At 41.1% G+C, this 72089-nt stretch overlaps 3 protein-coding genes across 5 annotated transcripts in view; all 3 read right to left on the minus strand.

Moving 5' to 3' along the window:
- klhl4 (kelch-like family member 4) overlaps positions 1-2280 on the minus strand; it is a 41680-nt gene extending 39400 nt beyond the window's left edge. For both annotated transcript variants that reach the window (XM_080415807.1, XM_080415804.1), the window contains exon 1: positions 2137-2280. The gene's annotated coding sequence lies outside the window, so the exon portion shown is untranslated. The remainder of the gene's footprint in view (positions 1-2136) is intronic.
- A 3679-nt stretch (positions 2281-5959) lies between these two features.
- Positions 5960-44246, minus strand: ahnak (AHNAK nucleoprotein). Of its 2 annotated transcripts, XM_080416409.1 has the most exons (7): positions 43974-44246; positions 35082-35146; positions 26667-26730; positions 26338-26494; positions 25954-26204; positions 20348-25823; positions 5960-19990 (listed from the first exon to the last, which is right to left on the minus strand). In XM_080416409.1, exons 4-7 carry the CDS (start codon positions 26492-26494, stop codon positions 7020-7022), a joined length of 18855 nt encoding a protein of 6284 aa, XP_080272535.1. In that variant the 5' UTR covers positions 26667-26730; positions 35082-35146; positions 43974-44246; the 3' UTR covers positions 5960-7019. The 2 variants fall into 2 exon arrangements, with proteins under 2 accessions (XP_080272535.1, XP_080272534.1); XM_080416408.1 differs by having other exon boundaries at positions 5960-25823.
- Positions 44247-60748: 16502 nt separating this feature from the next.
- The window catches only part of eef1g (eukaryotic translation elongation factor 1 gamma), a 17921-nt gene continuing 6580 nt past the window's right edge, over positions 60749-72089 (minus strand). The window contains exons 6-10 of the mRNA XM_080416354.1: positions 70810-70939; positions 68569-68782; positions 66413-66585; positions 62241-62365; positions 60749-61118 (exon numbers count right to left, since the gene is read on the minus strand). Of these exons, the coding sequence (XP_080272480.1) occupies positions 60960-61118; positions 62241-62365; positions 66413-66585; positions 68569-68782; positions 70810-70939 (801 nt within the window). The 3' untranslated portion in view covers positions 60749-60959. The remainder of the gene's footprint in view (positions 61119-62240; positions 62366-66412; positions 66586-68568; positions 68783-70809; positions 70940-72089) is intronic.

The raw sequence follows: 72089 nt of genomic DNA on the forward strand, positions 1-72089 counted from the left end.
GTTGGCACAGTCATTAATCATGAAACACCTTGGCCTTAATTGTGCACATTAATTGATGGAAAGGGGGCTGGGTGACACTTTCATAACCCCTCTGTTGTTGTTGTTTTGGCACTTCCCTTATGAGTCAACAAACACGTATTCATAAATGCACGTGATCAGAATTATCTTGAAACATCTTTTGCCTTTTGTAGATACGTCTTCACTCTCATCTTATATCGTCTTGTCTCATGTCAAAGTACAGTTTTCAAACAGCAAACTTCAAGCTAATTTGATAAGAGGTGTTCTAAAATATCCATGCAAGATCATGCAAAAAAAGATAATAAATTGATTTGTTTTAGTAATTTGCTATATATATATATATATATACATACATATATATATATATATATATATATATATATATATATATATATATATATATATATATATATATATATATACACACACACACACACACACACACACACACACACACACACACACACACACACACACACACACACACACACACACACACACAATTACAATTGACAATTACACTTACTGCCTTTAACTGACAGTGCATTATTCTAATGCTTTAAGTCCAACAATGTATGTATTAATAAAGGCATGTTACAATGAGACATAATCCAATGTATTGTAACAACCCATCAAGCTGGGTAACCTCTTTTATTTATACAGTAGTCAAGGACACCATCTGGCTCCACTCTCCACATGACACATGAGATGTCAGTCCAGACTGGTACGGTAAACCACATTATCATCTAACATCTGCCTCACTAGCAAGCACACCTACTTTCCTCTTCTGCCATCTCTTTATTGCTCACTACAGTTAAATGATGACATGACTGCTTGCATTGGCAAAGCTATTAACCTTCTGTAATCATATCATCTTTACAATGAATCTAGCAGAGTAATATTGTACGGTATTGTATTTTAGTTTTCAATGCCCTGTCTTGATCATGTGACAAAATCTAGACTGTAGGTGGGAAGGAACAGGAAACATTTTACATACTATAAGTGCTGAGAAATAGGACCCTCAAATGAATTTAAAAATGAATGGCCCTTTGGAGGATGAAAGAAAGGTCTCAAGTGTCAAAATTTATGCTGTGTTGGCTGGTGATATTTCAAATATAATTGACCATTGTCCATATTCATGAGACTCACAAATTAGAGGAGGTCAGCAAATAGTAAAAATGCATTCGCACGCACACATACATGCAGAGATGAGTTGTCCAGTGAACTGAAATCTCAAAGAGCACTCTAGAATACAGCATACTAGGCCTACTACTAGCTATTTATCTTATCCTTTTTTTGTAAAATCCCTGACCTGGTGTGTGTCCATGATCATGGCATACGCAGCTACAGAGACACAATGCAGCCTTGGGGAAGAACATTCACTCACAGGAGGTCAGAAGGGCCAGGTTTAAAATTTATGGGAAAATTACATTTAATGTGCCATATAGGCCTATGGCCAAGCCTGATTTATACTTTATGCTTTAAATGTCGAACAACCCTGTCATGCACCGAAAATAGCAGCTCTACACACTCATAACATGTCGCATAGCTTGTAGATCTGCTATTTTCGGCACGTTGCTCGAGTAGGCTATAAAAGCATAAGCCATGAATAGGGGTATATCTCTCGAATTTATAGCATAAATAGAGACAATGACACTGTAGGCATTCAAGGACAAAGTAGACAGGAATATAGTATGTTTCAAACTTGACATGCAGCTCGGAGAAGACTAGAAAGAAAGGAAAGTTTGTTCTGAAGCCTATTATGTTTATGTCTTTTATATAAAACTATGACTAGACGTCTCTAAGTCATATAAAATCATGAGTCAGTAAACAATTAGTTAAACAATTTAACAAAATTATAATAATAAAAAAAGAAGATTCCAACATTTACAACATTGTGGAAATAAGGCATGATTCCAATAAGATAATCCAGGCAATAAACACACCCTATTGTTCTTAAAAAATAAATAGCTTGCAAATGGTTAAATAGTGTCTGTATTTGACTCCTACCTCATGCATCATTACAAATACAATTCTCAATGTAAATATAGCAGCTACATCTAGCAAGCTAGATGATTCACACAAGAGCCAGTAATGTTTTTCCAAATGTGTTCTTACCTATAGATGGACCCAAAGTGGACTTTCAGAAAATCTAACCTGATTGTCTTAAGTATCCAATGGAGATGATACACATTAGATCCAGAACAACTTGATACATTGCAAGTCCGGTGCAATGATCACGCGTTTTTGTCTCCAACAGTATGTCCCTGTTGCAGCACAAAAATATTTGCCACGCCAGAGAGGAAAGGAGCATTTTCCTCTTTCAAAGGAAACTCCTGATAACTCTCTTCCTCTGTGCTACCTCAACAATTGCATTCAAGCAACCAGGATGGAACCCCAGGATCACTTCCGGTGTCCCAAGTAAACACTGATTTCACTGAGTGTTGCTCCCTTCCAAATAACAATTAATTGTTCTACAATTACACACTTGTATGATCTAGTTTGAAGTTATCAAGATGTGTAAACGCTGCTGGGTTGTAAATACTTCATATTAGATCCTCTGAACTTCACATACACATAGGCATTTTAAAAAGTTGAGTAAAAAAAGTTTTAGCAGGTTACAGCAAAACTCTATCGTCAATGAAACAGCTAGACTCATTAACAAAACAAAAGTTTTAAATGGATTATATGGATTGTACAGCTGGTTAGGTTAAAAACAAGTACTTACTTGTAGTATTCACATTTAAATTAAAAGGTTGACTGGACTAATTTCTCAACAGGGATTCCCCAGCTAGAGCCAGATTGATATATCGGTCTGGCCATTATATGACTTTTTGTGTTTGGATTTTAACCACTTTCGACCTGGCGTCCCTATTTTGGGCATGGTATTATAAGTGAGCATTTTCAAAAACCTTTAAAAATAGCAGATCTACACTCACAAGGCACACAACATGTTGCATTGCAACGTGTTGCATTGCAACGTGTTGTGAGCGTGTACATCAGCAAAAAATATACAACATTATGAATAGGGATTAAGTGGTTAAATTAAAAGTTAGTTGTGTATATTTTTATGATTTTTTTTTGTGTATGTTAAATACACAATAAATAGAAACTTAAATCAAATCTAAGTTTTGAAAATATGGCATAGGTCAAGCTCTAGTCAAAGCTATAACCTCAGATCGCAATTTATTTAAATCAGAAGTAAAGCCTGGGGAATTTTGACACAGAAAGTGGACAGGTTATTGATAGTATCGGCAGGGCCTTGGCAGCGCTGTTCAAAAATAAAACTCCAGTTCCAGGTTGGAACTATTAAGGGCAATGTGTGAAATCTTGGGATGGATAGTCAGTGGTAGTGTGTCTACAATGTGAATTGCCGCATATGAAATCTTTGAAATGTCCCACTGACTATCCACAATTTCACACATCGCACCACGCAGACATACTGTAGCTCCTACCGGTTCAATCCTGTAACTGGGTTTTGACCTATTGTTGTTTTTGAACAGCTCTGGCCCTGCCCAATGACCCAACCCCATTCTTTCCACTTTCTGCTTCAAAATAGAAAGTTCACCAAGCACACCCTGAAGCACAGAACAAACCATAATAATCTGGAATGAGTGTGACAGAAAATGATAAATATATACCAGAAAATAACTTACTGAGTATACATGGGGATGGGGATATAACCTTAAACCTAACCCTAAGTACCATGTTCTTTCCTGGTACAAACATATTTCTCAATAACTGTGTTTTTTGCCATCTAGTTCCTTAGAAGGTTTTCTGTTACTGGTACTTACTTACTATGCATTTATAACGTCTCCTTTCGTGATAACTACCCTTACTATCGTTTTTTGGGCACTAATATTAAAGGTATGTTAATTTGGTTATGTTCAACTTTATTATCATGTGTATTGCTGTATAATACAATGTTTGTGTATGTTTGCACTTTATTGATTGTGGTCTTTGTCATTCTCCAGGTCTCCCATAAAGCAGGACTGATTTCACATTGGAACTGAAGATTCTCATTTCCGTTAGTTGCTGTATCTCTCTAGAGCGTCAGATGTTCTTGAGCTGTAATTAAAAGCTGTCCTTGCCATGCCGATCCTTGCTTTGACATCTGCATCTGTACCTCCCTGGTTGTCAATGACACTCCAAGTAGGTAAAGGACTCTGCTTCTTCTAGTGTGATTGGTTCAGCACTGGTTTGGATTTATCTTATACTCTTTGTTTTTCCCTTGTCGATGTTAAGTCCTACTTGTGACGAGGTGGCCAATCTCAATGTGCAAGGAGTGGGTGAAATTATTTTCACATGTGCCCATTTGTGATACAAATAAACACATACAAATAAACATAAAATCAAATCAAATCAATGATAAACTGGTATTCCGGTCTATCCTTTAAAAGGAGTTTTAAGTCTGATATATCAATTATCTAAATACTGAATCAAGCAACTTAAAAACTGTCCGGGCTGCACACATAAGCACAAAACAACAAACAAAGTAGATGTTAAAATGATCCCAAACATGTTTGAAAGGGAAATATCCCTTTACGTAAAATGTGGCTCATCTTACCCAACTCTCCCATAATGTATCCTAACAAACAGTATCCTAACTTTTTGCAAGTGTAATTGTCCCATATATAAAATACTCTACTTGTCCCATTATGTAAAATACATATCTCTACTTGTCCCATGCATACATATCTTGAGCTTGTAGATCTGCTATTTTTGAAAAATCTAGAAAATGTGTGCAAATCTTTGAATATATGCTCATATATATTATAATATATGCTTATACGATCTTTCAAAAATAGCAGATCTACAAGCTCATAGCGGGGCACTCGGTGCCGCGCTATGAGCTTGTATATCTGCTATTTTTGAATAGCTAAAGAAATCTAAAGTGACACGGATGCGTTCCCGGATTGAATGGGTTAATACACATTAATTGTCTACCGATCGCGCTGCACCCAGAGTAGACAGGCTATGGCTATGGACAACTCTTTGGACACTGAACGTACATCGAAAGGTATTGAGGCATGTTATCATCTGTAGAATAATATAAAGTTACAATGTTATGGCCCAGTGGTTCCCAAATGATGTGCTGCTGAGGCACACTGGTGTACTGTAAGACAGGTCCAGGTGTGCCTTAGGATTTCATGTCAACCACTACAGTATACAATGTACAAATGTATACAAAATGTTATGAATCCTCTTTTAATTTACTTTGTGTGGACTCATGAAATAAGGTTTACAGAGTATTAAGAGTGATAACGTGTTAAAGACTAGAGCGGGTCTTCAACATTTTTCAGGCCAAGGACCCCTAAACTGAGATGAAGATGAAGCAGGGACCCCTGCATATTGTATAAAATTGGGTTGCAGATTAAACCTTTTCATAGATTTCATAGATACAGTGGTTTGACAGCACTATATGTGATAGCACAGTGTTGTGTATTTTTTCTATTAATATGTTAGATTAATGTTCCTGTGTATTTTCAGACAACCTTTTAAACAACCTTTTAAACCCTCAATACTTTGGCTCTGTACTTGGTCTGCTATTTTTTCCCTACACCAAATCGAATGTTCCCGCCAGAATATGGATGCCAGGGTTCAAGTGGTTAATGTACACACACACAAAAAAAGTTCCTTTCATACAAAGATTTGGTGTCCCATCTGTGGTAACTCTGAGGACCCCCTGTTGAAGTTCTATGGACTAGACTAGAGGCTATTTTGACAAATATGAATACCTTGAGATTTTGACTTGCCTTTCGGTGTGCCTAATGCAGACATATTTTGAAAACCAAGACATACAAGGTTTCCACCTGACAGCAACAATATTCTAAAATGCATTTCCGATGGCTTTGCTTGGTCCCATTACAAAATGCATTATGAATTATTTTCAACATGAGGAAATCTCAACTACAGTAACTAAAAGAAGAGGTAGATGAGAAATTTTCAACTGTTTGATTTATTTTGCAGAATGCACACATGGAAACAAGACAGACCCAAAGTAACATACTCATTCTCCATCAAATCAATGCTTAGGACAATGCAACTGTTTACCTCTAGCATCAACACTGATTTTGTTAGCAATGATACTTTATCGATAATACACATATTCAGACGTTATTTTTGTCCTACCAAACACCACAAGGGCATGTGTACAAGGAGAGGAAGGGAGTGAAAAACAAAACAAAAACATAAGACTATAAACAAATAACAGAAATTAAACAAGACTGAGAAATGTAAAATATCAAAATCAAAGGAAATAAAAATAGGTCATTTTGGTAATGTAGTAACATATATCGGTGCATTGATGTTTCAAAACAAATTAATAACAACATATTGACAGCAGTTATAGTTGATAGTTTCTAGAAACATTGATTGTCTTTGCAATTATGGTCTTTACAACATTGCCACTCTTGGGAAAATGTTATAAAGGGCCAGCTTTATGTTGAGTAAATATGCTTATGCACTGATTATATAATATCAAAGCTTCAAAACAAAATGAATTAAATCATTTCATTAATAGAAAACAATTACATGTATGTATTTATTCATTTTTTCTTTGTGTCTGGGTGTATAAACATAATTTTCTTAGAAATAACTATTGTAACTATATCTCTTTTTGTGCAATAAACCCATACAAATACACCACACCTACTCTTAACTACATTCATTTAATAGAACGCAATAAAACAATTGGAAAACCCATGTGAGGCACTGTTGGTGAGAATTTGGTGAGATGGTATATGCTAAATAAATTTTGACTATGTACAAAAGAACATCATTTAATATTACAATACAAATTCATCTTATTTACAGATGGGATTTTAAACAATTTCATGTACCCCTGTGTTGAATACAATTTTGAAATCCTACTCTGCTTTAACTCAAATGAGATGTGTGTGAACTCCTCAGATTTTTAACAGGTGAATTGTTGGGGATTTACAATATACAGGGAAAGGTATTGGGCATACATGAGAGAGTTTAATCTGCCACATAATTCATCATTTTTTTGGTGACACAGTTAGTTCAACTCTTGGAAACCGGAAACCTCCTCTCGAACCACTGTCACTACTGGAGGATGAAGACATTCTTGATTTTTTGGATGGGAGAGAAACCCCTGCACTTCCCTCTACTCTTGCTTCACTATCTTCTCCTAGTGACACTTCATATGAGCCCTTTGACTTGGCACCAAATCCTCCAAAGGTGCCAAACTTCAACTTGCCTTTCTTTCCTTTAGCCTTAGCTCCTCCTAGATCTAAAGAAATATCACCACCCTCTGCTTCTAAGTGACCTGATGGTGAGCTGACAGCAAGTCCTCCCTCATCACTCAGAGAGGAAGACCGGTGCCTTGATTTTTTGAATAGATCAAGTGAGGCAGATTTGCCTTTTGCTGACACACTCAATCCACCATCACCCTCTCCTTCCAACTTCCCACCACCAAATCCACCAGAACTTAAACTTACATCTTTGGACCCCTTCCCACCCTTTGCGCTGCCACTAAGATCTACATCTGGACCCTCAAGGCTCAAATCAACTGCACTTCCACCCTTTGTTTTTGATTTGCCAAAGAATCTTGGCATCTTGACCTTTACTTTTCCTCCACTGTGCTTCAGTTCTGGACTAGGAACCTCAATATTCGGTGAACTGATGTGACCCCTTACAGTTGGAGACTGCATGCTTACATTTCCACCAACTGCTGCTCCTGACTCAACTTCTCCTTCAACCTGCCGGCCTTGCATATGAGGCAGAGCAATGCCAAACTTTGGTACCTTTATTTTGGGGAAAGTGACTGTGCTTTCTGGGTACTGAAGTCCACCAGATGCACTGCCCCCTGAAACACTTGTATCAATGTCTGCACTGCCTTTCACATCTATTCTTGGACCTTTTACACCAGCTGACATGTCTGTCTTTCCCTGTCCATTTAGATTTAAATCAATGTCAGAGGATGTTACATTTACTTTAGGCATTTTGATATTAGGTGCCTTTAGTTTCACATCTGGCCCCTCCAGACTGACATTTGTGCCTGAACCCTCAATACCAGCACTCAGGCTAGCAGATCGTACATTTATATCAGGTGTTCTAGATCCAGCAGACAAAGAGGCATCCCCTTTAACTTTTGGTGATTTGATATCAAGTTCCACATTAGGAAAATGAAAATTGCCAAACAAATGCTTCTTCCCCTTTGTTCCTTTAACATTGATATCTGGTGAATCAACATCCAGTTCTACTGCAGGTGTATCAATGTGACCCTCTGGTTTCTTTACTTTGCCTTTCATTTTGGGAAGCTTAAATTTACCTTTCTTCCCCTTTACATGTATGTCAATATCAGGGGCATCAAGACTTGCGTCAACATCTGGAAGGCTAACTTCTGCTTTGGGACTTTTAGCTCCCATAGTGAACTTGGGTGTTTTAACCTTCACTTCAGACCCTTCAATTTCTGGGGACTTGATTCCAAATTTAGGCCCTTTGAATTTGGGAAATGTAACACCCGTTTTTTCGATGTCAATAGAACCACCTTCAAGGTCAGGACCTAAAACATTAATTTCGGGTCCTTTGAGGTTTAATTCAGGTGCATTTATGTCGATATTTGCCCTGGGGAGGTTGACGTCAACATCAGGACCATGTACGTTTGGACCTTTGAATCCAAAGGATGGCATCTTTATTTTTGGCATTTTGAATCCTCCCTCAGGACCTTCAATATCAACTTCGGGGCCTTCAATGTCCACTTTAGGGGCTTTTATGTCTCCCTCAATCTTTGGGACAGACACATCTAAGTCCCCCTTGAGCTTTGGACCTTTCAGATTGAAATCAATGTCTGGCATTGAAATGTTGGGTCCTGATATAGATGGCATCTTGAATTTAGGTCCTTTTATTTTACCATCAGGGCCTTCAATGTCTATCCCTGGTCCTTTGAGGTCTACTTCAGGTGCCTTAATGTCAATGTCTGCTTTGGGGAGGTTTACATCTAAATCAGGGCCCTCCAATTTGGGACCTTTAAAGCCAAACGATGGCATCTTCATTTTTGGCATTTTAAATCCTCCCTCAGGACCTTCAATGTCAACGTTGGGACCTTCAATGTTAACTTTAGGTGCTTTTATGTCTCCCTCAATCTTTGGAACAGAGATGTCCAAATCTCCTTTGAGCTTTGGACCTTTCAGATTGAAATCAATGTCTGGCATTGATATGTTAGGTCCAGATATGGATGGCATCTTGAATTTGGGCCCTTTGATTTTACCATCAGGTCCATCAACATCAATTTCTGGGCCTTTGATGTCAATTTTGGGTGACTTGATGTCAATGTCTGCTTTGGGGAGTTTTAAGTCAACATCATGGCCTTCTATCTTTGGACCTTTGAAGCCAAATGACGGCATCTTCATTTTTGGCATTTTGAATCCTCCCTCAGAACCTTCAATGTCAACTTCGGGGCCTTCAATGTCCACTTTAGGTGCTTTTATGTCTCCCTCAATCTTTGGAACAGAAACATCTAAATCCCCCTTGAGCTTTGGACCTTTGAGATTGAAATCAATGTCTGGCATTGAAATGTTGGGTCCTGATATGGATGGCATCTTGAATTTAGGTCCCTTGATTTTACCATCAGGGCCTTCAATGTCTATCCCTGGTCCTTTGAGGTCTACTTCAGGTGCTGTGATGTCAATGTCTGCTTTGGGGAGGTTTACATCTAAATCAGGGCCTTCCAATTTGGGACCTTTAAAGCCAAATGACGGCATCTTGAATTTTGGCATTTTGAATCCTCCCTCAGGACCTTCAATGTTGACGTCAGGACCTTCAATGTCCACTTTAGGTGCTTTTAAGTCTCCCTCAATCTTTGGAACTGAAACATCTACATCCCCTTTGAGCTTTGGACCTTTCAGGTTGAAATCAACATATGGCATAGAGATGTTGGGTCCTGATATGGATGGCATCTTGAATTTAGGTCCTTTTATTTTACCATCAGGGCCTTCAATGTCTATCTCTGGTCCTCTGAGGTCTATATTAGGGGCCTTAATGTCAAGGTCTGCTTTGGGGAGGTTTAGATCGATATCAGGTCCCTCCAATTTGGGACCTTTGAAGCCAAACGATGGCATCTTCATTTTTGGCATTTTGAATCCTCCTTCTGGACCTCCAATGTCAACGTCAGGACCTTCAATGTCCACTTTAGGGGCTTTTATGTCTCCCTCAATCTTTGGAACTGAGACGTCCAAATCCCCCTTGAGCTTGGGACCTTTCAGATTCATATCAAAATCAGGCATGGATATCTTAGGGCCGGATATGGATGGCATCTTAAATTTAGGTCCTTTGATTTTACCATCAGGGCCTTCAATGTCTATCGCTGGTCCTTTGAGGTCTACTTCAGGTGCGTTTATGTCAATGTCTGCTTTGGGAAGGCTTAAGTCAACATCAGGGCCCTCCATTTTAGGACCTCTGAAGCCAAATGATGGCATCTTTATTTTTGGCATTTTAAATCCTCCCTCAGGACCTTCGATGTCAACTTCAGGGCATTCAATGTCCACTTTAGGTGCTTTTAAGTCTCCCTCAATCTTTGGAACTGAAACATCCAAATCTCTTTTGAGCTTTGGACCTTTCAGATTGAAATCAACATCTGGCATAGAGATGTTGGGTCCCGATATGGATGGCATCTTGAACTTAGGTCCTTTGATTTTGCCATCAGGGCCTTCAATGTCGATTTCTGGTCCTTTGATGTCTAAGTTAGGTGCTTTGATGTCAATATTAGCTTTGGGGAGGTTTAAGTCAACATCAGGGCCATCCAATTTTGGACCTTTGAAGCCAAATGATGGCATCTTGAATTTATGTCCTTTGATCTTACCATCAGGTCCTTCAACATCCATTTCTGGACCTTTGATGTCAATTTTGGGTGACTTGATGTCAATGTCTGCTTTGGGGAGATTTATGTCAACATCAGGGCCTTCTACCTTTGGACCTTTGAAGCCAAATGATGGCATTTTTATTTTTGGCATTTTGAATCCTCCCTCAGGACCTTCAACATCAACTTCTGGACCTTCAATGTTCATTTTAGGTGCTTTTATGTCTCCCTCAATTTTTGGAACTGAAACATCCAAATCCCCTTTGAGCTTTGGACCTTTCAGATTGAAATCGACATTTGGCATTGAGATGTTGGGTCCCGATATGGATGGCATCTTGAATTTAGGTCCTTTGATTTTGCCATCAGGGCCTTCAATGTCAAGTTCTGGTCCTTTGATGTCAACTTTGGGTGACTTGAAGTCAATGTCTGCTTTGGGGAGATTTATGTCAACATCAGGTCCTTCTACTTTTGGACCTTTGAAGCCAAATGAGGGCATCTTGAATTTTGGCATTTTGAATCCTCCCTCAGGACCTTCAATGTCGACGTCGGGCCCTTCAAGGTCCACTTTAGGTGCTTTTAAGTCTCCCTCAATCTTTGGAACTGAAACGTCCAATTCCCCTTTGAGCTTTGGACCTTTCAGATTGAAATCAATGTCTGGTATAGAGATGTTGGGTCCAGATATGGTTGGCATCTTGAATTTAGGTCCTTTGATTTTACCATCAGGGCCTTCAATGTCTATCTCTGGTCCTTTGAGGTCTATGTTAGGGGCCTTAATGTCAAGGTCTGCTTTGGGGAGGTTTAGATCCATATCAGGGCCCTCCAATTTGGGACCTTTGAAGCCAAACGATGGCATCTTCATTTTTGGCATTTTGAATCCTCCCTCTGGACCTCCAATGTCAACTTCAGGACCTTCAATGTCCACTTTAGGTGCTTTTAAGTCTCCCTCAATCTTCGGAACCGAAACATCCAAATCCCCTTTGAGCTTTGGACCTTTCAGATTGAAATCAACATCTGGCATTGAGATGTTGGGTCCCGATATGGATGGCATCTTGAATTTAGGTCCTTTGATTTTACCATCAGGGCCTTCAATATCAATTTCTGGTCCTTTGATGTCAACTTTGGGTGATTTGATGTCAATGTCTGCTTTGGGGAGATGTATGTCAACATCAGGTCCCTCTACTTTTGGACCTTTGAAGCCAAATGACGGCATCTTGAATTTTGGCATTTTGAATCCTCCCTCTGGACCTTCAATATCGACGTCGGGACCTTCAATGTCCACTTTAGGTGCTTTTAAGTCTCCCTCGATCTTTGGAAGTGAAACGTCCAAATCCCCTTTGAGCTTTGGACCTTTCAGATTCATATCAAAATCAGGCATGGATATCTTGGGACCGGATATAGATGGCATCTTGAATTTAGGTCCTTTGATTTTACCATCAGGGCCTTCAATGTCTATCTCTGGTCCTTTGAGGTCTATGTTGGGGGCATTAATGTCAAGGTCTGCTTTGGGGAGGTTAACATCGATATCAGGGCCCTCCAATTTGGGACCTTTGAAGCCAAACGATGGCATCTTCATTTTTGGCATTTTGAATCCTCCCTCTGGACCTTCAATGTTGACGTCAGGACCTTTAATGTCCACTTTAGGTGATTTTAAGTCTCCCTCAATCTTTGGGACCGAAACATCAAAATCCCCTTTGAGCTTTGGACCTTTCAGGTTGAAATCAACATTTGGCATTGAGATCTTGGGTCCAGATATGGATGGCATCTTGAATTTTGGTCCTTTGATTTTACCATCAGGGCCTTCCACATCAATTGCTGGTCCTTTAATGTCTACCTCAGGTGCGTTAATGTCAATGTCTGCTTTGGGAAGGCTTAAGTCAATATCTGGGCCCTCCATCTTTGGACCTTTGAAACCAAATGATGGCATCTTCATTTTTGGCATTTTGAATCCTCCCTCAGGGCCTTCAATGTCTACTTTAGGTGCTTTTATGTCTCCTTCAATCTTTGGAACCGAGACGTCCAAATCCCCTTTGAAGTTTGGACCTTTCAGATTCATATCAAAATCAGGCATGGATATCTTGGGGCCGGATATGGATGGCATCTTGAATTTAGGTCCTTTGATTTTACCATCAGGGCCTTCAACATCAATTGCTGGTCCTTTAATGTCGACTTCAGGTGCGTTAATGTCAATGTCTGCTTTTGGAAGGCTTAAGTCAATATCAGGGCCTTCCATTTTTGGACCTTTGAAACCAAATGATGGCATCTTTATTTTTGGCATTTTGAATCCTCCCTCAGGACCTTCAATGTCAACTTCTGGTCCTTCAACGTCCAGTTTAGGTGATTTTATGTCTCCTCCAATCTTTGGACCTTTCAGGTTGAAATCAAGATCTGGCATTGAGATGTTGGGTCCTGATATGGATGGCATCTTGAATTTGGGTCCTTTGATTTTACCATCAGGTCCTTCAACGTCAAATTCTGGTCCCTTGATATCAACTTTGGGTGCCTTGATATCAATGTCTGCTTTGGGGAGGGTTAAATCAACATCAGGGCCTTCTATCTTTGGACCTTTGAAACCAAATGATGGCATCTTTATTTTTGGCATTTTAAATCCTCCCTCGGGTCCTTCAATGTCAACTTCTGGACCTTCAATGTCCACCTTAGGTGCTTTTATGTCTCCTCCAAGCTTTGAACCTTTCAGGTTGAAATCAAGATCTGGCATTGAGATGTTGGGTCCTGATATGGATGGCATCTTAAATTTAGGTCCTTTGATTTTGCCATCAGGACCTTCAATGTCAATTTCTGGTCCCTTGATGTCAACTTTAGGTGACTTGATGTCAATGTCTGCTTTTGGAAGGCTTAAGTCAATATCAGGGCCTTCCATTTTTGGACCTTTGAAACCAAATGATGGCATCTTTATTTTTGGCATTTTGAATCCTCCCTCAGGACCTTCAATGTCAACTTCTGGTCCTTCAACGTCCAGTTTAGGTGATTTTATGTCTCCTCCAATCTTTGGACCTTTCAGGTTGAAATCAAGATCTGGCATTGAGATGTTGGGTCCTGATATGGATGGCATCTTGAATTTGGGTCCTTTGATTTTACCATCAGGTCCTTCAACTTCAAATTCTGGTCCCTTGATATCAACTTTGGGTGCCTTGATATCAATGTCTGCTTTGGGGAGGGTTAAATCAACATCAGGGCCTTCTAGCTTTGGACCTTTGAAACCAAATGATGGCATCTTTATTTTTGGCATTTTAAATCCTCCCTCGGGTCCTTCAATGTCAACTTCTGGACCTTCAATGTCCACCTTAGGTGCTTTTAAGTCTCCTCCAAGCTTTGGACCTTTCAGGTTGAAATCAAGATCTGGCATTGAGATGTTGGGTCCTGATATGGATGGCATCTTAAATTTAGGTCCTTTGATTTTGCCATCAGGTCCTTCAATGTCAATTTCTGGTCCCTTGATGTCAACTTTAGGTGACTTGATGTCAATGTCTGCTTTGGGGAGGTTTACATCAACATCAGGGCCTTCTAGCTTTGGACCTTTGAAGCCAAATGATGGCATCTTCATTTTTGGCATTTTGAATCCTCCCTCAGGTCCTTCAAAGTCAACTTCTGGGCCTTCAATATCCACCTTATGTGCTTTTATGTCTCCTCCAAGCTTTGGACCTTTCAGGTTGAAATCAAGGTCTGGCATTGAGATGTTGGGTCCAGATATGGATGGCATCTTAAATCTCGGTCCTTTGATTTTACCATCAGGTCCTTCAATGTCAATTTCCGGTCCTTTGAGGTCTACTTTAGGTGCCTTGATGTCAATGTCTGCTTTTGGGAGGTTTAAATCTACATCAGGACCCTCCAATGTTGAACCTTTGAAGCCAAACGACGGCATCTTCATTTTTGGCATCTTAAATCCTCCCTCAGGACCTTCAATGTCAACATCTGGACCTTCAATGTTCACTTTAGGGGCTTTCATGTCTCCCTCAATCTTTGGAACGGAAAAATCCACGTCCCCTTTGAGCTTCGGACCTTTCAGATTGAAATCAACATCTGGCATTGAGATCTTGGGTCCTGACATGGATGGCATCTTGAATTTGGGGCCTTTGATTTTGCCATCAGGTCCTTCAACATCAATTTCTGGACCTTTGATATCTATGTCAGGTGCTGTGATGTCAATGTCTGCTTTGGGAAGGTTAACATCAACTTCTGGCACCTCCACCTTGGGGCCTTTGAACCCAAATTTTGGCATTTTGAATTTTGGCATTCGGAAGCCTGTGTCTGATCTCTTCACATCGACATCCAAAGATCCTGCTTCAATCTTGGGTGACTTCAAGTCAATCTCAGGAGTAGAAACATTAACGTCCAGGTCACCCTTTGCTTTTGGCCCTTTAACACTAATATCCACTTCAGGTGTTTTTACCTTTGGACCCTTGAATCCAAATTTGGGCATTTTGAATTTTGACTTCTTTGATCCAAGTTCAGGGCTATCAATGGTTACATCTGGTCCTTCAATTTCAACCTTTGGGAAATTAATGTCACCCTCCAAATCTCCTTTCAGCTTTGGGCTTTTAGCACCGAACTCTACATCTGGCAATGATATTTTAGGCCCGGACATTGATGGCATCTTGAACTTTGATCCCTTAAGATGTGCCTCTGGAGATTGAAGATCAATATTTGGGGCTTCAATGTCCAGTTTTGGTGTCTTTATGTCTCCTTTAACCTTTGGCAGTGAAATATCAACATCTCCCTTGAGATTGGGACTCTTAAGATTGAAGTCAATATCTGGCATTGAGATGTTAGGTCCCGATATGGATGGCATCTTGAATTTAGGTCCTTTGATTTTGCCATCAGGACCTTCAATGTCGATTTCTGGTCCTTTGATGTCAACTTTAGGTGACTTGATGTCAATGTCTGCTTTGGGGAGGTTTAAGTCAACATCAGGGCCTTCTATCTTTGGACCTTTGAAGCCAAATGATGGCATCTTGATTTTTGGCATTTTAAATCCTCCCTCAGGTCCTTCAATGTCAACTTCTGGACCTTCAATGCCCACCTTAGGTGCTTTTAAGTCTCCCTCAAGCTTTGGACCTTTCAAGTTGAAATCAAAATCTGGCATAGTGATGTTGGGTCCGGATATGGATGGCATCTTAAATTTAGGTCCTTTGATTTTACCATCAGTACCTTCAACGTCAAATTCTGGTCCTTTGATATCAACTTTGGGCGCCTTGATATCAATGTCTGCTTTGGGGAGGGTTAAATCAACATCAGGGCCTTCTATCTTTGGACCTTTGAAGCCAAACGACGGCATCTTAATTTTTGGCATTTTGAATCCTCCCTCAGGACTTTCAATGTCAACATCTGGACCTTCAATGTCCAATTTTGGTGTTTTTAGGTCTCCCTCAATACTTGGAACTGACACATCGAAATCCCCTTTGAGCTTGGGACCTTTCAGATTGAAATCAATGTCTGGCATTGAGATCTTGGGTCCTGATATGGATGGCATGTTGAATTTAGGTCCTTTAATTTTTCCTCCAGGTCCTTCAAGGTCAATGTTGGGTGCCTTGACATCAATGTTTGCTTTGGGAAGTTTTACATCAACATCAGGGCCCTCTATCTTTGGACCTTTGAATCCAAATGACGGCATCTTCATTTTTGGCATTTTGAATCCTCCCTCAGGTCCTTCAATGTCAACATCTGGACCTTCAATGTCCACTTTTGGTGCTCTTAAGTCTCCCTCAATACTTGGTACTGACACATCCACATCCCCTTTGAGCTTCGGACCTTTCAGGTTAAAATCAACATCTGGCATTGAGATCTTGGGTCCAGATAAGGATGGCATCTTAAATTTAGGTCCTTTGATTTTACCATCAGGTCCTTCAACATCAATTGCTGGTCCCTTGATGTCAACTTTTGGGGCCTTGATGTCAAAATCTGCTTTGGGGAGGTTTACGTCAACATCTGGGCCCTCCATTTTTGGACCTTTGAATCCAAACGATGGCATCTTTATTTTTGGCATTTTGAATCCTCCCTCAGGACCTTCAATGTCAACATCTGGACCTTCAATGTTCACTTTTGGTGTTTTTAGGTCTCCCTCAATACTTGGTACTGACATATCGACATCTCCTTTGAGCTTCGGACCTTTCAGGTTAAAATCAACATCTGGCATTGATAGCTTGGGTCCAGATAAGGATGGCATCTTAAATTTAGGTCCTTTGATTTTACCACCAGGTCCTTCAACGTCAAATTCTGGTCCCTTGATGTCAATATCTGCTTTGGGGAGGTTTACGTCAACATCAGGGCCTTCTAGCTTTGGACCTTTGAAGCCAAATGATGGCATCTTCATTTTTGGCATTTTGAATCCTCCCTCAGGTCCTTCAATGTCAACTTCTGGACCTTCAATGTCCAACTTAGGTGCTTTTATGTCTCCCTTGAGCTTTGGACCTTTCAGATTTAAATCAAAATCTGGCATTGAGACCTTGGGTCCAGATATGGATGGCATCTTAAATTTAGGTCCTTTGATTTTACCATCAGGACCTTCAATGTCTATCTCTGGTCCTTGGAGGTCTATGTTAGGGGACTTAATGTCAAGGTCTGCTTTGGGGAGGTTTATATCGATATCAGGGCCCTCCAATTTGGGACCTTTGAAGCCAAACGATGGCATCTTCATTTTTGGCATTTTGAATCCTCCCTCTAGACCTCCAATGTCAACTTCAGGCCCTTCAATGTCCACTTTAGGTGCTTTTAAGTCTCCCTCAATCTTCGGAACCGAAACATCCAAATCCCCTTTGAGCTTTGGACCTTTCAGGTTGAAATCAACATCTGGCATTGAGATCTTGGGTCCAGATATAGATGGCATCTTGAATTTAGGTCCTTTGATTTTACCATCAGGTCCTTCAACATCAATTTCTGGTCCCTTGATGTTAACTTTTGGGGCCTTGATGTCAATATCTGCTTTGGGGAGGTTTAAGTCAACATCAGGGCCTTCTAGCTTTGGACCTTTGAAGCCAAATGATGGCATCTTCATTTTTGGCATTTTGAATCCTCCCTCAGGTCCTTCAATGTCAACTTCTGGACCTTCAATGTCCAACTTAGGTGCTTTTATGTCTCCCTTGAGCTTTGGACCTTTCAGATTTAAATCAAAATCTGGCATTGAGACCTTGGGTCCAGATATGGATGGCATCTTAAATTTAGGTCCTTTGATTTTACCATCAGGACCTTCAATGTCTATCTCTGGTCCTTGGAGGTCTATGTTAGGGGACTTAATGTCAAGGTCTGCTTTGGGGAGGTTTATATCGATATCAGGGCCCTCCAATTTGGGACCTTTGAAGCCAAACGATGGCATCTTCATTTTTGGCATTTTGAATCCTCCCTCCAGACCTCCAATGTCAACTTCAGGCCCTTCAATGTCCACTTTAGGTGCTTTTAAGTCTCCCTCAATCTTCGGAACCGAAACATCCAAATCCCCTTTGAGCTTTGGACCTTTCAGGTTGAAATCAACATCTGGCATTGAGATCTTGGGTCCAGATATAGATGGCATCTTGAATTTAGGTCCTTTGATTTTACCATCAGGTCCTTCAACATCAATTTCTGGTCCCTTGATGTTAACTTTTGGGGCCTTGATGTCAATATCTGCTTTGGGGAGGTTTACGTCAACATCAGGGCCTTCTAGCTTTGGACCTTTGAAGCCAAATGATGGCATCTTCATTTTTGGCATTTTGAATCCTCCCTCAGGTCCTTCAATGTCAACTTCTGGACCTTCAATGTCCAACTTAGGTGCTTTTATGTCTCCCTTGAGCTTTGGACCTTTCAGATTTAAATCAAAATCTGGCATTGAGACCTTGGGTCCAGATATGGATGGCATCTTAAATTTAGGTCCTTTGATTTTACCATCAGGACCTTCAATGTCTATCTCTGGTCCTTGGAGGTCTATGTTAGGGGACTTAATGTCAAGGTCTGCTTTGGGGAGGTTTATATCGATATCAGGGCCCTCCAATTTGGGACCTTTGAAGCCAAACGATGGCATCTTCATTTTTGGCATTTTGAATCCTCCCTCCAGACCTCCAATGTCAACTTCAGGCCCTTCAATGTCCACTTTAGGTGCTTTTAAGTCTCCCTCAATCTTCGGAACCGAAACATCCAAATCCCCTTTGAGCTTTGGACCTTTCAGGTTGAAATCAACATCTGGCATTGAGATCTTGGGTCCAGATATAGATGGCATCTTGAATTTAGGTCCTTTGATTTTACCATCAGGTCCTTCAACATCAATTTCTGGTCCCTTGATGTTAACTTTTGGGGCCTTGATGTCAATATCTGCTTTGGGGAGGTTTACGTCAACATCAGGGCCTTCTAGCTTTGGACCTTTGAAGCCAAATGATGGCATCTTCATTTTTGGCATTTTGAATCCTCCCTCAGGTCCTTCAATGTCAACTTCTGGACCTTCAATGTCCAACTTAGGTGCTTTTATGTCTCCCTTGAGCTTTGGACCTTTCAGATTTAAATCAAAATCTGGCATTGAGACCTTGGGTCCAGATATGGATGGCATCTTAAATTTAGGTCCTTTGATTTTACCATCAGGACCTTCAATGTCTATCTCTGGTCCTTGGAGGTCTATGTTAGGGGACTTAATGTCAAGGTCTGCTTTGGGGAGGTTTACATCGATATCAGGGCCCTCCAATTTGGGACCTTTGAAGCCAAACGATGGCATCTTCATTTTTGGCATTTTGAATCCTCCCTCCAGACCTCCAATGTCAAATTCAGGCCCTTCAATGTCCACTTTAGGTGCTTTTAAGTCTCCCTCAATCTTCGCAACCGAAACATCCAAATCCCCTTTGAGCTTTGGACCTTTCAGGTTGAAATCAACATCTGGCATTGAGATCTTGGGTCCAGATATAGATGGCATCTTGAATGTAGGTCCTTTGATTTTACCATCAGGTCCTTCAACATCAATTTCTGGTCCCTTGATGTCAACTTTTGGGGCCTTGATGTCAATATCTGCTTTGGGGAGGTTTACGTCAACATCAGGGCCTTCTAGCTTTGGACCTTTGAAGCCAAATGATGGCATCTTCATTTTTGGCATTTTGAATCCTCCCTCAGGTCCTTCAATGTCAACTTCTGGACCTTCAATGTCCAACTTAGGTGCTTTTATGTCTCCCTTGAGCTTTGGACCTTTCAGATTTAAATCAAAATCTGGCATTGAGACCTTGGGTCCAGATATGGATGGCATCTTAAATTTAGGTCCATAGATTTTACCATCAGGACCTTCAATGTCTATCTCTGGTCCTTGGAGGTCTATGTTAGGGGACTTAATGTCAAGGTCTGCTTTGGGGAGGTTTACATCGATATCAGGGCCCTCCAATTTGGGACCTTTGAAGCCAAACGATGGCATCTTCATTTTTGGCATTTTGAATCCTCCCTCCAGACCTCCAATGTCAACCTCAGGCCCTTCAATGTCCACTTTAGGTGCTTTTAAGTCTCCCTCAATCTTCGGAACCGAAACATCCAAATCCCCTTTGAGCTTTGGACCTTTCAGGTTGAAATCAACATCTGGCATTGAGATCTTGGGTCCAGATATAGATGGCATCTTGAATTTAGGTCCTTTGATTTTACCATCAGGTCCTTCAACATCAATTTCTGGTCCCCTGATGTCAACTTTTGGGGCCTTGATGTCAATATCTGCTTTGGGGAGGTTTACGTCAACATCAGGGCCTTCTAGCTTTGGACCTTTGAAGCCAAATGATGGCATCTTCATTTTTGGCATTTTGAATCCTCCCTCAGGTCCTTCAATGTCAACTTCTGGACCTTCAATGTCCAACTTAGGTGCTTTTATGTCTCCCTTGAGCTTTGAACCTTTCAGGTTTAAATCAAAATCTGGCATTGACACCTTGGGTCCAGATATGGATGGCATCTTAAATTTAGGTCCTTTGATTTTACCATCAGGGCCTTCAATGTCTATCTCTGGTCCTTGGAGGTCTATGTTAGGGGAATTAATGTCAAGGTCTGCCTTGGGGAGGTTTACATCGATATCAGGGCCCTCCAATTTGGGACCTTTGAAGCCAAACGATGGCATCTTCATTTTTGGCATTTTGAATCCTCCCTCCAGACCTCCAATGTCAACGTCAGGCCCTTCAATGTCAACTTTAGGTGCTTTTATGTCTCCCTCAATCTTCGGAACGGAAACATCCAAATCCCCTTTGAGCTTTGGACCTTTCAGGTTGAAATCAACATCTGGCATTGAGATCTTGGGTCCAGATATAGATGGCAGCTTGAATTTAGGTCCTTTGATTTTACCATCAGGTCCTTCAACATCAATTTCTGGTCCCTTGATGTCAACTTTTGGGGCCTTGATGTCAATATCTGCTTTGGGGAGGTTTACGTCAACATCAGGGCCTTCTAGCTTTGGACCTTTGAAGCCAAATGATGGCATCTTCATTTTTGGCATTTTGAATCCTCCCTCAGGTCCTTCAATGTCAACTTCTGGACCTTCAATGTCCACCTTAGGTGCTTTTATGTCTCCCTCAAGCTTTGGACCTTTCAGGTTTAAATCAAAATCTGGCATTGAGATCTTGGGTCCCGATATGGATGGCATCTTGAATTTAGGTCCTTTGATTTTACCATCAGGTCCTTCAATATCAATTTCTGGTCCTTTGAAGTCAATTTTCGGAGCCTTGATATCAATGTCTGCCTTGGGGAGATTTACATCTACATCAGGGCCCTCCATCTTCGGACCTTTGAAGCCAAACGATGGCATCTTCATTTTTGGCATTTTGAATCCTCCCTCAGGACCTTCAAAGTCAACTTCTGGGCCTTCAATGTCCACTTTAGGTGCTTTCAAGTCTCCCTCAATACTTGCAACCGACACATTGACATCCCCTTTTACCTTAGGACCTTTCATGTTCAAATCAATATCTGGCATTGAGATCTTTGGTCCTGACATGGATGGCATCTTGAATTTAGGTCCTTTGATTTTACCCTCAGGTCCTTCAAAATCAATTTCTGGTCCTTTGATGTCAACTTTGGGTGCCTTGATGTCAATGTCTGCTTTAGGGAGGTTTACATCAACGTCGGGGCCTTCTATCTTTGGACTTTTGAAGCCAAATGACGGCATCTTGATTTTTGGCATTTTGAATCCTCCCTCAGGACCTTCAATGTCAACTTCTGGACCTTCAATGCCCACTTTAGGTGCTTTTATTTCTCCCTCAACCTTTGGAACTGAAACATCCAAATCCCCTTTGAGCTTTGGTCCTTTCAGGTTGAAGTCAATGTCTGGCATAGAGATGTTCGGTCCTGATATGGATGGCATCTTGAATTTAGGTCCTTTGATTTTACCATCAGGGCCTTCAATGTCAATTTCTGGTCCTTTGATGTCAACTTTGGGTGCCTTAATGTCAATGTTTGCTTTGGGGAGATTTACATCTACATCAGGGCCCTCCATTTTCGGACCTTTGAAGCCAAACGATGGCATCTTTATTTTTGGCATTTTGAATCCTCCCTCAGGACCTTCAATGTCAACTTCTGGACCTTCGATGTCCACTTTAGGTGCTTTTATGTCTCCCTCAAGCTTTGGACCTTTCAAGTTGAAATCAAGATCTGGCATAGAGATGTTGGGTCCAGATATGGATGGCATCTTGAATTTAGATCCCTTGATTTTCCCTTCAGGTCCTTCAACATCAATTTCTGGGCCTCTTATGTCAACTTTGGGTGACTTGATGTCAATGTCTGCTTTTGGGAGGTTTACACCAACTGCAGGGCCCTCTAAGTTTGGACCTTTGAAGCCAAATGACGGCATCTTCATTTTTGGCATTTTGAATCCTCCCTCTGGACCTTCGATGTCAATTTCTGGACCTTCAATGTCCACTTTGGGTGCTTTCAAGTCTCCCTCAATACTTGGAACTGACACATCCACACCCCCTTTGACCTTTGGACCTTTCAGATTGAAATCAATGTCTGGCATTGAGATCTTGGGTCCTGATATCGATGGCATTTTGAATTTAGGTCCTTTGATCTTAGCATCTGGGCCTTCAACATCAATTTCTGGTCCCTTGATGTCAACGTTGGGTGCCTTGACATCAATGTCTGCCTTGGGGAGTTTTACATCAACATCAGGGCCCTCTATTTTTGGACCTTTGAAGCCAAATGATGGCATCTTTATTTTTGGCATTTTGAATCCTCCCTCAGGACCTTCTATGTCAACTTCTGGACCTTCAATGTTCACTTTGGGTGCTTTTAAGTCTCCCGCAATACTTGGAACTGACACATCAACATCCCCTTTGAGGTTTGGACCTTTCAGGTTCAAATCAATGTCTGGCATAGAGATCTTGGGTCCTGATAATGATGGCATCTTGAATTTAGGTCCTTTGATCTTACCATCTGGGCCTTCAACATCAATTTCTGGTCCCTTGATGTCAAAATTGGGTGCCTTGACATCAATGTTTGCCTTGGGGAGGTTAACGTCAACATCAGGGCCCTCTATGTTTGGCCCTTTGAAGCCAAATGATGGCATCTTAATTTTTGGCATTTTGAATCCTCCCTCAGGACCTTCTATGTCAACTTCTGGACCTTCGATGTTTAATTTGGGTGTTTTTAAGTCTCCCTCAATACTTGGAACTGACACATCAACATCCCCTTTGAGTTTTGGACCTTTCAGGTTGAAATCCATGTCCGGCATTGAGATCTTGGGTCCTGATATTGATGGCATCTTGAATTTAGGTCCTTTGATTTTACCATCTGGGCCTCCAACATCGATTTCTGGTCCCTTGATGTCAACTTTGGGTGCCTTGACATCAATGTCTGCCTTGGGGAGGTTTACGTCGAGATCAGGGCCCTCTAGTTTTGGACCTTTGAAGCCAAATGATGGCATTTTCATTTTTGGCATTTTGAATCCTCCCTCAGGACCTTCTATGTCAACTTCTGGACCTTCAATGTCTACTTTGGGTGCTTTTAAGTCTCCCTCAATATTTGGAATTGACACATCGACATCACCTTTGAGTTTTGGACCTTTCAGGTTAAAATCAATGTCTGGCATTGAGATCTTGGGTCCTGACATGGATGGCATCTTGAATTTAGGTCCTTTGATCTTACCATCTGGGCCTTCAACATCAATTTCTGGTCCCTTGATGTCAACTTTGGGTGCTTTGATATCTCCTTCTATCTTTGGAACCGACATGGCCACATCTCCCTTGAGTTTGGGACCTTTCAGTTCGATGCCCATGTCAGGCATGGAAATCTGAGTTCCTGATTTGGATGTCATTTTAAATTTTGGTCCGATAATGTTACCATCAGGGCCTTGAAAGTCAACTTGTCTTGCTTTGATGTCAACTTCAGGTGCCTTTATAGCAATATCAGCTTTTGGAACCTTAATATCCATCTCCCCTTTGGGAACGTTGACTTCAATTCCATGTCCCTTCACTTTTGGCCCTTTGATGCCAAACGATGGCATCTTAATTATGCCCTCTTTGCCTTCAATGTCAGGGCTTCTAATGTCAATGTCTGGGTGCTTAATATCCATCTCCCCTTTGGGGACGTTGACTTCAATTCCATGTCCCTTCATTTTTGGCCCTTTGATGCCAAACGATGGCATCTTAATTATGCCCTCCTTGCCTTCAATGTCAGGACTTCTAATGTCAATGTCTGGGTGTTTGATGTCAACGTTGGATGCCTTGATGTCAACTTCAGGTGCCTTTATAGCAATGTCAGCTTTTGGAACCTTAATATCCATCTCCCCTTTGGGGACGTTGACTTCAATTCCATGTCCCTTAATTTTTGGCCCTTTGATGCCAAACGATGGCATCTTAATTATGCCCTCTTTGCCTTCAATGTCAGGGCTTCTAATGTCAATGTCTGGGTGCTTTATATCCATCTCCCCTTTGGGGACGTTGACTTCAATTCCATGTCCCTTCATTTTTGGCCCTTTAATGCCAAACGATGGCATCTTAATTATGCCCTCTTTACCTTCAATGTCAGGGCTTCTAATGTCAATGTCTGGGTGTTTGATGTCAACGTCGGATGTCTTGATGTCAAATCCTGTTTGAGGGAGAATGTCAGCTTTATGAAGACTAACCTTTACACCGTTCCCTTTCACATTTGGTAGTTCTGTTATTTTCTGTGAGGAAATATTTGAGGTATCAATGTCTACAGTTGGAGCTTTAAATGCAGTATCTGTGGAACCACCTCCAATTTTGACACCAGGAATACCAAAACTACCTGACCCCTTTGTCTGCTGGTGACTGATGCTTATTACAGATCTGTCCATCTTTCCCCTATCACCCAAAGGCATTTCAATATTTCCCCCTTCTACCTTCCCCACTGATGTAGATGATATATGTGTGTTTTTTCCTGGCAAAGACATACTATTCACCCCACCTTTGGCATCACTTGTGGGCATTTCCACACTTCCCAACCCTCCTATTGTAACATGTTTGCTACCTGTTGTCAAGCTATCTTTTATCGTCACATTTGTGCCTGACACCTGAATGCTTCCATCTCCATGCTCTCCGCTTCCCCTCGAGACCCCAAAACCTCCCTGGCTTTTAAGCCCTGACATTCCAATGGTTGGCCCCTTAAATCTGAGCCCTGCCCCACCTTCACTCTCTGTCTCCCTGCTATTTGTGGTGGTCTTTACCCCTCCAATGCTCCAGTGTGTCTCCTTGGAGCTATGTTGTGGCCCAGAGACATTACCCAAGTCAAACACCCCCTCTTCCTCTCCCCCTTTACCTGAGGGGCTTTCATGTGAGATTCTGAAACGGGGGGAGCCATCCCCTGATTCGTGCTGTAGCCCTTTGAACTCTGGGCTTGAAAGTTCGAGCTGCTCACTCATGCCACCTGGCATATCCACAGTGTAGGTAGTGATGCGGCGGGTGATGGTGGTAATGGTGCTGCCATCAGTGCTCGTGCTGCTATGCCGCTCAGTGCGCACGTCGACTCCCTCTGCGAGGTCTTCAGACTTAAGTCGCGGTTTAATCTTTTTTGTGTAAATTCTCATGTAGTCCTCATCGTCACCACTCTGTTGATGGAAAAGGACAAAAGTCATATCTGGAGCAAATGTTGTTATGAAGAAGGCTAATGTTGTGTAAAGCTGCTGTAGCTTATGCATGTAGATTTCCCTCAAAAGATACGGTAAAAAATAAACTCACAAGGAGGACGTCTGGACTGGCGCTTCCCAACCGGCTCTTCCCTTCCCATGTCAGTGTGCCCATAGGCGAGCGACATGGCGTGCTCAAGGGCGAGCGACATGGCGTGCCAATGGGTGAGCGGCCAGGGGACTTGTCGCCTCTGTTCTGTAGTTTCAGCCCGACCTTGTGGCGGTTCAGTGTTTTCAGGAGGTCAGCTGTTTCTTCTGAGCTCATGTTGTCAAAGTAGATGGTGGCGCCCACGATTTGGTCACCTATGAATGGCAGATGAGCCAGAAAGCAACAAAGCAAGTTGAGAAGGCTGTGGTTCCGTGGGTAGGTAAGTGAGACTTGATCAAACAGTCATACCACAGCATTGATAAGTGATAAAGATCAAAGATCAGTTACCTTCATATACTTTTCCAGATCGTCCTGCAGGTGACTCGCCTTTAACCTCTTTGACAAAGATTTCTCCCTCGCCTGACCGCTCAATGGTTAGGCCAGTTTTGTCTGTACCCTCCCAGTCTGGGAAGAGCACTTCCCTGGTTTCTTCCTCTTCAGCCATCTGGAAAATTAAGGAAGAGAGAGAAAGAAGGAGGGAGTGGATGGAGGGAGAAGGAGGAATGGAAAGAAATGTCAGGACTGCTATATCTATCATTTGAAAACACATTCATAATATAAGAAATTACACCTGGTCAATAAATACATGCTGTAATGTATGTGAAATGAGTTTATACCTTGTGTTTTTTGCTTTGCTATCCTTGAGTCCTGGTGTGATTGATAGAAACTGCCTTGGTTTTCCTGCAGAAATAGAGAACAAGATCATGAATCTTAAAGTGTGACAACAAAACAACATGACTACACTTAACTTACACTTACTTGAAATTAATGGTAGAATGTGCTTCCTTTAAATCATTAAGCCACGTGACTAGGCTGTCACAATTACTACATAATTGCCTAATCGCAATTATGATATAATCACAATTATTTTTGCACCGTCATAATCGTTTCCATGTTGAGAAAGGTTCCAACGTGTTGAATTATTTGTTTTAAATAGTGAAAACAGCAGATCTACAAGCTCATAACGCGTCGCAATGAGACCCTTTGTGAGCTTGTAGATCAGCCATTTCCACTATTTTGTAGTATTTTTGTAGTATCAAATATTAAATATGGCGTATTTTGGCCATAATACTTTATACATTTTTGATTATTGGTGTCGGTCATTGTCAATCATTTCTTTGTGTATTATACGTTTTTGTCATATATTGTTTACAAAGCCTAAAAGCCAAACAATTAAATCGTTAATCGCAATTATATATATATATATTATATATATATATATATTATAATCGTGACAGCCCTACATGTGACATATTTGCATGGGAGGTCATGTGAAATATTCCAATATGTAAAGCAACCAGTAATTCTTGCTTGTATGAATCAATAATGAACACTAGATGGCAGCAAAACCCAGAAAGAGACAAGTCTATGTTCTCTAGTTCCCAGTTACTAAATTGCTACCTCCCTCTCTCCTCTTTGCACTCCATGTTGTGGAAATTTGGTTAGAGTGAGACCACACCCTGCCCTGAGGAAGGCAGCCTGATCCTGCGCCTACACCTCTGCTCCAATGTCAATACAGAGAACAATGATGGTTGAAGCTGCCTTTCTTTCTGGAGGCACACATGCACATAAAGACTGGCTGACACACACACGCATCAATGCAAAAACCCTTACACATGCATGCGCCCACGCACGCACGCGCCCACGCACACACACGCACACGCACACGCACACGCACGCACACACACACACACACACACACACACACACACACACACACAGGCAACATAGTATGGTCAGATCAGCACTGTCAAAGACATAAACGTGCACCCACACATGTGCAGGCACCAACCAGCAAGCCTAGTGGTGTACACAGACACTATAGCCTGCAGGCATGATGACTACTATTGGTGACATATTTTCCTGGTTGCAATTTTAACCACTATGGCTACGTGAAGTAGGGTACCTTAAATGTGTGTGAGCTTATGACAGATAATATCATGCTAAAGAACCATTTAGGAAATATTAATGGTATTCCTTAATGGATGGAGTCTTTTGATTACACTGTTTTCAACCATGAGGTGAAAAACATGTTAATGTTGTCATAACACGCCACCTTTTTTTAGACTAACAAAATTAAATGAGCAAGAATGAATAGTTTGTATGTTAGCTTACATCAAGACACAGACTTGCGTGAACTTTCAGAATTGCTGTATCCATGTGCACTGTAACCACAAAACATGATGGAAACATTTACTAGCAACACAGCAACGGCAAAGTTTGTTTACATCTTTCCCTGTGCCCGAGTGACTCCTGCCTCTTCAAACATGCTGACTACTGTAGTCCTACCCACTCTCCTCTTTGGAACAGACAACCCATTGTTTCATTAATACCAACCTCTCCACAACCCACCCCTGCAATTACATAGGCCTGTCTGAGCCACTGCTCTATACCTAGCCAGATAGTTTGCATGATTTCATGCTTTGGCGCACCGGTGTGTCAGCTTCCACACACGGTCAAGTCTGGCGTGTTAATTGAACTCTTAAGAGTGTAAAAACTGACCCTTTGGTCCATCTGGACACCCCTGGCGTTCAATTAACATGACAGATTTGCGTAGGACTGTATATATACATACATACATACATACACATATACATATACATATACATATACATATATATATATATATATATATATATATATATATATATATATATATATATATATACTAAATAGTCAGTGAATACATGTTTTATATGTCCAACGGGATGCAGGGTGTGCTTTCAGCATTTAAACATTTACCTAAACTCTGATCAGCGATCAACAGTAGAATCATTTTGATTCTGGGTGAGTCTTATCCAATCATTGCTATACAACCATTCAGCCGATTTCACTGCATTGTCCAGTTGACTCTAATCAACCAATATACAGTAAATGGAAAGGTTTATCAACAGGATAGAACAAAAGAAACAGGATGTGAGTCACAGCGATGACTGATTGTCTGTTTTCATGGGTTTACCATGGCAACCAAAGTCCAACCACAGAGCTTCATTCCATTACAGGAATTCTGTGAGTTTGATCGCTCTGTGCTTCAATAGAATGTAGCAAGAGACCATTTCTGAGTGGCCAGTCACAACATGAAGCAACGGTATATTCCTTGTTTTTGTAGAACCTAACTACTTGAATGGGGGAGACATATTTACCTTTATACGGGGTAACAACTTAAACCCTCTAGAACACTGTTTCCCAAACAGTGGGCCAGGACCCATGTTTGGGTCGCAGACCAATTTCTATGGGTCGCGAGTAAATATCTCATTTTTTCTGTTTCCTACATTTAAAAAATACATATTATTTCGAAAGATTTTTTTTAAATCACAACTTTTCATCAATTAAAAACAATTCCAAATGTTTTCAACAGTATTTCATAAATAAAATGAAAACATCTAATCATTTCCTTAAATAAATACAAAGACAGTTTAAGAAGTAGTGAAAATAGCAGATCTGCAAGCTCACTACGCGGTGTGAGGTGTTTTGAGCTTGTAGATCTGCTATTTTCACTAGTTAGGCAAACGTCTAATTTCTCTTTTGGATCTTGAGCTAAAATGTTTGAGAACCACTGCTCCAGAAGACTTTCTAAACTGGACCTGAGTTGGCTCTCTGCTGGGACTACACCAAATATCTTTGGGGAGCTAATGTTCCCCCCAGAATATGGATGCTGGGGTTCAAATGGTTAACATGTTGTTCAAGTGAATAACATGTTATTAACATGTTACACTTAAAAATTATGTCACATGAATTCGAATGTGCTCATGACGAACTGCTTTGACCACTCTCTGACCTGTCTGTGCTTCCAGTTGAGACTGGCATGTTGTGGTTAAGATGAGCAGCCATGTGATTAGAGACTCTAATTCATAATGTGTGTATAATGACTTCGGAAGAGCAATAACAAAAAATAAAGTGCTTTGTGGTGGTGTAACATATTGTCTCTTTGCCTCTGGCATCAACCAAAGATCTTATCTCTGATCATGGCATGCAGCCGTACAGCTCGAGTCGAGCTTGACTGACAGTTCTTTTTTTTTTTAAAGGGAAAAAAAGAAAAAGGCCCCTCAGTTCATAAGAAGGAAGTGTGGTCAGATGTCACTTTCTGGCATATTCCCCCCAGTTTTCCTTTTCACTCTATTTGCTCTCTGTTGCAGACATATCCTTCGTAGAATGCAGCTCAGGGAAGCGATAATGTCTGAATAGCTCGCCGCCTTTTTCTGTCATTGGAATGTCCCATTTTTGCACCCCTATAAATAACATAATTGCCCCAGTAATCCACCAGAGTGAGGGGTGAAGGTGAGCCCCGCCCCCATTCAGATAGTCAAGACATTTGTTGGCTATTGTGGTAACACGCTCTGCCATGCTGCTCAGCCAGATAACAGCACGCTGAGAGCAGGGGGAACCAGAGGAAAACGATAAAGAAACAGCTGCTTAAAAGGGATCAGTGCTATGTGCCACTAGCCACCAGGCCACCCGACACTCTCGCCACACTCCCATTGCACATTGTGTCATTTTAATCAAACAAGGGAAAGGGAGAAAAGATGACACGAGCATGTGATGTATCAATGGAGCCCTGGAAATATGAAACCACACACCTTAAATCTTGATTCCAGAAGAGAGATGGCTCTGTGTACTGTACGTGTGCAGACTGTGCACACATTTCAGAACGAAACAAGCATTGGAATGTTTACCAATCCCACAACCTATCTCTGCCCTAGAGCCAGTGTGGTTTTTATGCAGTTTTAATCTTGTGTAAAAGCTATGTCAACATGCCTTACATCCGTTCTCAGGTTGTTTATCAAACATTTCCTTGGTGGGCCCTCTACGGTAGCAATTGTTGGATTTACTGTAAGCTTCATAATAGAGATACTCAGGAGTTGTACATTCTTTGGTAGATTTTTACACCTATGACACACTGATAGAGACTGGAATATAATACACTCCTAAAAAGAGGAGAGACCCTGTAGATGTCTAAATGATCAACTGATCATACTGTACTTTGCTTTCATATTAAACAGAGAAACAAAATACACCAGATTCAGAATACATTTTCATTTCAGTGTAGCAAATCCCTGTGTCAAGAACAGGGAACTCCATAATTTGATGCGGATCGTGGTCATGGTGAAAATAATGTGAGACAGACATAAACTTTGATGGGCTCCATTATACGGGCAAGTTAGGGTGCTAAAGACACGTCAATAAGCAGCTACTTTGGAATGCCATGTAAATAGCAAACTGGTATCCCTAGCTGTTTGAGCCATATCCAAGGGCACATTACAAGGCACAAGCCAATTAACACAAGTCAATAAATAGACCATGGTCATGCGTGATTGGGAATATTGCAAAATGCATGTAATGCCTTGAGGTAATATGAAGCTGGTCTCAAAAATAGCCTATGGGTAACTTCCAGGGCTGAATGACATGGTCCAGGACCATTGGCTGCAAATTGCATAGGCACACAGACGGCAGACAACAACACACAAGATATGTATGGTGTTTATGCCAAAGATGACACCATCAACTGGCTGGAAGCTACACACAAACATCTCTCTTTCTGTCAGAGTGTCTGTTGGTCACTCCCTCTAATATAACGTGGATTTGTGCAATAACGCTGTGCAAAATAACTCCTTGGAGGATATTACTTTAGCAACCCAATCAGCAACGATGAAGACCCAGCTTTATCTGATTAGCTCATTAAGATTGAGAAGATTGGGATGGAGACACTGCCAGTAACAATGCAATATGGGCCCCTTCGGATTGAGGCCTGGACACATAGAGACAACAACAGGTGGCAGGGGTGTGCCGATGTATCGTCCCGCGATATATCGCGATACGTTTTCGTGACGATATGTATCGTTTTGGGGGGAAAAAATATTGTTTGTTTTTTTACAATAATAATAATCAGGCATGCAAACAGCCCGAGGTGGTTTTTCAGGTCAGGTGTCACACTATTGCCCTATTTGGATTCAAAACGGCTATTGTAGCTGAAAAGCTACAAGTTTGCATGTCTGAATAATGCAAAACATAAATATTTGTTTGCATTTTCTCCCCCCCCCATATATTTTCATAATAAAAAAGTGCCATATATCGTATCGTATCGATGTCGTGAGCCCAATATAGTATCGTATCGTATCGTATCGTTTCATGAAATTAGTGTATCGGCACACCCCTAGGTGGCAATTTTTTTTATGATGTTAATTTCCCTGGTGTCCTTATTCTGGGCATGTCATTATAGGCAGACATTTTCAAAATAATTCAAACTTTTCCCAAAATGTTCAAACATTTTCAAATAATTTCAAAAATACTGTATATAACATATTATAAAAACATTGTGAGCTTGTAGAAGGGCTATTTTGGGCATATTCGCCTTGTTGTACAAAGTATAAAATATGGCTTATGTGGTTACGGACGATTTATGCTTAGGTGACAATGTGTCATGCATGTCACGTTGTCAACATGTTGTCAATGAAGCATAAATTAAGCTTTAGAGTGGCTTGGATGTTCCACCATTCCCTCTGCTTCTGTAGCGTATCGCTGCTCCCTAGAACTCTACCACTATGAGGGCCTTGGTGAAAATGAACCGTTAACTCTCAAACAAGGAGCGTTGTTATTGTTGGCACCAACAGGTATTTACAAAAGCCCAGGCTCACAGAGGGAGGGCAAATCCAGCAGTTGTGTGTTCTCATCAACTCCCTGTGAGCAAGGGAGGAAAAAACACTTTGTTATTCTACTCTCCATCCTGAACATGAAGAGGATGACCTGAGGCCACGCCCAGTGCTCTCTATCTCTGAGCTATCTCTATCTGTCTTTGTTACTTCTTCTCCATCAATCTCTCTGTCCCCAAGTCTCTCAAACCACCCAACTTTCTATAGATTATGATTTGTACGCGCACGCACGCACGCACAAACACACACACACACACACACACACACACACACACACACACACACACACACACACACACACACACACACACACACACACACACACACACACACACACACACACACACACTTATATGATTTAGATCTAATTCTATTCATAAATCAGCCCAATCAGCCCCATAACAGTTCACTAGATTCTAGAGTGAACTGTTGGCTGTCCTTGTTCTCATAGGTTTGGCTTGTTCCTGGCAGCGAGTGCAGAGGCTGGAGAGCACCGGGTGAGAGGGAAGGAAGGAAATGAAAGGGATGGAAAGAGGCAGAGGTGGGGAGCATATGAGATGCAGAAGAGGTAGGGGATATGGAAATGAAAACTCCTCTGAGAGAAAGGGAAAGTGGGAGAGGGATACAGTTCCTGTAGAATGTAGGACTACGAGTGGTAACGGAGAAAGAAAACATCCAAGGAGAAATCAAAATACAGCACCCTGCACAGAGAACCCCAGAGGCTCACAACAACTTATAAAACAATGGGAAAGTGAAGATAGCATAAGATATCCTTTTAAAGGGATAGTTCACCCAATACATTTCTTATTTTCCATCAATTACACACCCCATGAAGCCTTGAATTCATGGATTTTTTTGTTGTTTTTGCCTCCGGTAGGAGACTCAAGGTTGACACTTTGTGTCTCCTACCGGAGCCGCCACCATCAAGTCATCAGTCATCAAATTATTGGCTTTGACAAAAACAAAAAAATCACCATGAATTCATGTCTCCATGGAATGTGTAATTGATTGAAAAAAAGTCATTTTGGGGGTGAACTATCCCTTTAACTTGTGTCACATTAAGTGGTTTCCGACCCCAATGTGTATTCATTCTGCATCGGCTACAGTAACTATCAATGGCGGAAACAGCAATAGCAAGACACGAGAAGAATGACAAATGGCCTCGAAAGAGAAACCTGTCAACAGTACAATTACCAAGCTTGCTATATATGCTATGTGCCACAACATATTTATCAGGGAAGAGAGAGCTGAAAAACTGTAATAGCCCAAAGCAAAATCATATGATCAGATATGGCTAGCAGTGTAAACAGCGGTTTGTTCATAGGATCATAAGACATACAGGCAGTCTGTGACTCAAAACAGAGGCCAAATCCATGAAAACAATCCCCTCTTCTTCTTTCTTTCTCATTCACTTTGCCATAGTAGAGAGATAGAGAGAGAGAGAGAGAGAGAGAGAGAGAGAGAGAGAGAGAGAGAGAGAGAGAGAGAGAGAGAGAGAGAGACAGTCATTCCTCAGGACATACGCCCCATAATCAGATCAGTGCACATCAAAATCTGAGTTGGAGAGCCATGCAAAACTAGATTTGGGCACAGAAGCCTAAGGAAGGAAGGGAGTACGATGGAAGGAATGAGAGATGATCTCCTCTATCTGTCATCTTATATTGTGGTCTGGTATGTGGTGAGAGAGAGAAAAACTGCCGGGGGCAGCGGGGTAGTGGTAGTGGTGGTGGTGGTGGTGTTGGTTGGTGGGGTGGGGTGGGATCATGAGGACAGCCAGCCAGACAAAAGATTCTCTTAACTAGCCTGCAACCACAGATCATTTCTGGATACGCCTCCCCACTTTTGGTCTGTCAGTGGCCTACAAGGGCTGCATACGGTTTGGTTTGGGGTGTCTGTTGTCTTACTGTAGATATTCCCTCGTCTCACAAATAAAATAAATAAATCTTCTGCAGCTGCCAGCAACAAACAGTTAAACAGTGTGAGTTTTGGCGGGCTTCTGACATGGGGTGTGAGGCGGGGGGCGGGGGGGGGGCGGGGGGGGGCGGGGTGTTCGAGTGGAACAGGTGGCTGAGCCGTAGTGGGATGGGGGTGGAGGTGAGCTGAAGCAGCCGAGTGTCAGGTTTCCACAAGGCAACCCTTTCACAGCTGAATGGTGGCATGACCTTCCAGGTTCAAAAGAGGCTTCGCAACAAACATTCCAAAAGCGTTTTGGAGTCTGGCATCGGAGCAGCTTGGGTTCGGTTCGAAAGCCATACAAGAGATAGTTGTTCTGAGGTGACCCTGTCTAGTAGATAGCCTGGAAAAATGTTTTGCCTCCCTTAAGAGAAGTGCCTTTTGTCGTGATGCCATTATCACTGAGGGATGTGTTTGCAATTGGATACTTACTGCAGATTGCTCAAGCAAGGCCAAGGGCTCTCAGTGTAAGGCTTTGGTTCTTGTCTTCTTTATTTCTGTTGATGAAGAAAGAAAAAAAAGAAAAGAGATTGGGATTAGTTACGGAGATTGACAATTCATTTGAATGAAAATAAACATGAGAATTTAAATCTTATTTTCAAGAATTCATGTGGTTCTTATTATCTTATGTTAATAAAAACTAAATCGAATTTCTTTCATTCTTGTCCAGCTCCTGCTGACGCAAGGCAAATCCACTGTCTCAGTCACTTGTCAAAGAGATAAAGAGACGCATTCCTTTGATAAGAGCCAAGCTTGCACTGAGAGGAATGACCGCAAATCACACACATACAAATTTCACTTTAGTTTTATGTTTACATGCCTCTTGGTGGAACCTCACCTTCAATGGGATACATTGATCAGTCAAATTCCTCAGATTGTTTAATGATTACCCTAGGAGTATGAAGTATGTATGGTGCAGGCAGGTAATTATGCAAAACTCTCCCTAAAAGTAAATACATTAAGCTAGTGGTGGAAGTATGCCCCAACAGAGTGGCTTTCAGCTCAACTGAATAAGACATGTCTTTAGCTGACACAAACTTGATGGGAGGCAGTGTAGTCCAAGGGAATTTAAGATTCTCAGTTGAAACTCTGAAGGGTTCTTTTAAAGAAACACAACCCATTTTCATTTTCTGGTGGTTTAGACAGGAATGCAACATCTAAACAGGGCAGCAGACTGAAATGTAGCCTAGTTTCATTTACGGGGTGAGTGATGATCGACAGGCTAGATGTGGAATATGGAGCCACCATGCCATTACAATCATACCACTGGAACTACTCACACGCAGACCATTCCACACAACAAAGATGCAGGGCACAGGTCACCTCCTTGCCTCTACTGTGGCCAAACCAAGACAGCCGCAAACTCGAAAATATCAGATCTTGTTCATTTGAAATTATGGGTTAGGGACTTCCAGGAGAGAACAAAAACACAGGGCAATGTTGCTAAAATATTGTTCTTTTTCTATACACAAAGCTCTGCTAGAGACAGAAACAAAGGGTTCACCTTGTTTTACAGAACAATATCTGTAATTACACAGAGTAGTGTCCCTCCGAGTGATGTAGATTTATAGGTCTGCTAATCTTGAGGCTAACCTCAGCAAGTGCAACATGTCAAGTGGAGACCAAATGAATTGAGATAAATGCTTGGAAATGGAAACCAACATGTCCAAAATGATGTAACTATTTAAGGCATGGTTATAGCATCAGCCACACATCATACTCTGCATATTACAACTGATTTGAGGTATTTCAAATGTAAATACATCCACAGTGGCACAATCTGCACCTAGAGATGTTTGGAGGGTCACTTATCTTCATATGAATACGGTAGCTTTATAACACTGATAAATGAAGTCATAAAAGTGCATATAAACTTGTGTTTGATGACTACTACTATGACTTCATGCCAGTGCTTAAGACTATCTATTTTTTTATTCATAATTTATTTTTAAATATTGGCATACTTTGGACTGCTTTAAAAGTTGAGGTTCTAGGTTTTATGCCAAGTTCATCTAGTCTCACGTTTACTCTCCCAAAAACCTTAGGGGGATTTTCGCTAGGGGCACATTATGAAACAAAGACTCCTCTTCCAAAGTCCCAAGAGCAACAAAACCAGACTTTAGGTATGTATCGACAGGCATCTGCCAGTGGGAACATGTCTAATGTATAAATTCTTCTCTGACAGGTTTTCAAACCTAGTCATTACTCCCTGCCACAGTTGCCCAATAGCTTAACTTCTCATTACTTGAAAGAAAATGAGGTCAAATAACTATGTTTGTGGTACTCAGCAATAATGTTTCACTTCTCCTCTCAACAGTAAACATTGTTATTTTAGAGCGGAAGCGAAAGTGAGTTTGTCCAAAGTATGCATTGTTGCGTTAATTAGCTTGTGCTTGCTTACCTGCTGAAGCTGTAGTGCACAAACCAAGCATTTCACTCATACATGTTGTAAGTGTTGAGCCGGTGGTTTATTAACTGAGTATCAGAGACGGGATCCTCTCATTTCACACTGCGATAAGTTATTTCAAACCACCATTCAAGCCTGTCATCGCAAACCTCCCCCTATCTTACCGTTGTATTGTGTGACTAATTTTCTCATTGGAACAGGGCCCTTACTGAAATAGATGGGACACAGCGATGATAAATGCCAGCCAATGTGTGGCCGTCTCTGTGTTTGCGTACGGGGACTCGTCCGACTCGTACGATAGCAGCTGTGCACACTTTTTAGACAACAGAGTCTTGGTTTATGTATGTAATGTAACTACATTGTCAGGGGGGTGGGGGGATTTGGGGACATAAAGTGAATGCTACGCAGACTTTTGGAAGAATTTGTGAGAAGTGAGTTTGCATCATTGGCTGATGTGTATTTTGCAAGATGTGTTGAGGCATGACAGACTGAAGGGATGGATACCCTGCATGATTTGTGGAGTGCCACTCCCCTCCCTATTGACTAATACTGCTGTCTTGTTTACATAATGACTCATATCATATCATATTTGTAACTGAGAATCAAACAGGGATCTGTTAAAACTGTGAGGATTAGCATTGCAATGGCAAATAATTGTTCCATAATACTTGTTGCAGATGTAATGCCCATATCTGGGCAAAGAGGATTATGGCAAAATCAAAAGGTAAACAACATGCCTCCCACGATTGTCAGTTACATTCTCAATGTCATAATTGGACCTAAAACACATACTGTACAGAGTGACACACAATTTCACAGTAAAATGTGCTCAGCAAGTTTTGGGGGGGAAGCACACAAAGCACATATGCGATGTTGTTGAATGGTGGAAATGCTGCGCCACAGTCCACAAGGTAAACCATATCGCTCTCCCCTTGCTCTGCTTGCTGAGGGAGCAGCTCTCCGTAGAGCCCCACCCAGGCCTCCAGTCACACACATTCCTTGATAGAGCCGTCAGGCCAGCTGGAAGGGAGCCCGGCCTCTCCCCACGGTGACTAACTGTAAAAAAATGTCCTCTCTCTGGCTCTCTGAGGCCGACTTCTGCTCCGGTCTGTGCCGACCACCCCACGCTATGCCTCTCTGCCCACCGCCCGTCACCAGACCACTCTATGCTCCCAACCCCAGAACTCTGCTCAAACAAACACGCACACCGAATTCAGCAACGGGTAGACACTCATAATAACATACACACTGACACGCACACACCGAGCATGTCGACACAGGGTCTAGCCAAACAGGATCCCCTTTCATGCCCAAGGCTTTGGCAATCATCATCATCATCATAGTCATGGGGATAGCTCCATCTTTGAATCTGGTGATAAATGTACAACGCCCCACCCAAGTCTACTACGTATATCCCAATTTCACTACCTCTCCAGTCCATATCCCACCTCTGATATTGATCGCATACACTGCATTGTATTATTATCACAGGTTGTGCTTTGGTACATAGTAATATCTTCATTTTTTGTGACGATACCTACTGTAGTCAAATGAAAGTAAAATAAATAAATAATTTAACTCTATGAGTTGAACCCAAATGGATTTGGGTGTGTAGGTCAATGAGAAATTGTGCTTAAATGAACCTTAAATCAATCCATCTGGTTGATTGGTTCAAATTGAACTGACTGAGTGAAGAGAAGACCGGAGCAGTGTGATGATGATTAACCCATTAAGACCTGAGGCCGTTCTACAAATGCCTTCTAAATCAGTAGTTCTCACACTTTTTCATAATTCAAAATTATGAACAAAAATTCTAACACTTTCAAGATTTTTCAAAAATGTAAAAAAAAACAGTAGACTTACAAGTTCGCAGCGCGGCACAAAGTGACGCCCTGTGAGCTTGTATATCTGCTATTTTTGAATAGGCTAAAATCTAAAATGACACAGATGCTTTCCCGGTTTTAACGGGTTAAATCAAACCCGTTAGTGACAAGGGCACTGTAGTGGTAGTGGTGAGTGATAAGATTTGATTATGAGCAAATAAAGAGGCTCGTTCAGTGCAGGGAGAGAAGAAGAGGGGAAGAAGAGGGCAAAAGTAAGCAATGAGTTGAGACCAAATCAGACTTGTTATCAAAACAGAATAGCCTCTCTGTTCCTCTCCCCATTGTGTGTGTGTGTGTGTGTGTGTGTGTGTGTGTGTGTGTGTGTGTGTGTGTGTGTGTGTGTGTGTGTGTGTGTGTGTGTGTGTGTGTGTGTGTGTGTGTGTGTGTGTGTGTGTGTGTGTGTGAGTCAGGATACCGAGAGACAAGGGCAGTGGGCCTCTGGTATAGGGCTCGCGCTTGCCTGAGAAACGTAGATAGGACATGCATGCGTGACACATATGAAAGGAATGAGCGTCAAAATAAATGGTTCCGTTCTATGCTCTGTAGTCCACAGAGCCCTAACCAAACCACAAGTCCTGCTCAAGACCAAAGCCTGCCCACTGACGCCAACTCAGCCTGCTGCTGATTAAACCATCGTGACTTTGGCAGGAGCCAGCGTGCACAAAATGGAAGAAACAGAAGAAAAGTCATTTAAAAGCCTCTTCTCTCAGTTTTAACAAGATCACAAACAAGAGTGGGGCTGTATCAACTATGTACATCCACTATATGTCTCACTTTTCAACATGCAGAACATTGAGCAATGAGCATTGCCCTCAAGGTTCATTAGTGCATAAGTAAAAAGACAGGGGGGGAATCCTGTCATTGTAATTGAATACATAAAAAACGAAGACATTTTCATAAGGGAACAAGAACTTTAGGTATGGCTGGGATTATGAAATGACGCAGGCCTGTGCCTTGGGACAATTTCAGAGCCAGGAACATTGAGCAACTAAGTATGGGGTAAATCGGGATGAAGGGAGGTGAGACTGCTTTTTGGCTGCAAAGCGGTGGAGACAACAGAGATGAGGATGCAGATTTTCCACCACACACACACACACACACACACACACACACACACACACACACACACACACACACACACACACACACACACACACACACACACACACACACACACACACACACCTTTATCTTTGAATTACCTCTAACTTTAAAACATCTGTCAGCTTTTGCTAAACCCTACAAATGGCCACATTTGAACCACATAATCTTAAACAAGAAGATCCATTAGTCAAGACAGTCGCATTGCAACCATAGCGTAGCACAAAACGCATGCACGTTAGCTTTGCACCTTGAAGAAAAGTTCAGCCATGTAGTGTGAGGGAATGACATTTGATAGTCTAGAGCGCGTAGTACAGCGGAGTTAAATGAAAGAGAGTAGAGCAGAGCAGACATTTGTGAGAAGAACCTTCCTTGACTATCAGTTTTCAGATAAAGGAAACCAAAACAACGCAAAATGTCTTTCCAAATTTACATTCCAAGTCCTTTTGCCCTAGCACCCCATTCTAAACAAGATTCTTTACATTTCTTTCTTTTTTTCTTCCTTTTTTATGGATGCCACATGTCATTCGTTACTCAGAGAAACACAAAAAGCGGTTAGGGGCGCTGGGAGTGTTGGTTTGACGGTTAAGTGGGGGATGGGTGGCCCCATGTAGTACACCTACAGTTATGTAACGCTTATGAATATGGTTCACATAGGGGGAGAAAGTGAAACACCTTGAGGCAAAACAGAAAGAATCACAAGTTTGATGGTTCTCTGGGTGTGGTTATCTTGTCTGATAAGAACCATACTTCACAGTCTCATTGAATCCCAATAACACATGCACACACGCACTTAACATGTTTCCATGTTATTACGTGACTTGCTGACTGTTGCACCATAGCCATATGAAAGACATAAGGCTCTTGGAGAGGGGTGGAAAATTTAAACAGACTGGATTGCGTGCACATGTGCGGCTAAGACCCAATAGGGATGTTGGCCATGAATTGCACTTGCCGTGTGAAGCACATGTCTCAAATCAGTTATTTCTAACTGACTAAGCTAGTGATGCTAATGATAGGCCCATATGAGGAATAGTCAAGACAGACTGAAACATTCCAAACTAGATGTATGCACAGGGAGTGGCTGTTTGGGTGTATTCCCTCGAGAGAGAGACTTATAATCACAAACTACGTTTAGAACCTTTTTATGCCACGATGGAGAATAACTAGATGGGGGATTTAATTCTATAGTAGCATACAATCAATGCATATATATACTGCAAGGTATTGCCATTGTCACTGTTCGGAAAGTGCAATTGTTTGAGCACAGCGATCTCCAGGGAGGAACCTCAATGGGTCTGCTTGATCTACAGGATGTCCGAGGGACCAATATGGCCCCTAAATTAAACATAAAGTGAGAAAAGAAAACAAACGCTAATTTGATCGCAATCAGCTGGCTCCCACTCTCAGCTCATTCTCTTCAACCCAACTCCGTCTTTTCTTCTTCCCCTATGTCCCTCCCTCCTTTGCTTCACTCCCTTCCTCCCTCCATCCACCCCCTCAACAAGCCCATGAGGAAATGGCAGAGGAAGTGTGCTCGAGTCCGGGTTCTTTCCGTTTCACACTGGCGCGCCTGAGTAACAGTAACACCACTGCTCTCCTCCTCTCTGTTGCCAGTCAGCAGGGAAAGCTTATATGACAGCTCCAGGGGCGTGATGTGATAAATATCTTAACATGGACCCGCTAACACGCTATAACACTCATGAGGCATGTGCAAGTCTTTGAAGCAGTTGAGATGTTGTTTACCATATGGATAGGCCATGTGGGGCCAAGCCCATTGTGCCTGACATTTTGTGTACAGTGTCAGGAAACTGGTTCACTCTGATCAAATGTAAGTTGACAAGAATTAACGTTGCTTCATAGATATTGTCCGTAGGCTTAAGCAATTGAATTCTATTATGAACAGAGAACTTTGTATTAACATCACTGACAGTGTGCTGCCTTAATATATCGCAGTTTGCCTGAAGCCAATCAATGTTAGGTACAAGTACTGTCAGCTGACAAATCAAGCTTTTAGCTTAAGGTAGTAGATAGAACCGGTTCTGAGGTTTGCTGTCCTACATATGTATTTTCCTGTTATATTAGCTCCTGCCCATGCCTGTGGCAAAATAACTACTACACGTAACTCTTCCCAAGTCTTCCCAACACATTACCAGTACTGTAGGTGTTACATGAAAGTTTTAGAGCACCAAATTGCAGACAATCAACATAAAACCCATCCACACTGACCATATGGCTCCACAAACAAGCAGCTTGTGTCACAATCAATCGCCTTGACTTGACAAGAGCAATTTGAGAAATGCCAGACTTTTACAGCTTTGAGGCACTCAACGTATGCATGTTGTGTGTTTCTGACAGCCTGTGGAGAGAACTGAGAAGCAGCCTCCTACTCACCACTCGGACAGAAATTACTTCAGGGTGTGGCAGGACAGAGTTGTGGAGGAAAGGCAACAAAGCACAGTGAATTTTTTATTTCAGCCCAGCTATATGTAGCCTGTATGTCTGTTCTGCATAACTCTCTTCCTCATGCCGTCTTTTTCTGCAACTTCAACAAACTCACTGAATTGACTGTGGGTTACACAATGATAGGCTACCTATATAGCTGCACCTGGAAACACTACTAATTTAGATACAACGTAGGATGCAAAAGTTATCTCCTTCTACTTTTAGGCAGATAAAAATGATTCCTTTTCTCTGTATGTGCTGCTGAGAAGTTCTGCTTTCCCCCTCTATGCCTCAAACCTGGTTTCAATTAGCTTGTCTTTCCAAACCACTACATTCCATTACTCCCCCTCTGCCCCAGCCCATCCCCCTCCCCTCTCCCTCTCCCTCTCTCTCTCTCTCTCTCTCTCTCTCTCTCTCTCTCTCTCTCTCCCCCCCTTCTTTGCTCTCATACCCTCCCCTTGCTCATTTTCTCCTCCCCTCCACAACCTGGCCAGAAGCCCAGGTTAAAGAAAACCAAGGTAAACTTTTTTGGGGAAATAGAGAAAAAAATCGCCCAAAGTCAACCCATGTCTTCTTCTTGACACAGCCACAGACAAGACAATGTATCGCCTGACCTGTACTGTAAGTCTGTAACACATTAAAGACGATATAAAACGAGCCTTGATTAAAAAAATGTGAGCATAAGTTTGTTTCTTCTCCCTTGGGTGCGCTTCGCTGGGAGAATACGCAGCAGCAAAGACGGGAGGAGGAGGGAGGAGGAAAGGGAAAGGGAGAAGAGAGGAGGGGTGGAAGAATCCACACCCAAAAGCCTGTGGTTGCTTACATTTAAGGGTAGCACCTTTACTTTTTAAAACGTCTTAGTTTCAAACACATTTGATATGTGATGAATAATGGAAATAGCATCGTAATTAACGCGGAAAAAAAAGTTAACGGGGGCGTTTCATCTTGTGGCGTTTTCATAGAGAATCCTTGGTCTTCTCTAGCTACGCGTAGCTCCTACTGAGTTGATCCACGTTGCAGTGAAGTCACATTACAGCACGAGTGGAGAACTTTGGGACATAATTACCTCCCATTGATAATGTTCTGACTAATAGGACCATAACCTCAGGAAAACCGTTTATGTGCGCATTAAAATAATTGCCATGTGTGTCCATTCATGTGAGTGGGTACACACCCACTTCTCATCTCAAACTCTCTAAAGAACTTACCTTGAAACAATAATCACACTCATAAACCATCTAAGAATCACCACAATGATGTAGGGGGAACTTATTTTTTGTAACATTTATAAGCTGCTCAACTTCACCATAGGCATACAAACTTTGGCAAAGTTATTGAAATAATCATTAGTATGCTAGTATGCTTGAAACAAAGCTGGCTGCTGTTAGAAACAATACAGTGGCAATTTAGCTGAGGAATTTAACAGCAGAAACCACAATAAACATACATTCGAAAAGAAACGTGTAAAAACAAGTATAGTATATTTACCTTTGCGCCGTCTGAGCGCTAAGTCTCACACCAGCCTGAGCATCCTCAGCAGTTTGTTTCTGTCCCAGCCCAAGAAAAAGCACTTCTTCCCAGTCTCAACTTGCAGCCCAAAAGACTCTCTCACTCCTTTAGTATTTCTCTATCAACAGAGTTTCCAGGGCGTTTTTTCTCCCTCCCTCCCCTCTTTTTTTCTCTCTCTCCTCTTCTCTGAGTGCTTTTCACTTTTTTGTGCGTGGCTGCTAGCTCTGGGCTGAGCAGAATGGCTGGGAATGGGCAGAGCACTGGGGTAGAGCTCCTGGTGGTAAGGGAGTGGTCCCTCACTTCTCTGGCAAGGCCCACCCACTGTTTGTCATAAAGGGCTCCAATGACATACAACAGGAGTCATTGGTACACTTTAGTTTACTAAGTGGGCAGTCCTTTACTGCCTAGATAGCATACATGATGAACATATACATCTAAGGAGGCCCTGAAATGAAATAGTACACATCCCCATGCATTGTTTTAACAATTTGCTTTAATGATAAAAACAAATATATATACAAACTTTCACCTGTTATTTACACCGTTTGATCCCATATAAATAATTATTTTATTTTTATTTTGGATTATTTAACCCATTAAGACTGAGGCCGATTCTACAACTGCCTTCTAAATTATTGCGTTGAAAATATTTATTTTGAATTATTATTGCAATCAAAATTATTCTACATTTTTCAAACATTTTCAAGATATTTAAAAAAATGAAAAAAAAATAGCAGATGTACAAGCTCACAGTATATCTGCTATTTTTTATTAGCCAACGCAAAATCTAAAATAACAGATGCTTTCCCGGTTTGAATCGGTTAAAGCAGTTCATATAGTAAAACAATAAACACAAGGACGTGCTGACATCACCAGCCCACCCACAAATAAGCATCCATGGTGATGGACAATCCTATAAACATGTTATTACAGCGCATGCATCACAGCACACAAACCAACTCACACTTGTGATTAACAGGACGACTCAGCAGTAGGTGCTCGACTACAGATGGTCTTTAGCTGAGAACTCATCAAAAAGCAAGGAAAAGTCTGTGTTTATTTACATGGTAGATTATTCTACCACAAAGATCTCAAAGGCTCTCTCAAAGCTTAAGGAATTGGAATGTTTGAAGAAAAGTTTCTTTAAAGAAAAGGCTAAACCTTTTTCACAGTACAGAGTACAGACACGATTCACCTCATGGTGTGTAACGCTTTTTGTAAAATAATAATAATTACCAAAAAAATAGGCAAACAGAGTGGAATATCAAAAAGCTGTCTGACACACTTTGTCACATGACTCCCAAGATCATGTATAGCCCCACCTAATTTGGTGAAGATTGGTCAAAATGATTTTGAAACTAACTTTGTGACTTTTGTCACATTTGTGGCTCTCCTAATGGGTTCTAACTGAAATCGCTTTAGGCTTGTAGAGGCCCCTCAATATGTGATTAAAATTTGGGGTAAGATTAAGAAAAAAAATAACCCGGTGGAGGTACGATAGACAATGGTCTGTTCTTTGTGCCGGTAGCCATGAGGTTATGCACATGGTCGCTCTGCTTGGTCAATAGACTAATAAGTCTGGAGTAACACCAGTCTGAGGACAGTACCGTACAGATACTGTACTTTACTATCATCAGTGTATTCTATTCCTCAATGACACTGTATTGTGCAGTTACTGTACCGATAATAATGTTGACAGACACTGTATTGACATTATTGTATTCTGTTGATACCGCAATGACAATGTGATTGATTGTATTTGTTTGTGCATAGAGCAGGATACTGTATCAGGTGTATACTGTCATTCAGTCTGTCAAAAAAGTTTCACACTGGTGGCCACACAGCCCAAACCTATGTGACGTGACCGTTCTGTATGACGTGTTCCAGCCGGCCGGAGATAACTATTCAGTGTCAGGGTGACATTTTTCGGGCGAGATTATCTTCAAAGTGCATGAATAACAAGAAAGTGGTGCACTGCAGGGCGTATCTCCGCCAGGCCGAGTGATGTGTGGTATTGCATCAACTGTACTAAGCGTATAGGCCTATATATTTTGTTAATGTGTTTTCAGATTAGGTGTTGTAATATTGAAGCATAAAGGTGTCTGCCTATGATTGTTAGAGTGACGGAACTCATACAGTCACAGAGAAAAGCCGCTGTACTGTAAAGTACTGTTATCCTTACAACATAATGTCTTTCATCCCAGCCTACTGCACTCCCCCCAAAATACCTATTGGACTCATCAGTGTTTCAGTTCCACTGGGAAGCGAACAATATTGTTGCTGTTCATACTATCAGTCTGCTTCCAGACGTTATCATTGTCTGCACTAGTCCTAAGACAAGGGTGAGTCAAGCCTACCTGCAATCATGGCAAGTGGGGCGTTGTCCAACACAGTTCCTGATATTAATAAGAGGGCATTGTATTTCCTCTTTGTAAACCATTTTAAAAATGAATACACAAACTCACAGGTTCACTAGATGGACATTTTATAATTTGTGGATTTAACTCAATGTGCTACTGCAATTGTAGCCTATGTGTTGTGACAGAAGAGATGAACGACAGAGACTGACTCATGCAGGGCGGTGTCTCAGACAGGTTCAGCCTGAGATTACCTTTAATCTGAGGATCAGGAAACCAAACCATACAGTTTTAGTAGAGAGGGAACAGAAAGTAGTTGACTAAATGTGATTTCTACACAGTAACATCCGGAGTGTTCATTTAATGTTGAAAGTGTAAAAACAGACCCTTTACAGACCTATTTTTACATTTTACACTCTCAAATGGACCACTAAATAGTAAAGTATTAAACTTTTAAAGCTGAATGAACATTCAGAAAGTGTAAAAAAAAATGTCAATACACTTTCAGAGTTTTCATTTAACTCTGAAAATTAACTCTAAGGCAGGACAATACAATAGATCATTTTAAACTCTGGAAATTCAAATATGTGGAATAAAGTGTTCCTGTGTTGTAATTTGGCATTCCCATAAACAATAAACAATATACATTTTGGAAATCGCCCCCACATTTCCCATACTCAAGGCGGTGATGTCAAGAGTGGAAGAAGGTCCACCCTGGTAAACTCACCCAAGCTCCGTATAAACAAGTACAACGATAGGCTACTTACTGTATATCATCAATATACATTTAACAGTAGAAAGGGTTCCAAAGCATTCCAAATAGACCAATAGGCCAATAATGTACCACGCACAGCCAATACAGTATGTACAACTCCCAACTTACTCCACTGCTGATGTCACGATTCTTAAATTCCATTCTGCTACATGTACAGCCACCTTTTCAGAACTTTTCAAAACACAAGTTATTTCCATATAATCATATAAAAAGACACAATATTGTTGTCCAGATATGTCGTAGTAGTAAATATCTGAAGTTGATCCGTATCTGTTGCCCCTCCTTTAAATGAACACATTGGATTTTACAGTGTATAATTTAAATAATGTCACTCATTTTGTCGGCCTATGTGTATATGTGAACGTGTACCATGTCTAACACGTCAGTACAGTGTGTTTGTATAGTGTGTGCACGCTTGAAACTGTGCTTGAAAGTACATGCAATAGATTGCACACAAAATCTTTTCATTTCAAGGCCCCCCAAAATGGATTATGTATTTGGCCGCAGACCACCACCTGAGAAGAACTCAAGTCTTAGACATTCAATACTTAAGAATAAAACAATAACAGTGTTAATACCCACAACAACAACAATAACAGAAAATAAAAAAGGATTAAAGGTAGGGTAAGTGATTTACTTTGGTTAAAATAAGTGTTAAATAGCTCTATACTCTAATAGTACTCATTGCTATAGAGTGTTTGTTCCGTAAAAGGAGTCTCCCATGTCTCTCTAGCTCTTTATTAAACAGAAAATGCATTTTCAGTGCTCTCTCCTGATTGGCTTAAATTGTGTCACCTACCCGAAAATGTACTATATTCTGTTTACTAAAGAGCTGGAGAGACCCCTGTGACCGAACAAACACTCTGTAGCAATGATTACTGTCAGAATATAGTACTTTAACCTTTTTAAACAACAAAAAAAATGTTTACCAAAAAATATCACTTACCCTACCTGAAGAGGCGATACCGGGCGCTAACCTTGATGGATCCATCAAGGTTAGCGCCCGGAATCGCTACTGTTAAGGAAACCTATTGTTAAAGTGTCAGCTAATTGAAGACATTCAGTTCTCAATACACTCCCCCCCCCCTTTGGAGTTGCCCAATAGACTTCCCCAGGAGACAAAACAAAACATGCTATATAGTGTACACAGAGCAGTGGGCTGAAAAGATCTGAACATATTTTATGGCAGAGACCCCTAGAAGAGAAGATTTGATTGTGTTAAACAAAATTCTAAATGACTCCAAATCTTTCATATTCTTTTCAAAAAAATTCACAATGTTGTCACGATGTGACGTGTTGTGATCTTGTAGATCTGCTATTTTTGAATAGCTGAAGTATAATACAGGGTTATAGTGGTTAAACAAATGTTGATGCTATAGTAACTAATTTAGCTGGGGACCGCCTGGAACCCCTTGGGGGTCCCCGGACCCCACTTTGTGAACCACTGGTATACTCTATACAATACAGTATTGTGTGTCAGTGTGCATGTGTTTGTGTATGAGTGGGATGTGTATGCGGGATGTAGTTTGTTAGTTTTTTGTGTGCATGCGTGTTGTATACTTATAAGTTGGTGCTTGCATGCCTGGTACACCAAAGCTCAATTTAAGGCTTGTCCTTGAAACACCCCTTTCTTCCTGTCCACATGTCACACCCATACTTGGCGAGGTAAAACAACAGAAGACAGAGGAGAGCAAACACAGAGGAAGTTGCTGCGTAGCTTTGTAGGGAGAAGGGAACAGGGAGTGGCACACACACACACAAACACATGCATGTGTGCGCACACATTCACACACGTTATGCTATCATGAGTCAAGAGCATTCTGATTTTCGCTTCCTCTCAAAAAACAGGGCGCAGCCCCAAAAAGACTGTAGTGTGTATCTTTCTCTCACTTGATCTCTGACTATCTCTATCTTGCTCTCTCTCTGGGTGTATGCGAACGGTGCATGTGCACGCGTGTGTGCACATGCATGTGTGGGCACATTCATGCCGAGATCAAAGTAAAATAAACACAGCACCGCAGTTGTATGCCTCCGCCAGACAGTTGCCATGTACATCCGTGTCTGTCCAGACCCATATAGTACAGTATGTAGTGAATGAAGACTGAGGGATTTGTGTGAAGTCACAGTGACCTTGACCCTTGACCACCTACTTCCAAACGGTTCATCATTGTGTCCAAGTGGGCATTTGTGCCAAATATCATGAACTTCCTTTAAGTAATTCCTGAGATATCGCGTTCACAATGTTGGGACAGACATGAGGTCAGATTGTCCTTGACCTTTGACCCCCTACTTCTAACCAGTTCACTTGAGTCCAAGCGGAAGTTTTGTGCCAAATCCTATATTAAAATCAGCTAATGGGAGGTGGGTGGGCCGGTGGGTGGCCACGGCCATGTCACTCTGACTCAGACATAACCATAAACCAACTCCATAACCATAACCATAAACAAACCCTTATACACTCATATATAGGCATGTCACTATGACATATATGGAGATGCGGTTGTCCAGAGCCACAGATCTGACCGCTATGCCCATATATGGTGATGTGCACCAACCGACTTCAAACTCGGCGCACGCATCGGTAAGGGCCCGCCGTTGAGTCGTTCGGGTATGCAGTTTTCCAGAACCTCCGATCTGACCGATATGTCCATACGTACAGTATAGGCATATATAGATATCCAGTTGTCCAGAACCGCAAATCCAACCGATATTGCCCATATATGGGCATGCCAATATATGGGCATATACTGATGACATCAAGGATCTCCATAAGAACTGACAGATACAGAGATCCCCATAAATGGGCACAAAAGGGACACAGACAGGGTACTCTGACAAAGCCCTGACACTATGACATATTGGTCAGATCGGTGGTGCGACGTAGGTGCGAGGGCTGCATAGCAGCTCGAACCTCTGGTGTCTTGAAATTCCCTCAAGACCTTCCTGAGATATCGCGGTTCACAAGAATGCCATGACATCACAGTGACCTTGTTGACCTATGACTTTTGATCACATATATTTCTAATCAGTTCATGGAGTCCAAGTGGACATTTGTGCCAAATGTCATGAAATTACCTCAAGGCGTCCCTGAGATATCACATTCACAAGGTTAGGTACGTACATATTATGTATGTACGGACATGCAGACAGATACAGACATACATATGGCGGGTGTGGATGTACGGACGATCAACCCGAAAACATAATGACTCCAGCCACGGATGCCTGCCGGCGGAAGCATAAAAAGCAATCCCAACCAATCCGAAAGATAAGTGGGAATCCTAAATGCACATGTATGAAGCAGGGAGTTACAGTACATCACACCATAGCAACACACCTACAAAGGTAACGATGAAAGACAGAATGGTTCTCAAACCGACATTACCATTTCAATTCCTTTCCAAAGTAACCTGTCTGTTATCTGCAAACATGATGTGTAGTCTGATCTGATCTGATCAGATCTGTGTTCACCCCTCTGGCCTGACACAGGTGTTTTGCTACCATACCTGTTTACTGACTTGCAGGCTTATTTGATTTTTTGCCAGTTAGGTGTGGCTGTTTTTACCTTTAAAGATAAGTGCCTTTTTCATTCCCTTATAGATAACCTGTGCATACACTATGATGCTACTGTACATGCAACTGTTATGATATGATGTGGACCTGTGCATACACTATGAATACACTATGAAGCTACTATACATGCAACTGATGTGACATGTGGACCTAGTGTGCATAATGTCCATACACTATGAAGCTACTAGAAATGCAACTGTTATGACATGAGGACATGTGGGCATGCCATGCCGCGCATACACTATGGAACGCCATTGGGTGAACGCCAGGACAAACTTGGCGTTTAGCCATGTGAAATATGTGTTGTTGTTTTTTTTAACCTTTCCATTTTGCACAAACTGGTCTTTGAAACAGTGCCTTAAGAACATTGTACCTGCTGCTACTTTTTTTGTTGTTGTTATGCACACAACACCTGCATATTATGCAAATGTTTCTAAAATAAAATGTACACACCTACATAACGATGTTAATGTTCTAAACATCATGTAAATACCTGCTATCACATACCTTATCTGTATACACGTATGTATACATCTTTATTTGTTTTATTTAACCTGTTTATATTTCTTTCCCTTCTGCTCTCACTCTACCTCTATGCTCTCTCTTCTCACAGAATTCTACAAAATGGAGCATGCACAAAAAAACTAATAATTTCACTTCATTCACTTCTTTACACCTGACAAAGAAAGGAGGATTCTGATGAAGCAATTATACATGCAACTGTTATGACATGTGGACCATATTGTGCATACATTATGAAGTTACTATACATGCAACTGTTATGACATGTGGACCTGTGCACTATGAAGCTACCTGCAACAGTTATGACTGGAGTCACTGGACCTGTGCATACTCTATGATGCTAATACATGTAACGGTTTACAGTATGACGTGGACATGTTCATACACAATGATGCTACTTGTTATGACATGTGGACCTGTGCATGGTGCCATTTCATTCAATACGTTGTTACATATATAATGTAACAATGTAACAATGCAGAATGTCATTTGCCTCAGTTTTATCCCACCCCAGTAACACAGCACAACTCTGCCTTGCCTTCACAAAGTGTGCGTATCTCATATGCTTTGTGCAACTATGTGGAAAGTCACTGTTGTTGAAAACGAGGATATGTGGGAATGGGCGTGTTTCCTGCTCTGTTCTAGGTGTGTCATACAGTGTGAACCAGTGCAAATAGCTTGGCTTAATTTCACAGTGAGTCACAGTCCATGACTACAATACAAACAGTGCGGCTCGGACTGCAGAGGAGAGGAAAATTGGAGGATTAGAAGGGCCTGGACGGTTGTATATGCCTGGTGGGTGTGTGCTTGAGTGACTGTGTATGCACGCGCGTACATGCATGTGTGCACGCGTGTATGTGTGTGTGTGTGTGTGTGTGTGTGTGTGTGTGTGTGTGTGTGTGTGTGTGTGTGTGTGTGTGTGTGTGTGTGTGTGTGTGTGTGTGTGTGTGTGTGTGTGTGTGTGTGTGTGTGTGATTAATCACTCCCGCATGATAAGGGTAGTCACATGGCACTGGTCAGAATAATACTGTACTGTAGATTGTGATCACATTATAAGAATATTGACACCACACACACCTGGATTCACTTGGTCATTTAAATATTATCATTTACATGGAACATTGCTTTGGCTCTGCCCAAAGGCACGAGTGCCAGATGGGAGGGAGTCACATTTTTAGGAGCATTCAATTGTGCAACACAAGTTTAATAAAACACAGAATAAGAGCCGAACAGATTTCTATGGCATTTCTGACCTATGTCATCATCATTCACAAGATTATATAAAGCTGATGGTTAGAATCTGATTATTGCAGACATTTCTCAATTCAACTTGTAAAATGTCATGTTTTGCAACATTCTTTCCACTATTCTAACAATACCAGCAGTGTTTTTGGCAAATGTCCGGACTCTGTGAGTCATCAACATCATTTACTAGATCATGAGATGTAACGAATGGGTTTCAAAAGTCCCTTCATCCGTTCAAGCTTGGTATAAAAAAAACTATAACAAAACAAAGAACAAAAGTCTGTTACATTAACTAAAATAACATTTTCTAAGTATTAGATTTAAAATTGGTAGTACAGTATGTTCAATAATATTAAATGGTGTGTTTTGCTTCAATAAAATCAATTATTTTGTCACATTTTGACCCTCTGCAAATACATGCTCCTTTAGGAATGAACCTCAATTGGTGATTTCTCTTTTTCTTTTTTTTTACTTTCAGCCTCAGAAGAATTTCACAGGGCACTAAGAAAAAGCACAATTCTGCAATATTCATACGGCCACAGGATTTTTCACAAACATCTTGCCATCAATGCAACTGATCTAACTTGCTGGTTTTGTGGTTGCCTGCAAAGAAATGTTTTTTCTTTGAGTCCGGCTCGTGTCTGGAGTAAGCCATTTTAAATATTGTTTACAAGAGGCTTTATTGCAAATCATATATTGCATATCAATTAGGTTGATAGATCATTTAACTGTTGAATTGTAACAATAGCAAATACTGCCAGGATTGTATCCAGGTTGTCATCACCCTATGTGTAAGACTTTCAGATATTCCATTATGGCTACACCCTCTGCTCTCCATATAATTATGGCCACCTTTGTTGAGGATGAGTCAAAAGTGCCATAAGAAGTAAGTTATTCGATGTTCAAAATGAAGTCATAGTTCTTAGAGGTTTATTGCTGGCCTGGCAACATTAATTGTACATAAATACGTTCTCACAATAATTATGGAGATGCTGTTTCAAAGCTTTACTTCCATGCAAAATCTCTAAATAACCTCTTCAGAATTATTCTGATTGTGCTATTCGTTATCTGGGTGTAGTATGTGCTACGTAACTATGAGAGACTGGACAACACAATGACTAATCTCCCTGTTTCAACCAGGTCAACCTAAAAAGAAATAGATGTTGTTTCAATGTGAGAATTTCATTATTTAAAGAAAACTAATGTTTTACAAGTGAACACACAGATACATATCCATAAATGTCATTAAAGTAAGTAAAATAAAAATGTTCAAACTTGTTTTTGTTTGCATTGTATGTATTATGTTGTGTTTACAATGCTGATGTAATTTAAATTCAGCATCAATGTGGTCGTTTAAAACACAAGCCAATCTAAACTAGTCTAGCCTATTTGGCAATAATTAAACTATTGTGAATCATATACCCTTAACTTCAGTGACAAATTAACAAATAATCGCTCTTGATTCTTGATACTCTTTAGATCAAAAGGTCGGCCAATCGATTTTACAACATAGGATGGGTTGTAATTACCATTTCATTTTGATTTATATGTTTGGTATACATCATTGTTTGAATAAAAACAATGATGTAGCCCAAACATAGCCATTTTATGGATCTTTGACAATCTCAGAGTTGCATGATTCATGAGTACCTTGACTGTTCTGGACAAGCAATGTATGTCCGTACTGTTCTGGCAAGCAATGACAAATTGAGGGAGTTGTATCTCTTTGTAACCCAATAAGTACTTTTCATTAGATTAGCTTCATCTTCACTTGCCAAGGTTGCTCGGCTAAACAGCCTATCCTGCATGACAATGCAGTAGTGATAACATTCCCACTCACGTTGTCAACAAGTAACTGATGATGTTGTTTATTTTACGTAAAATCATTTATATAATTAAAACAACTGTTGCATGTAATGTCCCTATAGCTTTTGACAATGCCAGCGTTAATCTAAAGCAGTGGTTCTCAACCTTTTCTCGATCAGGACCCTTTTGAAAACCTATAAAGCGTTCGCAGCCCATCCATCTGACCGCCTAACATGGCAGCCTTTTCGGCTGTCTTGTTAAGAGGTTGCATGTATTTTCGCCGCATGTATTTTCAGAGCATGTTTATTTTAATGATCAATCAATCGATTGTGTTCCCGGCTTGGATCAATGGAACTAATGTTGTATACTTTAAGTTCAAATGTATCTGTATCACAATGAAAACTATTTTTGGGGATTTCTTTTTTTACTTAAAAAAAAAAGAAAAAGTTATATTATTATTAAAATCTTTGTGTTTTGCCAATTATTTGAGGGCCAAAATACCCTCACGACCCACCAGCCCACAGGTTGAGAATCACTGATCTAAATCTGAGCTGCGTCAGTGTGCCAGTAGTAACAGGCCATGAGGAGAAACCTTTCACAACAACATGGACCCGGATCAGTAGACTCTACTGAAACAACAATTAATCTGTAGGGTATGAGACAATAAAACTAAGAAATCACAGTCAAGGACAGCACACAGTGTTCAGGATATAGTATCTTACAACACTAAAGTTATCAGGCCTGAAATATGCTATCACCATGGTAACTCATCATTTGTTAATCTTCTTGGAATTCCCCAAAACACACGCATGCGTACACGCGTGTACACACACACACACACACACACACACACACACACACACACACACACACACACACACACACACACACACACACACACACACACACACACACACACACACACACACACACACACACACACACACACACACACACACACACACAATATGTGTAAGTGAATCATATCATGATTCAGAAGGGCAGGCAGTGCCTCTGGTAGAGCAAAGAATTCAAGGGAAAAAAGGGGAATGAGAGACAGATTGAATTGTGGTTTCCAGTGCGAGTTGTGAGTCACGAACACGAGGGAGGGACAGAGAGAGAGAGAGAGAGAAAAAAAAAACTATTCTGGGATGGCTGCCATAGCAACATAATAAGCAAGGGGGGCAGGTTATTGCAGGGATGTTTCCATAGCGATGCCCCGTATGTGTATGGATAAATATCACGTGTCACAAAACAGTTTGTAAAGTAGCAACAAAGCATAATAAAATAGCTTTTACAGATTTTTTTTTTAAGACTTCATTTTAAAGCCTGTAAAAGTTTTTTTTTCTTTTTTTAGATAATGAACAAACGCGTTGAGACTTTGCACATCAAAGTCATTTGAATACAGGTAACACATTTGACTTGTTTGGTCTTGTCGATCACCCTATGCAGTCAACAGCTACTGGAGTAACTGAGTGAACTCATAATGCAATAGATGCCCCACCTAGAATTTCAATATCCCAACGTTGTTTGTTTAAATTTTAATTTTCCTTTGTGGCCGCTTAGAAAGCATCTGCGTGGTGCTACTCATGCTTGGATATGTGGTTAGCCTTCTATCGCACACTGAGTGATCAATGTCAATGTCATCAATACCTTAATGACGAATTGACAGTAGGGTGCAGTACATCCCTGAGTGAGTACAGATACAGAAGAGAGATAAGGAATTTTGCAACAATGTCTCCTCCCTCTTCTTCCCCACCTCTCATCTGTTCTGTTTCAACACAAGCAGCTACCTTCCTGAGCTTCACATTCCAATCATACTGTTAATGTTCCAACAGTCAAACCCTTTCTCCTCGTGGAATGGAAACCTCTAGCAAGTCAATACATGAAACAGCAATCAATTCCTCCCAAATTTGTGGCAGCGGTCATTTCCTGTTGAGAAAGCTCAACCAGGTTAAACTGCCTTCAGGTTACAACGAGTAGCGCATTTTCCGTGTTGAAATGATGCCACCCAGAGTTTAAACAACCTGGTTAACTCGTAATTGCAGTCACTGCACTAGAGACTCTGTGGGAAGTAATTGGTAACAACCTGGGGCCAGCTGGCAAACAGTGATGCTCATTACCCATCCACACAATAAAATAATAATTGCAACATAATTGTTGGTATGTATGTGTGTGTGTGTGTGTGTGTGTGTGTGTGTGTGTGTGTGTGTGTGTGTGTGTGTGTGTGTGTGTGTGTGTGTGTGTGTGTGTGTGCGCGCATATATATATATATATATATATATACACACACACATACATACATACATACATAAGCACAATAGTTATAATTGTATTATGTAAATTACTTTTGAGATAAGTTTATCTGTGGATTTCCCTTCACAGTGATCCAATTTTTCCCGACCTTGGAAGTCATGGTATTGTGTATTGTACTTTTGCTGTTTGACAACATCAGCTCCAAGGCCCCACCTCCAAACTCTGGTAATATGAGACAAGAGCAACTATGGGGTCTCATGTCCAAAAGTGCAGGGGCTGTCTGTTTTCCCTCTCACGTACCTCTCCTCTCCCTTTAACACTCTTCTCTCTTCTCTCTCCCTTGCAATGTCTGTTGCAAGGCAACATAAACTAAGCAAGCAATAACTAATAAATAAGCACTGAACTAAACAAGGACCCTCTCCGCTAACGTAAAAGGAGGTTATTTGCGGGCATTGTTACATGGCCGTCTGCCTGGTAACTGGTCCATGTCATCTTGTCTTCCCCTGCCCTCTTCAGCTATTTCCCTTCAGCAAGCTCACCTCTGACCTCCCTCATTCCATTCTAGTGCTGAATTACTACGCTTCGTTTTTAGTGCAATGGCAAAATGCGCAGGACACACCCTTTTAAGAGCACAGAGGGGGTGAAACACCACACACCCAGGAAAAGATAGCAAGAGTTACGACCCAAAGGTTGCATTCCTGCCTAATGGACTCAGATGTACTTGGACTCGAGATATATATACATATGCATTCCCTACAGTTGTAAAGAACAGCCCCTTTTGTAAGTGTTCATACTTGATGCTTTTAATATCATTACTTTCTTTCCCCTCAGCTCTTAGTTGTTTCGCTGCTCTCTTAGTGAGAATGCAGGTTTTCCTTTCAACCATCACAGGCTATCGTTAAAAGACAAATGGGGACGTTTTGAGGTTGAGCTTGAAGTCGCCTTTAAGTGCTGACTAAGGATCAGCCTCCCCGCCTCCATTCCTAACCCTCAAAATGAGTGTGTGTACAGTATCTGCGTGTGTTTAGTGGAATTCTCTCCAGGCCAGCATCTAGGGGGGATTCCACATAGCTCCAAGAGGTCTGTGTCTGTGTCTTTGTGGTGACACCAGTGTTGTGTCTGTCAGAAACATCCCTCTAAAGTAATTAACAACATTGACACAGTCTTGTGCTGGCCATTAAATTCGGGCCTCCTGAGTCATAAACATGTCAAGCAAAGGAAAATTGGCTATTTAAGGACTTAGCAGCCACAACTCCGTCCTAAAGCAACCTACTGTGTAACTAATTGGTTGTATTAATGTATGTCAAAACAAAATGGAGGAACTCCTGTAATTTTGAGATGGATCAATATGGTCAATGCCCTGCACTCCAAGTGTTAGTTCATCTCCCCATTCCAAACACTCCACCATCTCACTCTTTTCCAGATGTGTGGCTCGTAGGCTACCAGATGCTCTACACATGCATACCATGCTTAAAGCTTCCACAGGGGGGTTGACAGTCACACAGGGACATTATAGTTTAGTCAAACAATACAGCCTATCTCTGTGTGGCTCTCTCGCCAGCGTTGAGCACTGCAACTGCTTTTGAGTAAAATTCCCCCATTGCACATGAACAAAAAAAATGTCCAGGGAGCGACAGAGAGAGAGCAAGAGGAAGGAAAAGGAAATTATGTGTGTGTGTGTGTGTGTGTGTGTGTGTGTGTGTGTGTGTGTGTGGCCAAGAAAGAAATAAAGAGCAGGGGAGGACTGGGAGAGAGTGCATGTTGCTGTTGGCATGGGACTGTGTATTGTTCTTGTGGCTAGCATCGGTTTGAGCTTTTAACTCTGAAGTTACTTAAACTTCAGGAACAGAGGATAGTTATGAATTTGCTATGGGTGTTGGAAAACTGTGGCAAGGTTCCAGCCAATTGAGCCAAATATGTGCATGTGTGTGTGTCTCTCTGTGTGTACGCATGTGTGTGTTCTAGTGGCTATTATCCTCACAGTAATTTCACCTAACCGGCTGACAGCAACATGAAGATAATGTGATAACACCACCCCTGCAATTGAAGGGTTAGCCATCAGCACTGTTATAATTGCTGCGATGATGTGGGTAAAGTCACTTGGTCAAGTTTACAGACCTCTTCCACCATGGTCCACAGGATGGGTGAGTCATGTATTCAAGGACTTGGGCACTTCACTGTTGTGGGAACATTTCCATTTTCTGATTTCCATGAGACCACAGAACAAACTAAAATGGCCGCTTTGTTTCAACAAGACTATCCGTGTGCCGTGACTATCATGAATCACATGCAGTCTACAGTCGCTGGAAATATCTGATGAGCTCTTGGATCGAATTCCTTACGTACTTTGTGCAATTTCTCTCCCTTTTTCTCAGCATGTGTCCAAGAGCTCAAAGACCCCCCCACTGACATCTGAACTTTAATCCCTGACTATACTCAAGAGTTCAAATAAACATGAACAATCATCCTATCTTCAATCATCTGATCTTTTCATTAACTGCTTAGTATTTACTGAACATTCTGAGACAGCAATTAAAAAACGATTGAATTAATCTGCAATAATAGCGTGGTCAATGTGCACTGTTTGCAAAGCAGTCTCACATACACACGGCAGACAAAGAAACTCTGGGTAGAGGGCAGAGAGCAGAGCAGGACAACCCTGGCATGATAAGGTGTGTGAGAAAGTAGACAGTGAACATGTGGTCAGTCACAAACAATATGATCAAAACAGTGACACCATCTTTGATGAATGGGTGTGTTCATTTTGAAATCTTGTAGTCTGACTTAAAATGTATTCATAGAGTCAAGAGTCATAAGGCCTCAGTGTAATTTCCCCCACAATAAGGAAATCATCAAGACTTCTGGCCTTCTAACAAGGCATTCACTTTTAAACACCAAAGGAGTCCTTGATACGAGTTCAACCCAATTTATTCTTTCTATGACTGTAATCCTAATTTATACTTAATACGACCGTGCTGCTAAATTAGGCAGTGGATTAGACACAGCAGACCCCATTATTCAAACTATACACTGTCTAAGTTGTTGAGATCTAACCTTTGTAGATGTATCATAGACCTTTAAAAGGCTGATAAACTACTGGGTTTCCGAGTTTGTACAGCACTGGGTGTGCTCCAACCACATAAAAGATTTGATCTGTCCAAAGGGCCTGTTGGATCATGATGCAATCATTTATCCTCTAATCTTTTGTTGGCTGAAAGGTATTCACATCCCTTTGTTCACTTAAACACATTCAGTTGCACGCTAAAGTGACGAATGTGAAAGCTAAGGCAGTTTTTCTTGTCTAAAACATTATCTGACAATACTCATCATGCTCTTTCATTGTCCGTTTGTCAGATCTGATAGCCAGATATGTATATTAGCATCGTCGCAAATATAAAATTTTAGAAATGTACATTTTATAAACTTGTTTCCAATCGCGGTGGGTACAGAAGTCGAAACCAGACCATTTGCTAAAACTTTTCTTCCACATACAGCAAGTCACATGGAACAAAAACTCAGAATTAAAGCTTAAGGTAAAACTAAAGCTAGTCCTGGCAGCAGTTGGGCAAATGTATTAACCCCTCCGGATAAGAGCATATGCCTACATTTTAAATAATTTAAAAACATGCTAGTAAAGCTGCACACACACACAATGCTGAACAGTTGTTTTACCATCATAAGCTGCTCTGTACCCTGAGCTGAGTGTATGACTTCACAAGTGTTAGTATGCCCTCTAGTGGTAAAAAGAACATCCGTTTAAAACCACCCATCTGCATGCAAACACTGTAGCTGCCATTTTGTTGACTAAATCATCAAGCGATTTCCAGACAACACTATCCTTTTCATTTATTTTGATATCCCAAATTGAAGTAGTATGTGTTGCATTATAAAAAACAATATGGGAAGGGGCCAAGTTCCAACGGTTTCTCCCAAGGAAAATAAGGTTGAGTCACAAGCTTTGAGTTTATCTTTTATTGTTCACTGCATTAGGCCATTATATACTCAACCATTTATGAAATGTCAGTTCTGTCCCGTCTTTTTCTGGGTTGAAATCCATGGTTGTGTAAGGATCATGGATTTTTAGAATTCGGGTATGGAGATCGGCTATATAACTCAAGGCAAAAACTCAGGCACAAAAGCCAAATCTAGATACTTAACACATACGGAACTTATGCATTATAGACCTTATATTCCTACACCAAACAAATCAATCCCGAAAATGACATTGTGGAAAATGCTTTATTATTGAACTGAAAAACAAGGGGCGACGGAGATAAATCCACTGCTGACTTGATAGTGCTGTTGTTCCAAGTCATTCTTTCAGTTTTAATAGTACTGATGGCAGGAAGTCTGCACGTTTTTTTTATTTGTCAGAGTTGACGAATAGCAGAAGCGCAGAGTGCTGTCGTTGACTGACTGTCCACTTGTCCATCACTTGAAGACCTTGCCCTGGCTCATGGGCTTGCCCACGTGCTTGAACTCTCCCTCCCAGGCAAAGTACTCCTTCACCATGGTCTTGCATTCTTCAGTGTCTGGATCCAATTTGCGCCAATCGTATGACTCATAATCGATTTGCCAGTCCTGAGACAGCTGCAGAAAGAACAAAGAATTTGTTGGTTCGATTGTGAACGGACACTGGGTTACATAAATTAAGGTCACTCATCGCTGTGGAAAGTCTTTCATCTAGTGGGGAGTGTAACTTTAGATCAATGACCAACTACCTAAAAACACTTGCACACACTGAAACCCAATTTATATTCTGTGGTATGACAATGCATGTCGCTTGCAGAAAATAATTGATTTTTAGGTAAATCTATTTGGAAAGTGACGTCAGGGTACTCCATATATGATGATTTATCGATATGCGCTGACCAGACCAACTTCCCACTCTGCACATCAATCCTGCAGGTTCTCGACGACACGCAAGAGAGTTTGAAGTCGATCGGTCAGGCGGTTCTTGAGATAGGCACACCCAGAGATTGTGTGAAATTAAAGAATGCTGGAGAAATTAAAAACAGTCGAAGGCATTTTGTTCTTACATGATACCTCCAGGTATAGCTTCCCCATCTTTATGGATGAGCGCTGTTAGGTTGCGAGTGATCTTCAATCTGATTCATCACACCCGTTTGTTTTTTAAATCAATACAATTTGTTCTGCACCGATGCGAAACTTTTTTAAGTAGCCAGACTGTAATTTTCTTCCTACCCAACATGGGAGCATGGGTTAGGCGCAGAGAGCATGGCATAACAGGGCACAGGGAGGGGGTCTCAGGTGATGCCTAGTGTCTCTTAATCACATGAACCCTAGCGTCACGATTCTGGGCATGTCATGATAGGTGAACATTCAGCGAAAATAGAACATTTGGAAAATAGCAGGTCTACAATCTCACAACGCACCGTATTGTGCGTTTGTAGATTGGCTATTTTCACCATTTGAAATACAAATTATATAGGGTTTACGTGGTTAAGAAAAGGCGCTGAATAGGCTATACATAAAGGACACCAAAATACATTTCCAGTCACTTGTACTTGTTTGCGCGTGATTACGTGCACACCACCAGCAGAGGGGCAGCAAGGAAATCACATATTTGCATGTAGAGAAGAGAACCCATGTTAAGCCAGCAATGGAAGATGTTAAAACCCAGCTTAACTTTGGGTGTAATAATTTGTAAGGGGATTTCGTGTAACATGTTCTTCGTTTCCAGATACTTACAGTGAAAGCCAGGTCCTGGCCTCTGAAGATCCAGATTCCAGAGATGGTGCTGGCATTGTTGCCACCAAACAGAAGAACGCTGGCGAAGCCATTCTTTCGGAGCTTGTCCAGACGCTGGAACATACCTGGGAAGAGTAAAGTTAAGTGGTAAATAAGTAGCCATATGGGAGCCTATCTCCTGTTTCTGTAGCGAGAGGAGGCCAAGCACAGGGACTTACTCCAAACACCGAAACCCTGGGTGCCAAGCAGGGAGGCATTAGGTTCCATTTTCTTTAATAGTCTTTGGTATGAGCTGGGCCGGTACCATGGAAGAGAATAAAAAAGCTTTAAAACTTAACCTTCATTGATAGTTTGATTGGATGTGTTAAACTTCTTAAACAGTCGAGTACATCCTTAAAGCCTCACAATGTAAAAGAAATGTAATTAATAAAATGTGATTTTGTCAGTATTTGTGGGTAGGTTAATACAATATAACTTATACAATTAGGGTGGTTGCATTTTGTCTCCCTGCTCTTGTCTCACCTAGACACAGGATCTGACTAGAATTTTGACCAGATGGTCAAGATTCAATTTATCCCCCGAGCAAGCAGGCCGGATCTACAGTATTGGCTCAATATTGAAGATTTCAGCACTTGAGCAGGAAACCGGGTTCAAATCCGGGGTAGAAGAGGAAAGTTGCATAGTGCTGCTTTAACTTATAACATCTGTCCATTTCTAACTTTGTTCAAGTTAAGGAACTTCTCTCTACTGCCATGATTTTTGAGAGAGCATCCAAGCTTCTCCATGGGACTGCTTTGACAAGTTAGTAGAGTAATTATTCATAGTGATAGCACTTGGAATGTATACGTTTGCAGGACAGTACCCATGATGCACTGTGCAACCAGCTTGACATAATTTAGAAATGGTTACGTTGTTGCATCGGTTTGGTGTGGTTAAGTTTAGGATGAGGGTTAGGTGTCGGGCTGGCTTCGTCCATTCATCATACAAATGCCTGCTGGGCATCAATCCTAACAGATCTGCTTAATGCCTAGCTATTCATCCATTGTTCAACTGCATTGTTCTCCCAAGAAAACAATATTGAGATTATCAGCTCAAGTCACAGAAGTCATTAGCTATACTTTTATTTGAGCCAAGTAAAACTCTTGCATACCGACAGATTTATTTTGAGAAGGCAGAGCCGAGCTGCTCTGTGCTTCTGTGTTCCATTTCCTGTGTAATATTTCAGTAAATTAGTTTTGAAACCGTTTTTAACATTCACAAACTATATGTAGCCTATTGAGATGTTATTATGACAACACTGAAAACCTGAATGATGCACTCATTAGGAAGGGAGTAGAGGCAATATGGCCAATGTAATGACAGTATATACACCATGTTACTATATTTACATTGGCTTTCGAAAGATATTTATCAATTGGGCTATGAAGGTGAACAGAAAAAATGGCTAAGGGTGTCACAATATTCGATACGTATCGGAAATGAAATTGACGTTCGATACAGTGTATTACAAGCCGATTCTCGCGTTAATTCATTATGTTATTCCCGTGCATGCGCACATCCGAGGGAAGCCATGAGGCGCTGCTGTTTTTCTGAGCATATTGATGGGGAAGGATGGAGCCGACAGACGAGAGACCGCTGGCAGTGTTGCATTGTAGCGTCCATTACCTTTCATTTCCCCATCTGTCGGGTAAAAAAAAGACAGCCAACAATCCCAACTCCCACATAATTTGACCTGCAGTCCACACTCAAGAAATAACAAGCGCAGTCGGGGTGACATGCAACCCCTTTCAGTGGTGGAGAACGCTGGATTTAAACATTTAATCAGCATTCTAGAACCACGTAACAAAGTGCCAAGCAGATAGCAGATAATTGCACACATGATCAGTCAAAGATACACCTGCTTCTTACAGTAAGTAGTTGTCACTTGTCACAGTGTTGCAGTGTGTTAAATATAAACAATACACAGCCATACAATTAGAATACAACTTTGGTAAACGGACAACTTGTTCAATGTGTCCACAGCATGAACCAGCCTTTTTCCTCACCAAGCAGAGACGACTGGGATTAATATGGACTCACGTCTCTCTACCCCTGTCAGATATAAGACTCAGTGCCATGAAAGGACACCGCCTTGCCCAGTGACGGGGGATGCCATTCGCTTCAATGCCTTTTAGAGTATATAGAAGTGGATATTTGTTGGGTAGCCCCAATTTTCTTATTGACTAGAATGACCGATGTTACAACCCTTCTTAAATGCCACAGTATTTAACATCATCAAATAACAGCTCACATCATGCTCCAGTTTTAATGCTGACAACTTTATCCTATTTTAAAATTGGCTTAAGGGAGGGCCGGCGGGCAAACCATGACTCAGCCATGACCAAGGAGTTCCCAATGCAGCTACGCCCAAATATAGTGTGTTGTCTAACCTCAATGTGTCGTCATGGCATCAGGCGCAAACAAATCAGTCAGCTTCATATATTGGCACAAAAGGGGGCATGCCCATATATGGGCATATACTGATGACATCAGGGATCTCCATATATGGGCATAAAAGGGACAAGGACTGACGGATACAAAGATCTCCAGGTATAGGCATAAAAGGGACAAGGACAGACAGATACAGAGATCTCCATATATGGGCATATCAGTCGGATCTGCGGTGCGACTTAGGTGTGAGGGCCGAACTTCTAGTTTACATACATTTAGCAAGCATCCTATGTCGCGTTTAGGGTTGGGGTACACTACTTATGCAGACTACATATACCCTCTCCCAATCAACAAACAAATACTAGATCCATTAACTGTTATACATTTTCTACTTCAAACTTCAGTGTGTTGCAGATTTCCTATTATTTCATATTTCAGAGACTGTCATACAGATCACCTTCCATTAACTCACTGTGAAAGAGTAAAACGATAAAAAAGCTTTACGTGATGGGTCAGCCCCAAAAAAATATATTGCTGATTGCCAATATATTCGCACTGGACAAGCAATTAATGTGAGAACACGACGGTGCACGACGTTGTCATACGACAAAGTATACATTCGGCTGTAACACGTGCATTGTCGGGTTACTATAGTAACGTGATTGCACGCTGTCAATGAACAGAGATGAGACTACACAACTGCCTTTCTGCTACCATGCAGCCCTCTCACTGACCAAAACTTGCTTAGACAAACCAAGAATTGTAAACATCACTTCCATAGAATATACTTTTCAGGACTAAGCTAAGATCACAGGCTAGGAGATGAATATTGAAGTTGAAGCAGAGTAGCCAACTACCGCAGTTTGCACCAACGATGTGGCAAAACACACCCATCCAACTTTTCTTTTACAGACGGTCGTTTTAAATAAATCGTGCCGCTGTGGGATAATCACCCGCCCGGGCGGTCCTCGGCCTCTACTGTAATAACTAAGAGGGACTCAGGAACGTGCCGGGCAGCAAGCAAACTCACATTTCAAATTGCATCGATTAACTGGTGATCATATAAACATAACTGACACAAGTTTTAATACTCAGACTTGACAGCAAATGTTAAGAATCAAGTGCTGGATCTTGTGAGACCGGGCGGACATGCATTCGTGCATCATTAAGCTTGCAAATGCACAGGGAGGAAGACAAGGATTTGTCCTAACTAAAGCTAGTTTCATTTTCGTTATTACGACTCGTCTTTGAACATTTAAATATATATACAGCTAAAATCAAATGTAGGCTACCGAGTAGCTGATAAATAGACAACTAGGAAAGCATAAGCTACTACCTCTTTTCTCTGCTCCATTCAGTAACAGGGAGGGGACTGTGTTTTATAGCCTAGACTCGTCGGAAATCAGTGCAACAAGTACGTCTATCCGCTCCCCAGCCACCATAATATGCTAATTATGATGGCCATTGTAAGCCATTTGCCTGTGGAACAATCAATCATTTTTGTAGATCAATAGACTAGCCAGCAGGCTGCATTTTTGACAACTGTAGTCAGCTATAGGTGATCTCATCCACTCCACAGTGATTTCTGCACACACCACCCCCACCTTTTGTTTTTGGCGATCTACACTGATTTCATATATGGCCTTTATGGAATCCAATTAAATTTAATCCATGATCCACATTTGATCTTTGTGATCTGGTCAAAACACTATACTGTCTAGTGCCTGCTGTTGGTGTCTCACCTGTGATGAGGTTGCAGCTCATGAAGACCTGGGTGAGCTCTTCTGGGAACTTGTATTCTCCGAACCAGATAGAGTAGCCCTCGCGATCAAAGTGCTCCCAGAAGTAGGGGACGGCTACAGACAGGGTGTCCTCATTGGAGTACGTCCTCTTGAACTCATCCATGATGAATGCGCTGGAATAAGGAAAGGATCTGATGTTAAATGGGTGCAGGACATGAGCAATGTTTTTTATTTAGGCTGTTTTACTGTACTTAAGTGCATTGTTGTGATTTCTTTTTATAAGAGATTTTTTAAACTTGCTTTAGAAAGGTGCTATATGCATTATTAAGATCTGTAATTGGGCAAGTATTATCCAAGACAGTACTTCACACTGATCTTTTGAAATAGAAATCCTACAATTCCTTCTTGCCAGAAAAAGCAAGACTAACAGGGCTGTCTACAAAACTGCAAAGGTTTCACTTTGTATTGCAACTAATCACAATCCTAAGCATAAATGTCAAAAGCAGCAGCATGTTAGGGTAGCATGTTAGGGCAAAATGTTACATTTTAAAAATAATATTGTGAGGAGTTTTCAGTCTTCACGTATGAGAGCTAAAATCCTCTCCTGATCTTTTTTGCAGGGATTCACAGAAATATAAATCATGTGATTGGCTTCAGTACAAATCAAGAACAGGCACAATGTACTTAAATTCCATTTGGAACAACTTGTGATATGAACTTAAGTTCAAATATTGCCCAAATTAATTGTATATTAGGTAGACTATTAACACATCGGGTGCCAAACACGGTCTGAACCGTGTTTGCGCAGAGTAGCGGTCCGGTGCCGAACACGGTCCAGACCGTGAAATATGTCTTTTTGTTTTTTTCGTTTTTCTCCACACGGGCGGGGCTAGAGCAGCTCTGGGAGTACCCATTGTGATCTTGAGAAGGATAGGCCAGATAGATCACCGGAAAAAAAAACATGGCTGCCATCCACTTCCTGTCTATTTCCTTCTTTAAAACACCTATATCTCCGAATCTGTTTCCGGTGGGGAAAACCGGTCATGCGCGATGCGCGATCCCCCCCCATTGTAACTCGCGAGTGAAATGTTATCGTTCCAGGCTGTAGCCAGGGTCATCGCGCAACATGAATGGATGTTTTTTTTTACATGGATTTGCTCCTCGTGGAGTCTAGAGCTTTAAACAGCAAAGCGCAGTCAATGGGGAGAATGCTGGCACCCAACGTAAGTTGTTATGAAAAAATGCTGGCACCTGATGTGTTAAAACTAATAATGCAATTTAAAATTAAGTTCAAATTTTGCCAAAATATTGCATATTAGGTTAACAAATGCAACATACAATAAAATGCAATAAGGTTAACATAAACAAAATGCAGCCATACAATTTGTTCAACTTTGGTAAACAGACATCTCGTTCAATGTGTCCACAGCATGAACCAGCCTTCTTCCTCACCAAGCAGAGACGACTGGGATTAATATGGACTCAAGTCTCTCTACCCCCGTCAGATATAAGACTCAGTGCCATGAAAGGACACCGCCTTGCCCAGTGACGGAGGATGCCGTTTGCTTCGACGCCTTTTACAGTACATGGAAGTGGATATTTATTGGGTAGCCCCAAGACTTTGCTTTCAAATGCCATAACAACATAACATCTTCAGGCATTCAGCAGTCGCTCTTATCATGAGGGAACATAATGCAAGGTCAAACTAACTACGATGAACCTTAGTAAACCAATACTAGGGTAAGTATTCATGAAACTAGTTCCAAGAAAGGAAGTATGTGCTAGATAGAAAGTAACCAAGATGGCAAACTACACTTCAAATCTAGTATCTAAATAACATACATCTATCAACATGTAAACTTAACCATTAACAACATACTTAGAATCTGTTAACAAGTAAACATAACTATCCAAATAAACAAGTGCAGATGTAAAGATGCTAAAGAAGGCTAGGAAATTAGGTGAAGTCTGAAGATGTGAGTTTTGTGGTGACTGCTGCAAAATATGGGGAGGGACTGTGCAGTTCCGACATACGAGATGTCATTCCACAGCTTCGAGTCGGGAGGGAAAAGAGTCTCTTCACAATATGCAAAAATATGGATGGTGAATGCTTGTGATATGTAATGCAAGCTATGCCAAGTGTCTTTTTTTTTTACCTCTTTGGCAGATGTGCGAAAGGGTCCTTTGTTTTGGGCTCAGAGGCCAGAGCTGCTTCACATTCATCCATATCATCATCATCATCAGCAGGGGCAGGCTTCTTCTCTTCTTTTTTCTTCTCCCTCTTCTCCTGGGGTTTGGCGCCATCCTTTCCAGCCTTCTCTTTCTTTGGAGCAGCCTCTTTCTTAGGCTGCATGTCACCAAACTTCTTGGCTGTAGGAGGCAGAATAACGTTTGCTTTAGATTAACCAAGTACAGAGTATCTGGTCAGGGACTTTTGGATTGTGAAATACACAGAAGTGTGAGTCAGCACAAGTAAAGCTAGAACATATTTGCAAACACTTGTCCAAATAGATTCTGACACTTGAAAATAATGCCTTTTATTGTGTAGACCATGAGTTTCCCAAATAACCAGTTATTTTCATCTCAGCCATATTAAATAATTTTCTCAGTCACTGAACCTGCTAAACCGTTTAAAAAAACATCAGAATACGGTATATAAAAAGGTGAATATTAACACTTTATAATTGACAAGGTTGAATAGTAAAGCATTACACTTTACAAATCTGAGGAGTTATCAGTCTTCACGTAGGAGAGCTAAAATCCTGCCCTGAACTTTGCAGGGATTCACAGAAATATTAATCGTGTGATTGGCTTCAGAACAAATCAGGGTTGTTGTTTAGGCCCACTTTTATTTTCAATTTTTACTAATGATATGCCTTGTGTTTTGGATCAAGCAAATATGGTGATGGATGCGGATGATTCGACCATGTTTAGCGCTGCAACAACGAGCAATACACTAAATAAAGTATTGTTAAATGAATTAAAATTGGTGTCAAATTGGGTAAAAGAAAACAAATTTGATCTTTAATGTGTCCAAGACAAAGTGCATTGTCTTGGGCACTAGAAATATGCTGGCTAGGGACTCCCAACTGAGTTTATCTATGGCGGGGACCCCAATACAGCAGGTTAATAAAATAAAGTTACTTGGTCACAATTGATGAGCGCTTAACATGGTAGGATCATATTGATAGTATTGTTGTGAAAATGGGGCAGGGTATTGCAGTTACACGCAGATGTTCTCCCTATATTACACCAATAATTAGAAAGGAGGTAACACAGGCATTAGTCCTTTCACATTTAGAGTACTGTATGGTTGTGTGGTCCTCTGCTGCTAAAATGGATATAAGAAAACTCCAGCTAGCACAAAATAGAGCTGCAAGATTAGCACTGTATTGCTCTTTTAGAACTAATGTTACAAGGATGCACCACAGTTTGGCATGGTTAACTGTTGAGGCTAAGTTAACATCAAGTCTTATAAGATTTTCCAGAAATGCAATTATTGAGGGGAAGCCAGATTTCTTCAGAGATCTATTACTTAATGCAGGTCTAAAACATAGATATCAAACAAGACAGGTAAGCTCAGGGTATTTGGAACTTCCAAAACCAAAGTCAGAAGTACTTAAAAAAACTGTTATTTATAGAGCCACCCAACAATGGAACTCATTATCCGCAAATATTAAACAAATTAAGAGCAAATATATATTCAAAAAATCTATTAAACAGATATTAATGAGAGAGATCACACAATTAGAATGATCAATATGTTTTTGTACATGATGTTTAACCAATGTTCCTGTAGTGTCTATATCATTGGCATTTTAATGTAGCTTAGTTTTGGACTGACGAGTGTCAGTTGTTGTTTGTATGTATATTGTATGTTGTTTTATGTTGTGATGTTTTATGTGGACCCCAGGAAGACTAGCGACCGCGGCAGCGGAAGCTAATGGGGATCCGAATAAAGAAAGAACAGGCAAAATGTACTTAAGTTAATATCACAAGTTGTTCCAAATGGAATTTAAGTTCAAATATTGCCCAAATTGCATATTGGGTAAACTAATAATGCAATATACTATACAATACAGTTACACAATATAACAAATACATAGCCATATAATTTGAATGCTACTTTGTTAAACAGACATCTTGTTCAATGTGTCCACAGCATGAACCAGCCTTATCCTCACCAAGCAGAGACGACTGGGATTAATATGGACTCAAGTCTCTCTACCCCCATCAGATATAAGACTCAGTGCCATGAAAGGACACCGCCTTGCCCAGTGATGGAGGATGCCGTTTGCTTCTATGCCTTTTACAGTACATGGAAGTGGATATTTGTCACAGTCGCTGGTTGCGACTACAATTTCACCTGACATCGTTTTTCGTGTTTAAAAACTCACCGTCAAACTGAGCCATCTTTTCACACATCTTGACCTCCCCAAGGACTGCCTTGAACTGTGGCTGGTTGACGCAAGTGACAAACCAACGTGTCACATTTGGGTATGGCTGACGGAAAGAAGGCTCCAGGACCTGCGTGAGGAAGAGACAGGGACTGGATCAAGGCAATGAAAGCTGAGAGTTGAACAAGATTGGGCATTTCATGGCTTCATACCAATGCCATTTACTTGATAATAGCATTTCTTAAATCTGGCTTCATGCTGCCCTTGAAAAATAGCAAAAATGTACCTTCAACTATTACACAAACATGGGGGAGGATAGATTTGGCTCTGCAGCCTTTGATAAAAATGTGGCAACAATTTCTGTCTTATTGAGATCATCATAAAGCGTTTATAGACGTTCACTAACCTATTATTTTATTTATGCTTCAATTGATTAATATAATATTGCTCATATTCCTTGGAGCATATAAATATGAAAATATAAATGCATCTTTTAAGAGCAGTTCTTTCTTATAGTTTATTTTTTAATACTTAGTAAAAGCAAAAGTCTATAAATAAAATTATAAGTAAAAAAATAGTTTGGGACATTTTGGCATGACTATATCTGTGAAAGTGCATTGATATAACCACACTTAAGAGTTCTGAGTGTATGTTAGTAGACATGCAGCGAGCAATCGGCCGACTATCAAAACTAACAAATCAGGTCATGGTCATAAATTCCAGTTTTATGCCGGTTTTGTGTAAAATTGATACTAGATGGGCGCTGCGCAGCATCAAGTCGTGCACAATGCTGAGTTAATAAACTCTAGCAAGTAGCCTAGTAACAGCCTACAGATGGAGCTGCTTACCATTGCAATGTAAGGATACATTCCATAATCTTGCGTGCAGCATAGCCTACTCAATGCTGTGACTGTCATGCCCTCTTTATGAGCAAAAGTAACGGCAGTAACATTTCACTTTCATGCAGCAATTTGTTGTGGTTATGTAGCAATTTAGCTTAGCCTGGTCGGCTAGAAGTGTCCGTGCCTCGCTGAGAAGCCTAATTAATAAGAGTCATAAATCTTCATAAACGTCAGCAACAGCACTCTCACCAGTGACTAATGTACGCTTCCACATAGACGGTGTCACGCCTAAGCATAGCTGATCTTCAAGCTCACAACAGGTTCATCTGCAACACGTAGACTTGTAAATCAGGCATAATTTATGCCCCATCATACGGTGTGTAAAATAGCAGATTAGGCTGTACTACCAAGCCATGAGTCGTGGCTTTTGACCCATTG

Source organism: Gymnoscopelus braueri (assembly GCF_963280865.1).
Source record: "Gymnoscopelus braueri genome assembly, chromosome: 20".
Taxonomy (NCBI): Eukaryota; Metazoa; Chordata; class Actinopteri; order Myctophiformes; family Myctophidae; genus Gymnoscopelus; species Gymnoscopelus braueri.

Coding starts and splice junctions, on each gene's coding strand:
- ahnak (XM_080416408.1), bottom strand. CDS start 26,494: ATGGCTGAAGAGGAAGAAACCAGGGAAGTGCTCTTCCCAGACTGGGAG. Junction 26,205..26,337: donor ATCTGGAAAAGTATATGAAG/GTAACTGATCTT, acceptor TGCCATTCATAG/GTGACCAAATCGTGGGCGCC. Junction 25,824..25,953: donor CCAGTCCAGACGTCCTCCTT/GTGAGTTTATTT, acceptor TTCCATCAACAG/AGTGGTGACGATGAGGACTA.